Source organism: Kogia breviceps, chromosome 5 (genome assembly GCF_026419965.1).
Source record: "Kogia breviceps isolate mKogBre1 chromosome 5, mKogBre1 haplotype 1, whole genome shotgun sequence".
Taxonomy (NCBI): Eukaryota; Metazoa; Chordata; class Mammalia; order Artiodactyla; family Physeteridae; genus Kogia; species Kogia breviceps.
In genome coordinates, this window is record NC_081314.1 from 98,612,154 (window position 1) to 98,684,242 (window position 72,089).

Genomic DNA, 72,089 nt, shown 5'->3' on the forward strand with positions numbered 1-72,089 from the left:
GGCAGGCGGATTCTCAACCACTGTGCCACCAGGGAAGCCCACCCTTTAAATTTTTGACTTGGAGTTTTAATGCCCATGCTGGTAGAAATGCTGGCTCTAAAACTACAAGGATGGGACTTCCCTGGTGGTGCAGTGGTTAAGAATCCACCTGCCAATGCAGGGGACATGGGTTCGAGCCCTGGTCCGAGAAGATCCCACATGCCATGGAGCGACTGAGCCCGTGCTCCACAACTACTGAGCCTACACTCTAGAGCCTGTGAGCCATAACTACTGAAGCCCATGCACCTAGAGTCCATGCTCCTCAACAAGAGAATCCACTGCAATGAGAAGCCCACACACCATAATGAAGAGTAGCCCCTGCTTGCCACAGCTAGAGAAAGTCCACACACAGCAACGAATACCCAATGCAGCCCAAAATTTTTAAAGAAAGAAGAAAAAGACTCAAAGAGAACAATCCTGATGGATTTGACTATATAAAAATGAGGAATGTTCTTGAACTAAGGATACATTAGACAAAGTAAGGAGACAAAGACAAACAGGGGGCTTCCCTGGTGGCGCAATTGTTGGGAGACCTCCTGCCAATGCAGGGGACACGGGTTTGTGCCCCGGTCCGGGAGGTTCCCACATGCTGCGGAGAGGCTGGACCCGTGAGCCATGGCCACTGAGCCTGTGCATCCGGAGCCTGTGCTCTGCAACAGGGAGAGACCACAACAGTGAGAGGCCCACATACCCCCCCCCCCAAAAAAAAAAGACAAACAGGGAGGAGATATATGAAACAACAAAACCCAGCAAGGGATTAATAATTAGATATGTACAGATATGCAAATCAGAAAGAAAAAGGTTAGAAACTCAATAGAAAAAATAATAATAAATAAATAAATAAAACTAATCATTCTGGGAATCTTCCGATATCTGGTGAATTTTGCTTGTTGTTTTTATTTTTTCTTATCCAATGATGTGTTAAATCATGTCCAAGTTCTATGTGGGTGGAGAGTTCTCCTCCTCTGCTTAGACCCTATGATTTGCTTCTTTTCTCATTGCCAAGAGGCCATGAAAGCCCATGATGTCTTTAGGCTGCCAGAGTTGAGCAGATGTCCTCAGTGATAATGTATTTCCAGGGCTCACTAACTCATTGTGTACTCACTTTCCAGAATTTACTGGAATAGGTTATTTGTTTCCTTCACCAATAGCTTCGTTGTTTCTATAATGAAATTAGCATGCTGACATCATTTATCATTTTAAAAGGTTGATGTTTCGTGAACTTAGTAAACTGAGATGTTTGAAAAGCTTAAATATTTTCATCTATGAGATTTTCGTTTTCCATAATTATTCCATATGGAATTATATTTTCAAGACCAAATGTAAAATACATTTTAAAGTTTAAGGTAGTATATGCTGCCTTAGGTTTATTCCTCAAGTCGCATGTGATATAAACAGCATATATACCACAGTAATCAGAAATAATCAATTTTTCCCACAAGATACAAGTTTTAAAACTGTAACCTATAGTCCTCATAGAGTTCAGAGGCAGTGAATCATGTCACAAAGTGAGATAGTAGGGACAAAATTTGGGCATAACCCCTCCCCATCTTATCCTGCCTCAACCCAAGTAGCTCAACTTTTTCCTATGTTACAAACTGGAATTCTAAGCAATGTTTTATTTGAATAAATGACTATATCAGTTTAGAAATGGTTGATAATTACTGCTGAAAATCCCCATATTTTCTTCTAATGTTCTGGGCACTGATTCAACTCTAGAGGGGAACATTGATTATCTTCTTGAGAGTACTCTGGTTTGTCTGGTTAATTAGCTTCCTTCTGGAATAAAATTTATTCATTCATCCATCTTGAGAGCAGGTAATTAGGTGCTAATTCAAAGATTCTATAATATAAATTATTGTAGAACTATGAATATATATGATAACTATAAGTATACATATATATATAAAATGTATTATGAGATTTATTGGTAAGGGGTTTTGTTCATACACTTGTTTAGATTATAAGACCTAAACAGTTCTGAATGTAACATTAAAGTGTAGGTGGTCTAGGAAGCAGAAAATCCACAAAATTTCTTGTTATCTGAAACGTGTATGGTGATTATGAGTCGTTGTTAGCCTATATGTGTAGTGTACAATGCTTACATAGACTTGAGAGTTAAACTGAAGGAGAGAACAAGAAGATAGACAGAAAAGCAATGAAATTTGAAAGAGAATTGAATCTTTTGGATGTTAACTAAATTGGTATAAGATAATAATGGAACTTAAAGCAGAAATTGCAGTTTGAAATATTGTTATTGAATAAGTTTAGGATAATTGATAACCACATTAAATGGCTAATTCCTGACAGTATATTAGACAGATATCTCGGAAGGAAAGCAGTAACATACTTGGAAAAGAGAGGGTATCTTGACAGAGATCATGGGGAGGGAACATTTCTTAAAAATATGTAAATTTTCTACCAAAATGACAGAAAACATTTTTTGCAAATATATCTTTTGGTCACTGAAATGCACCAGAATTTCACAAACTCTCTCTGGTTTTTTCAACTGCTGCAGATGGCAGAAAGTGTTTGGTTGCCAAAGGGGTAATCTCTTGAGAGGGTTGAAAAATAAATGACCTATTCTAAGATGACAGAGACCTGTTTTCTTACCAGCTGCTGAGTTTAGATATAGAATTCTAGGAGTAATTCCCAGAAGTGATTTTGTATCTGTTACAAGTATTAGAGAGAGGCATGATATGTCTTAATGGTCATTTCCAAAGAGAGTGGTAACAATACTTAAGTTGGTCAGAACTTAAAAATTAAGTTCTTGATTCTCTGTGCAAAGAGTTAACTGACTGACTGCAGATTAGCAGTTATCTTAAAGGAAGAAACATTTTAAAATATAAGGATATTTTATACATACAAACATTAAGGTAAGAGAGATGATTTCCATCATTCTATAGATTTGACAAATCTAGTTCTATAATTAGATCATAATTTATGTCATCATGTTGGGAAATCTTAGGCAATTAAGATCAGATTTAATACTTCCTTTAATACTACCTAAAAATGTTGTTTGTGAGAATTAAAATCTACTTGCTCTCTAATGGAAAAATACAGATGATAGCAGATCTCATTTGCCATTGATAAATGGGAGGATAGAAAGTAGATTACCCATGAGAAAATATACCAATGAAAAATTATTGTTCAGAAGTAGCTCTTTGATTAAATATATTTTAAGGCCAAAGTATTCCATTTTTAAAATGTGCATTCTGGATTATCTGCCATTTAATCAGTAAGAGTTTCCTCTTATTTGTTACATTAACATTTTTTATTCTTAAAATCATTCTATTACATATTTAATTACATGTTTCTAGCTCCTGATGGGAAAACAAGGACATCTCTCTCCTACTCCTTCAAAGTCATTATAGAAACTACATAGAAATGGTGTTGCTTAATACTTATAAAATTTTTTCAGCTATAACAGTGTTAGAGTATAAGAAAGTTTGCCATAGGAATGTTTGAGTTATTTCAGCAATACTGACAGCAGAAATAATGTGAATGGAGATGAAATCAGAGCGAATAATGGCCCAGGTCTCTAGGGATGTGAAGCTCTTCTCAAGGAGGCCTCAGTGAACTTCTAAGTCAAGAATCAACAAAGTAGGATGTGGAGGGTCAGTGGGAGGGGAAGCATCAGATTAATTCATTAAAGAACTATATTAAAGTAAATTGGCTCTTAGGGCAGCTTTTGTTTTACTCTCTGTAAATCAAGCACTGACTCTTGCTCACTGTACAAATCTTGAGAAGTTTTGTTAAATGAATTGATAGATATTTAGAAGAAATTAGAAAGGGTGTTTGTCCTACTAGTGTAGTGAACAGAGTGAGGTATCAATTGAACCTCTTCAACAGAAAGGAGAAAAACATATATGGTAGGATAAGGGAGACAATTTGGTAGAGTAATAAAATATCCTGAATTGCTTCATCTTTCCAGGGTAAAGCCCTATTTATTTGGCATTTGGAATTTGTTCATTCTGTCTGCTTTCTTCGCTTTTTATTCCCACTTGTGAAGCCTGCCTGTTAAAATATCAGTTTTAGTTATAAAAGATAGTTCACGCTCCCATTCAAGAGAGAGGTTTGTTTGAAACCTATCTAATACTATCCTTTGCCAGCTACCTATTCTAACATCATCCTCCGTTAATAAATACGACTGAAGCACCAAGGACACAGCCTCTTAGTTAAACCATTAGCATGAAAGAGAAGGCCCACGAAGAACAAAAAGACGGACCCTAGGGGAAAAGATAATGTAGCTGTAAACATAAAAACAAATTCCAATTAGTGTCCTCAGAATCCTTGAATAAGTATTTCCTGCATAAAACTAAAGCTATCTAATGCAGAAAGGGGTGTGAGAGACATGTGAGGGGAGTTCAGATTTCCTTATATTCATAATCATCCCAGGTGTTCCAGTCAAAGGCCATCCTAGAAGAGACAAAATCCAGCCAACCTCCAGACAGGTGTAAACATATCAGAGGACTTAGACAAGAACAACAAAGCAACTTCCTCAACTTTAGACTAATTGCAGACAGGTGAATGAGTTTAGCCAAGACCAGAATAATGGCTCATATAAACTGTATTTTCATGAGCAATATTAAATGATCTTAGTTTTAAGCCTTTGAATTGGAGGTCATTTGCTATGCAGCATTATTGGAGCAATTGATAATATGATTTTTAATAGCACATTACTAAAATTGACCAACATGACATTAATTTAACAAGCTAAGTTTAAAAAACATTATTTGATCTGCTAAAATTATGATTAAATTATAGTGTAAGCAATGATATGCACTGTACTTCTTAAATTCATGTCATATTATGAAACAATTTCTAAGGTGTATGATTAGAAAAGGCAGATAGAATATTGAATACAACCATTTAGGTTTTGTTAAAGGCTACTCATGTTCATAAATATTTATATCTACCTATACATGGGCTTGTATGTGTAAATAAAATTTCTAGAGGTATATTCACAAAAATGTTGCATGATTGCATCTTGGGAAAGGGTGGAGGAACTTTAGGGGAGAGGGAGAATTATAGTTTATACAAATTATATTTCTAATATTTTGAATTTTTATTATTAGTTGAGCATGTATCATTTTTCAATTAAAAACAGCAGAACTGAAACATAAACGTATTCATAGAGTTTAAAATTAATTGTAATTCAATGCATAAGCATAACATAAATGTAACATATAAATACATTTAATAAACTGTTGAATTGTTTCTATGTAAAGGCAACATATGTGGAACAGCTTGGGTTAAATGTAAGGACAGTCAAATGAGGTAGAGGCAGCATCCAGAGCTCTATTCCTTTATTTTTAAATTGATTCAGTAGATGTTTCATCCTCACCTGTACCACAAGGTGCTATAATTCTCAGCCATACCTCTCTCCACAGGGTAAAGCATTCACATGAGCAAGTTGATCATCTATTCCAAGTCCCAGTTAATGCTCCAGCAGCAGTGGGAAACAAATTTGCTGGCAACAAGTTTTGAGCAACTCTAAGATATTCATTTAGAAACTTTCTCTTCTTTCCCCTCATTAATGCACAGCTTCTCTTAGAATATGTCATTTAACAGGCAGTCATAATTACAGTCTTTATATTAAAACTGCTTATATAGGTAATGAATCTGTGTAAAACAATTTAAACTCCACAGAAGTATACAAAGAAAAAAGTTTAAGATTTCTGATTTTTCATGTAGCTTCCAAAATCTGATTCGACTCCCCAGATGTAGGCACTGTTAATAGGCAAGATATTTTCTATGTATACACAAATATACACACCAATTTAATCTGTAAGGATTATTGTCTGTGTATGCATATGTACACAAATATCTATATACCTATAGCTATATGTTATATAAACATATATGTATGTTTCTGGAAGTAACTTTTTTCACTTATCAATATAATGTGGGCAAACGGTATTTGTTTCTGTCTTTCTGACATACTTCACTCTGTATGACAGGCTCCAGGTCCATCCACCTCACTACAGATAACTCAATTTTGTCTCCTTTTATGGCTGAGTAATATTCCATTTTATATATCCATTCATCTGTCGATGAACACTTAGGTTGCTTCCATGTCTTGGCTATTGTAAATAGAGCTGCAATGAGTAAACATTGTGGTACATGAATCTTTTTGAATTATGGTTTTCTCAGGGTATATGCCCAGTAGTGGGATTACTGGATCGTATAGTAGTTCTATTTTTACTTTTTAAGGAACCTCCATATGGTTATCCAAGGTGGCTCTAATAATTTACATTCCCACCAACAGTGCAAAAGGGTTCCCTTTTCTTCACACCCTCTCCAGCATTTATTGTTTGTAGACTTTTTGATGATGGCCATTCTGACTGGTGTGAGGTGATACCTCACTGTAGTTTTGATTTGCATTTCTCTAATGATTAGTGATGTTGAGCATCTTTCATGTGTTTGTTGGCAATCTGTATATCTTCTTTGGAGAAATGTCTGTTTAGGTTTTCTGCCCATTTTTGTATTGGGTTGTTTGTTTTTTTGATATTGATCTGCATGAGCTGCTTGTAAATTTTGGAGATTAGTCCTTTGTCAGTTGTTTCATTTGCAAATATTTTCTCCTATTCTGAGGGTTTGTATTTTAGTATAGTTTATGCTTTCCTTTGCTGTGCAAAAGGTTTTATGTTTCATTAGGTCCCATTTGTTTATTTTTGTTTTCATTTCCATTTGATACAAGGTGGGTCAAAAAGGATCTTGCTGTGATTTATGTCATAGAGAGTTCTGCCTATGTTTTCCTCTAAGAGTTCTATAGTGTCTGGCCTTACATTTAGGTGTTTAATCCATTTTGAGTTTGTTTTTGTGTATGGTGTTAGGGAGTGTTCTAATTTCATTCTTTGACATGTAGCTGTCCAGTTTTCCCAGAACCATTTATTGTAGAGGCTGTCTTTTCTCCATTGTATATTCTTGCCTTCTTTATCAAAAATAAGGTAACCATATGTGTGTGGGTTTATCTCTGGGTTTTCTATCCTGTTCCATTGATCTATATTTCTGTTTTGGTTCCCATACCATACTGTCTTGATTACTGTAGCTTTGTAGTATAGTCTGAAGTCTGAGAGTCTGATTCCTCCAGCTCTGTTTCTTTCTCAAGATTGCTTTGGCTATTTGGGGTCTTTTGTGTTTCCATACAAATTGTGAATTTTTTTGTTCTAGTTCTATGAAGAATGCCATTGGTAGTTTGATAGGGATGCACTGAATCTGTAGATTGCTTTGGGTAGTATAGTCATTTGCACATTGTTTATTCTTCCAATCCAAGAACATGGTATATCTCTCCATATGTTTCTGTCATCTTTAATTTCTTTCATCAGTGTCTTATAGTTTTCTGCATACAGGCCTTTTGTCTCCTAAGGGAGTTTTATTCTTATGTATTTTATTTTTTGTTGCAATGATAAATGTGTTTCCTTAATTTCTCTTTTAGATTTTTCATCATTAGTGTATAGGAATGCAATAGATTTCTGTTCATTAATTTTGTATCCTGTTACCTTACCAAATTCATTGATTAGCTCTAGCAGTTTTCTGGTAGCATCTTTAGGATTCTCTATGTGTAGTATCATCTCATCTGCAAATAGTGACAGCTTTATTTCTCTTTTCCAATTTGGATTCCTTTTATTTGTTTTTCTTCTCTGATTGCTGTGGCTAAAACTTCCAAAACTATGTTGAATAATAGTGGTGAGAGTGGACAACCTTGTCTTGCTCCTGATATTAGAGGGAACGGTTTCAGTTTTTCACCATTTAGAATGATGTTGGCTGTGAGTTTGTCATATATGGCCTTTATTATGTTGAAGAAAGTTCACTCTATGCCTACTTTCTGGAGGGTTTTTATCATAAATGGGTGTTGAATTTTGTTGAAAGCTTTTTCTGCATCTATTGAGATGATCATATGGTTTTTCTTCTTCAATATATTAATATGGTGTATCACATTGATTGATTTGCATATATTGAAGAATCCTTGCATCCCTGGGATAAACCCCACTTGATTATGGTTATGATCCTTTTAATGTGCTGTTGGATTCTGTTTGCTAGTATTTTGTTGAGGATTTTTGCATCTGTGTTCATCAGTGATATTGGCCTGTAGTTTTCTTTCTTTGTGACATCTTTGTCTGGTTTTGGTATCAGGGTGATGGTGGCCTCATAGAATGAGTTTGGGAGTGTTCCTTTCTCTACTATATTTTGAAAGAGTTTGAGAAGGATAGGTGTTAGCTCTTCTCTAAATGTTTGATAGAATTTGCCGGTGAAGCCATCTGGCCCTGGGCTTTTGATTGTTGGAAGATTTTTAATCACAGTCTCAATTTCAGTGCTTGTGATTGGTCTTTTTATATTTTCTATTTCTTCCTGGTTCAGTCTTGAAAGGTTGTGCTTTTCTAAGAATTTGTCCATTTCTTCCAGGTTGTCCCTTTTATTGGCATAGAGTTGCTTGTAGTAATCTCTCATGATCTTTCGTATTTCTGCAGTGTCAGTTATTACTTCTTTTTCATTTCTAATTCTATTGATTTGAGTCTTCTTTTTTTTTCTTGATGAGTCTAGTTAATGGGTTATCAATTTTGTTTATCTTCTGAAAGAACCAGCTTTTAGTTTTATTGATCTTTGCTATTGTTTCCTTCATTTCTTTTCATTTATTTCTAATCTGACATTTATGATTTCTTTCCTTCTGCTAACTTTGGGGATTTTTTGTTTTTCTTTCTCTGCTTGCTTTAGGTATAAGGTTAGGTTGTTTATTTGAGATGTTTTTTGCTTCTTGAGGTAGGATTGTATTGCTGTAAACTTCCCTCTTAGAACTGCTTTTGCTGCCTCTCATAGGTTTGGGGTCATCATGATTTCATTGTCAATTCTTCTAAGTATTTTTTGATTTCCTCTTTGATTTCTTCAGTGATCTCTTGGTTATTTAGTAGTGTATTGTTTAGCCTCCATGTGTTTGTATTTTTTGTACAGATTTTTTCCATGTAATTGATATCTAGTCTCATAGTGCTGTTGTCAGAAAAGGTAATTGATAGGATTTCAATTTTCTTGAATTTACCATGGCTTGATTTGTGACCCAAGATATGATCTCTCCTGGAGAATTTTCCATGAGCACTTGAGATGAAAGTGTATTCTGTTGTTTTTGGATGGACTGTCCTATAAATATCAATTAAGTCCATCTTGTTTAATGTATCATTTAAAGCTTGTGTTTTTATTTATTTTTATTTTGGATGATCTGTCCATTGGTGAAAGTGGGGTGTTAAAGTCCCTTACTATGATTGTGTTACTGTTGATTTCCCCTTTAATGGCTGTTAGCATTTGCCTTATTTATTGAAGCGCTCCTATATTGGGTGCATAAATATTTACAATTGTTATATCTTCTTCTAAGATTGATCCTTGATCATTATGTAGTGTCCTTCTTTGTGTCTTGTAATAGTCTTTATTTTAAAGTCTATTTTGTCTAATATGAGAATTGCTACTGAAGCTTTCTTTTGAATTCCATTTGCATGGAATATCTTTTTCTATCCCATCACTTTCAGTCGTATGTGTCCCTAGGTCTGAAGTGGGTCTCCTGTAGACAGCACATATATGGGTCTTGTTGTTGTATCCAATCAGCCAGTCTATGTCTTTTGGTTGGACATTTAACCTACTTCCATTTATAGTAGTTATTGATATGTATGTTCCTATTACCATTTTCTTAATTTTTTTGGTTTGTTATTGTGTTTCCAACCTAGAGAACTTCCTTTAGCATTAGTTGTAAAGCTGGTGTGGCGGTGCTTAATTTTTTTAGCTTTTGCTTATCTGTAAGGACTTTAATTTCTCCATCGAATCTGAATGAGATCCTTGCTGGGCAGAGTAATCTTGGTTGTAGGTTTTTGCCTTTCATCACTTTAAATATGTCTTGCCACTCCCTTTGGGCTTGCAGAATTTCTGCTGAAATATCGGCTCTTAACGTTAGGGGATTCCCTTGTATGTTATTTGATGTTTTCCCTTGCTGCTTTTAAAAGTTTTTCTTCTTATTTATTTTTTGATAGTTTGATTAATATGTGTCTTCACGTGTTTCTCCTTGGATGTATCCTGCATGGGACCCTATGCCCTTCCTGGACTTTACTGACTATTTCCTTTCCCATGTTAGGGAGGTTTCAACTATAATCTCTTCAGATATTTTCTCAGACCATTTCTTTTCCTCTTCTTCTTCTGACACCTCTATGATTAGAATGTTGGTGCATTTAATGTTGTGCCAGAGATCTCTGAGAATGTCCTCAAGTCTTCATTCTTTTTTCTTTATTCTGCTCTGTGGTAGTTATTTCCAATATTTTATCTTCCAGGTCACTTATCTGTTCTTCTGCCTCAGTTTTTCTGCTATTGATTCCTTGTAGAGAATTTTTAATTTCATTTATTGTTTTGTTCATCATTGTTTGTTTGCTTTTTAGTTTTTCTAGGTCCTTGTTAAACATCTCTTGTATTTTCTCCATTCTATTTCCAAGATTTTGGATTATCTTTACTATCATTACTCTGAATTCTTTTTCAGGTAGACTGCCTATTTCCTCTTCATTTGTTTGGTCTGGTGGCTTTTTACCTTGCTCCTTCATCTGCTGTGTGTTTCTCTGTCTTCTCATTTTGCTTAACTTACTGTGTTTGTGGTCTCCTTTCCATAGGCTGCTGGTTAGTAGCTCCTGTTTTTTTTGGTGTCTGCACCCAGTGGATAAGTTTGGTTCAGTGGGTTGTGTAGGCTTCCTCGTAGAGGGTACTGGTGCTTGTGTTCTGGTGAATGAGGCTGGATCTTGTCTTTGTGGTGTGCAAGACCATGTCCGTTGGTGTGTTTTGGGATGGCTGTGACCTTATTATGATTTCAGGCCACCTCTCTGCTAATGGGTGGGTTTGCGCTCCTGTCTTGCTAGTTGTTTGGCACAGCGTGTCCAGCACTGTAGCTTGCTGGTCATTGAGTGGAGCTGGGTATTTGTGTTTATATGGAGTTCCCTGGGAAAGCTTTCACTGTTTGATATTACATGGAACCAGGAGGTCTCTGGTGGACCAATGTCGTGAACTCGGCTCTCCCACCTCAGAAGCACAGGCCTGACACCTGTCCAGCACACCAAGACACTGTCAGCCACACGGTTCAGAAGAAAATCAAGAAAAAAAAAAGGAAGTAAGAAGAAAAATAAATTAATTAAAACAAAGTTATTAAAATGAAAATTAAAAATTATTAAAAATAAAAAGAGTAATAAAAAAAGAAAGAAGAGAGCAACCAAACCAAAAAAAAAAAAAAAAAAAATCCACCAATGATAACAAGCACTAAAAACTATACTAAATAAATAAATAAATAAAGGACAGAAAGAACCTTAGGACTAATTCTAGAAGCAAAGGTATACAAACAAAATGATACCTAGAAGCATACACATACACACTCACAAAAAAAAAGAAAAAGGAAAAAATGTATATATCTATATATAAAGGAAAAGGAATAGAGCATCCAAATCAATAAACAAATCTACAAATGATAATAAACTCTAAATACTAAACTAAGATAAACATAAAACCAGAAACAAATGTAGAAAGCAAGTACCAAGTCTACAGTTGCTCCCAAAGTCCACTGCCTCAGATTTCGGATGACTTTTTGTCTATTCAGGTATTCTAGAGATGCAGGGTATATCAAGTTGATAGTGGAGATTTAATTCACTGCTCCTGAGGCTGCTGGGAGAGATTTCTCTTTCTCTTCTTTGTTTACACAGCTCCTACTGTTCAGCTTTGGATTGGCCTCACCTCTGCGTGTAGGTCCCCTGAGGGCATCTGTTCTTTACTCAGACAGGACAGGGTTAAATAGTAGCTGATTAGGGGGCTCTGGCTCATTCTGGCCAGGGAGAGGGAGGGGTACGGAATGTGACAGCAGAGGCCAGCATGATGTTGCAACAGCCTGAGGTCTGCTGTGTGTTCTCCTGGGGAAGTTATCCCTGGATCACCAGACCCTGGCAGTGGTGGGCTGCACAGGTTCTTGGGAGGGGAAGGGAGGTGTGGATAATGACCTGCACCTGCACACAGGCTTCTTGGTGGCTGCAGAAGCAGCCTTAGCATCTCATGCCCATCTCTGGTGTCCATGCTGATAGCCACGGCTTTCCCCCGTCTCTGGAGCTCATTTAGATGGTGCTCTCAATCCTCTCTCGTCGTGCACCCCAAACCAATGGTCTCTTGCCTCTTAGGCAGTTCCAAACTTTTTCCCAGACTCCTTCCTGTCTAGCTATGGTGCACTAGCCCGCTTCAGGCTTTCATGCAGCCAACTCCAGTCCTCTCCTTGGGATCTGAACTCCAAAGCCTGAGCCTCAACTCCCAGCCCCCACCGCCCCTCTCGGGCTGGTGAGTGCTGGTCGGCACCGATCCTCTGTGTGGGAATCTCTCCATTTTGCCCTCTACACCCCTGTTGCTGCACTCTCCCCTTTGGCTCCAAAGCTTGACCCCCCGCCACCCTCTGCCTCCACCAGTGAAGGGCCTTCCTAGTGTGTGGAAACCTTTCCTCCTTTACAGCTCCCTCCAAGGTGCAGGGACGTCCCTATTCTTTTGTCTCTGTTTTTTCTTTTTTCTTTTGCCCTACCCAGGTACGTGGGGAGTTTCTTGCCTTTTGGGAAGTCTGAGGTCTTCTGCCAGCGTTCAGTAGGTGTTCTGTAGGAGTTGTTCCACATGTAACGGTACTTCTGATGTATTGTGGGGAAGAAGGTGATCTCCACATCTTACTTCTCTGCCATCTTGAAGGTCTCCCCCCATTAACATATTAATCATAGATATTTTTAAATCCCTGATGGATTGTTCCAATATCTGGGTTGTATCTGAGTGTCTGCAGGTACCAAGGGTTCTATACTCTAAATGCTAGCTGACACTAAACCTTCAGAAGTTTATTAATAAAATCTTCTTACTCTCTTTTATGACAGTCCTGTATTTGTCTCTTGCTCTGCTCCAGGTAACCTAGAATATTTGACCACATCTCTTTGATGGTTTCTACTTCTCTTTAGATTTAAGGCTAGCTGATTGCCCTCTGATCTCTGCTCAAGAAATACATGCATTTGTAAATCACCCTTCTTTCTCCTAGGTGCTAAGATGGAAGCAGCACTCTTTCCTGTTTTCTAGATCCTTTAAACAAACTGGAATTCTTAGTTACCAATTTTTAATTATTTTTTTTAATACCTTTGTTTCTTGACTTAACAGCTTTAGGTAGTAACTAGAAATTTTCATTGAGTAAATGAATCTATTTATATTATATTTTACCACTTCTACCCTTTCCACACCTTCTAATTAGAATAAAATTTTCTAGTTATTCTGATGATTGTCGTTACCTAAAACACAACTTTTAAATCTCTATTTCTTAATTTATAAATTGTAGACATGTTCTAAGTATGAATGTTGAGAATTTAGAGCACTTTCACTCTCACATGAATTACAGATTTGTAAAATTTTTTAAATTGAGATATAATTGACATATAACATTGTATTGGTTTTAGATATACAACATAATGATTTGATATATGTAAATATTGTAAAATGATCACTGCAATAAGTTTAGTTAACACCCATACCCACACATGGTTGAGAATTTTTTTCTTGTGATGAAAACTTTTAAGCTCTACACTTAGCAACTTTCAAATACACAATACAGTATTGTTAACTATAGTCACCATGCTGTATATTGAATCCTCAGGACTTTTTGTCTTATAATGGGAAGTTTGTACCTTTTGACTACCTTCACTCATTCTGCCCACCCTCTACCCCCCACTTCTGGCAACTACTAATCTGTTCTCTGTATCTATGAGTTCCACGTTTTTATTAGATTCCAGGTATAAGTTTAGATTCCACATATAGTATTTGTTTCTCTCTGACTTCTTTCACTTAGCCTATTGCTGTCCAAGCCCACGCATGTTACAGCAAAAGACAAGTTTTCCTTCTTTTTATGACTGAGTAATATTCCATTATATGTATATACCACACTTCTTTATACATTCATCATTGATGGACACTTTTTTTTTTCATGTCTTGGCTTTTGTAAATAATGCTACAGTGAATGTGGGGTGGGGGAGTGTAGATATCTTTTTGAGACAGTGATTTTTTTCCTTCAGATAAATACCCAGAAGTGGAATTGCTAGATCATATGGTAGTTCTACTTTTAATTTTTTGAGGAACCTCCATACTAGTTTCAATAGTGGCTGTACCAAACTACATTTTCATCATCATAATATTCTAATTTTTGTTTTTATGAGTAGTTATCTTTCTTATTTTAAAAAAATTAGCATTGGTTGAGTCTACAGAACTATAAAGATGAAAAACATTATGTGTTTATTCTTTATTTCTGCTCCCTCCTCCAAAATATTGATAGTTAATTTTAAACGTGCAATCTTTTAAATACTTACACTCAATTTTTCCACATTTTTCTAAAGATAGTTTCTAAATATGTAATCTAATGAACTGATTTTATGATAGTAATTTCTTAATACCACTGAACCAAGAAACAATACTGTGCCTAATATGTGCACACTTGATTGTGTACACAATAATAAAGATGTGCACAGAGACTGATTATTTTTCAGACTACCAAGTGGAACTTTCACCTGAGTGTCTATTTTCACACATCCATGTCATTCTAAATTGCAATTAAGGGAAAAGATACTCATCTATGTATAAAACACTAAGCATTTAAAGAGTACATAAGAATTTGAAATGTACTTTTTTTTTTCTGTGTAACCAACTATTGCTTAAAATAGCTACAGATTGATGTATCTCAAATGCTCTTACTTTTTATAAATATATACAAATCAAACAGCTATAATAGACATAACACTACATGTACAACATTAGTTTTGTATGTCACAAACAGCCTGAGTATCTGTTATTTGTAAACTGTTTTTACTTTGCTTTGGATTGTAAATTCTTTTAATTCAGTTTTATGATTTATATGAATCCAGTTTTAGTTCTGAATGTAATAAAAATACACAATCCTCCACACAATGCCTCTACATTCACTTACTGTAGACTTGACTGAAAATGTTTTGTAAGAGACCCACTCCAAAGCTTTAAAATTCTTAGACAAAAATGGTATATTTTATACCTCAAACTCAAAGTCCAAAAGAAATTGCAATATCTAAACTGACAATGAAAATTGAGTGGCCTTGGTGAAATAGAGATTGCTACCAGCTTCATAACTAGTTAGTGGGTAGACATTCTGGGGGAGTTAATAGTTTGTCATGCAGCAAATTGGTCTTATGAAGAATGGCTATTGGTGAATGAATTTTCTGAAAATTTATCTGGGGCATTTAGTTCACCACCCCAAAATAATATTCCAGGAAGGCATCCTCACCACGTTGACAAACTATTGAAGGTAGCATGCAAGGATATACAGATACACTTGAATGGATGGTCTTGAGAATACAGTGTCATGCCTATAAGTTTGCATTGCTGCTGTGAAGAGTATTTTCTAAAATTTTTAAATATGAATATAGATTGCTTTTGGAATTATGTCAAATAAATGAATGGAAAAGCATATAAATTAGTAACATTTATAATATTAAATCTGATTTCAAATATTTTCTCCATAGGTCACTTTCAGTCCAGTCATTTTTTTTTACTTCTCTTTTGAATCACCTCCCAATTCATATGTCTTATTGAGGTACACCAAAAATTACCTATTTGAATAAATTTTCACTTTAACATTAATTTGAGGTAAGATATAGATTGGGAAAACAAACTAATTATGATAGTTTTGAGCATACCCATTCTAATAGATTCACATAATGGTGCCAATTGATTAAAGAAAGAGTTGTAAAATACCATATTCCCTCTTTTTATGCTTGTGTTTCCCTTTATTAATCTTTATGAAGAACTCCAAAACTGGTTAATTCTTTCATAATATTTTCTTTTCATATGATTTTTTCTGGTACTTACATTGTATTTCTTTTTCTTTCCTCAGAGAACGATAAATTGCATTTTTGTGCCTTCTTTCTGGTTATGCTGCTTGGGTTACATGATCTTACTTCAAGAACTGCTTGATCCATAACCATGTGACTTTGTGTAGCTTATTTCAGGCTTTTCTTTTCTACCTTCAGCTCTCCAGATGTGTCTATTTTCTGTTACTTGATTTCTGAGTTAGATTCGTTATCCTGAATCAGAAATTTGGCTTCAACCTCTAGTTGACTTCCATTTCATTTTCTTTTGGCTTAATCTTCCTTTGTTTGTATTAATGTCTTCCTCCTCCAGTCCCTTTTCCCCCCATAGTTAGACTTCACACAAAGCTGTGTGCTCAACAATAAACATGCTCTGTCTCACTCACTCTGTAAGAGCTGTCTTCCTCCTGCTGCTTTCTTGCCGTACTTCTTGTTTAGCTACTGTACATTGTGCCTCCTTATCTTTTCTCATCATATCATGAAACCCATCTTCTTTATTTTTCACTTCTATCCTTAAAACATCTCTTATTCCCTTTGTCTTTTATTTATTTAAATTAATTAATTTATTTATTTATTTTTAGCTGCATTAGGTCTTTGTTCCTGCATGCAGGCTTTCTCTAGTTGCGGCCAGTAGGGGCTACTCTTCGTTGTGGTGCACAGGCATCTCATTGAGATAGCTTCTCTTGTTGCAGAGCACAGGCTCTAGGCACGTGAGCCTCAGTTGTTGTGGCTCGTGGGCTCTAGAGTGCAGGCTCAGTAGCTGTGGTGCATGGGCTTAGTTGCTCCATGGCATATGTGATCTTCCTGGACCAGGGCTCAAACCCATGTCCCCTGCATTGGCAGGTGGATTCTTATCCACTGCACCACCAGGGAAATTCCCCCTTTGTCTTTTAGAGCCCCAGAAGACTCCCCTGCAGGTGGTATGAACTGAGACATTTATTTATTTATTTATTTATTTATTTATTTATTTATTTATTTATTTATACTCCCTTGAGCCAATGAAAGAGGTCACACTTTTCCTGCCCAGCTTTATTAAGGAATGTTCTGGGGAAGCTTGAATAGCTATATTCTTTTAATCACAATGGCTATACCTATTTCCAATTTTAGAGGAAGAACTGAGAGTTAGTTTAAATAAATATTAAGAACATTGGCTTTGGACTCAGACTTCTTTTGGACTCCCACTTCTACCACTCACAGGTTTTGGTTCTTAGGGAAATTCATTTATCCTTTCTCAGACTGTTTTTTTCATTTGTAACAATATTAGTATGTATGGTAACTTGTAGTCTGTATGTGTGTATATGTGTGAATTAAATGATATTTATAACACTTTCCTGAATGTCTGGCACATTAACAATAAATAAATGCTGTAATTCATAATTATTACTTCTGATATGTAATTGTTCTTTGTATCATAGAGTCTTTCTGGTTAAGCATCACATTAAGATGATGTCCTAGCCCTCATATTGAGAATTACTGGAGCAAAATTTTGCAATTATTATTCTCTCCCCTCACTCAGTGCAGTAACCCATAAAGTAGATAACTTACCCTCCCCTTGCTAGAGCTCTATTTTATAATTCTGTTACCTAGACCAAGTCCCCAAATTGTGTACTATTTTAACAATATCTGTTAATTTATCTCTATTTACCTTAATTAGTTCCCAATTTCTCCTATGTCTACTGTGTTATTTTTAAAAAAGAAATCACAATTTTTGGGTTTGACCTACTAAGTTCAATCTCATTGACCTGGTCCTTTTTTCAATGATAAAAATTTTTAGATGACTTTTGTTGTTCTCTAATTTAGATCTTTCATTAAACCCCTAAGCAATTGAATTACTTTACTAGCAATTTCAGATTATTTAAATTGAATATTTATGACCCAGTACATTGTTTCTTTCTGAGAAGATGGGCTAATATTTATAAAAATGACCCTGACAACTTCTTCTTGTACAGGAGTCTTTCTGCTCCTCTTCTCCCCTCCAGCAGGGCTTAATATTGTTTACTTTCATCTGTTCCTCTTTTCAAACCTCACCCCTCATGGCCTTTTAGGAGAAAACTGGCAAACAAGAACACCTTTTTTTCTTTCTTCTTACTCTGTAATTTTTTTTCTTGCCAATCTACTTCCCATCCTTTATCCATTCTCCATTATTTTGACTTCTTTACTCTTTCAGTTGTAGGTAATTAGTGATCTTGTCCTTACTCTTTATTCAGATGAGCAGGGAAATTTTGGACTCCACATGTCTTGTTTAGTATCGCTCTCCTCCTGATGTTCTTCTGGAAGCTTTCTACCAGGTTTTTATCATGGCTTGTGCCTCCATCATGATTTAACTGCTGCACCTTCCACTACAGCTCCACATGTCCTTCATCATTGCCATTTGTTCTTCTTGGCTTTTCTCAGGATCCATGACTTCTGATAGGTGATGCCACTTAGAATTCGCAGCAGTTTTTGTTTTTTTAAAGATAATTTGTGTAAAAGATTATCCCACTCCCCAAAGTGACATTCAGAAAAATTGAAAAGTCATCTTTTACAGAGAATTCATCACTTGATTTATACTTTTGTATAGTTATACTTTCCAGCCTTGTACTTTAATTAACTCTTTAAAAAAATAGAGAGCACATTCTGCATGACCTGGACATTTCAGCTTATTATTTACCACTTTTCTTTCAAGTAAAGTAAAACATTGAGATCCTTTCCTGGTATGAACAGGTTTAATGCTTCTAGAACTGGGATTATGATTCCACCAAGGGTGGTTCAAAGAAGTAGTGAATATATATATTCACTACTATATATATAATATATTATATATATATAATGTTTAATATTAGACAGGAACAGAATAAATAGATGGCTGGTTGTCTTGACTTCATTGTAAGAATATTTATAAAAAAGACAATCTAAGATTTTCATGACTTAAAACTCTTATTAAAAGACATTCATGAGGGGCTTACCTGGTGGCGCCATGGTTGAGAGTCCACCTGCCAATGCAGGGGGCACGGGTTCGTGCCCCGGTCCGGGAAGATCCCACATGCTGCCCATGAGCCATGGCCGCTGAGCCTGCCCGTCCGGAGCCTGTGCTCTGCAATGGGAAAGGCCACAACAGTGAGAGGACTGCGTACCGCAAAAAAAAAAAAAAAAAAAAAAAAAAAAAAAGACATATATGAGTGTTATAGGTTTAAGCAACACTAGCAAAGCTTTTTAACTCAGTAGCCCAGATTTCATAGAATACTTGTGCCTATTTCATAGAATCTTGTACCAGATTTCACACAGAGCTAGCATTGTACCAAAGAAAATCTCCATCATCCTTTTTAACAGCTGATGGTGTTCTTCCATAAGGCTTTCTCTAAACACATTGTACAGAATCCCTAAGGATGTGGCTTGTAACAATTTCCCAATAGTTCATGGTGTGACATCACCACACACACACACACACACACACACACACACACACACACACACACACACACACACACCACACGGCTGATAGTTGAGAACCCATTCACAGAGCAGCATGGGAATGCACAAGCCTTTCAAAGAGTCACAATGTAATTTTTCAGTGCGGCAAATTGCAATCCACGGGAGATGACGGCAGCCAAAGGAGAAACTCTCCTTTGCAAGATTTAGGAAGGGAAGTCAAGGTCTTTATGAGGCAGAATCTTATTTTTTTTCCTTCACAGTAAAGAAACTCTTTAATGAGTGTTTCCACAACCATTGCTGAGTCATGGCTGAAAGAATCAGGTTGGTAGGTTTAAAGGGTATTTTACCTCCAAAAATTCTGGTAAGATATTTTCCCTGAGTTTTTCACCTCACTGCTTTTACTAGGTGCCAGATGTGGAGGCTATATGGTGACAACCAGATGACAGAGCTTGTCTATGAGAGAAAGGGTGTGTGTTTAATCCACATGCAAATGAGCACTAAACAGTTTAACAATAAGCTCCTGGAATACAGCAAGCAGGTAAGGTGAAGTCACAGCAGCTGCTTTGGTGGAACAAAGTTGGCGTTTCTTGGTAACTGAAAGAGGAAACGACTATACAGGGAAGGGAAGATGAGAAATATAGGTGATTTTTGCAAGTAACATTTAACAGCTAAGATGATATTTTCCCAGTATCATCTTTTTGATAATATTGAAGAGAGGAGATGAATAAAACCAGTCCCACCACAGATGAAGCAGGCAATCTGGAAAGAGCACTTTGTGGAAGGCATTCCATTGAAAAGAGCTTCTGAAAAGACATTAACAGATTTTTCTTTCCCTACATTTGCTATTTCACAAGTACAGGAAATATAAATTGTAGTAGATATAACTAGAAGAAAAGAAATTATTGATGAAATATGTGTAGTCAACTATTTATCCTGCTTTAAATACTGATCTTTAAGCAGTTTCAGACAGAAAGATAATTTTCTTTAATTAATATACTGGCTCTGAATAAAGTAAGCAGTTTGCTATTGTCCAGCATGAATCAATGTGTATAAAAGCAGATAAAGAACAATCATGAGAGTAAAGGAAGAAGAACATCTTGACAGGGTAAGGAAGGAGATTTTTCTCAGAAAATCATAACTAATGATTTCCACCAAAGCCCAAAGAAAAGTGATTTGTAATTAGCATAAGAATCACACTATAGTGATGTGTAAAATTTTTTTCATTTTTTCTATACATTTAGGCTTATGTTCAATGTTTTAAAACACTGCTCATTTCTCAGTATGTTTAATTACTTAGAAACTAAATTTAAAATTTTTTTATAAGATTGCTAATTGAAAATAATGGTTAGACAGTACAATGGGAGTTACCTGAACAAGAAGAATCTAACTGAGAATTTTATTCAACATAATTTTGGGGGCAGATAATCTCAGTTCCACTTTTTGTATGGTGTCTGAAGAGGTATAATTTCCATTTGGATAGAATGTGCATTATATTTCCAGAGATTTTGTGTTCAAGGGTTAGGCCAATTTATTACTGGATTATGTTTATATTTGAGGAAAAAAAATGCCACTAACCACAATTGCCTGACATCCTATTTGTCAATCCTGGACAATCTTACACTTTCCTGTTAATTTTTTTCTATAAATCAACATTTAGTTATTTTCTATTAAAATTTTTTCAAATGTTTCTACTTTAAGTTTTATTACCAAGTAGTTGGGATTATGGCATGTTTTAAAAAATTCTTTCCCTGTCAGCAAAACATCTCTAATAATTCTTTAACTTGTATTCCTTTTCCAGCTGTGTCTGGAGAGAGATTGTACTTGCAACTATGCTTTGCATTGAGGCCAGGCCCCATTAAACAGTTAAGGCCATTAGTATGTGAGTGGAAGTAATGAGTGTCATTTCCAGAGGTCCCCAAAACCTCTTGCACAATCCTCCATGGTCTCTCATTTCCCTTATCTGCCAGCTGGTTGCAGACTCTAGTTGAGGCTACCAAGGCTCTAGAGGTGTGACTAGCAATTTTTTTTTTTTTTTCTGAAAAGGCCAGATAGTAAATTATTTGCTTGTCACACACATTATTTTTTAAAAATAGCTGTTAAAAATGCAAAAAACACTTTGTCCACATGCCTTACAAAAACAGGTTTGGGGCCCAAATTGTTCCATGGGTTGTAGTTTTCCGACTTTTGCTCAAGATGGTGGATGAACTTCATGGCAGAAATCTGAATTCCTAAATGACTCCATGAAGCAGTACCCTGCTTACCCCTTTCTTCAACCCACAGTGGAATAGGATGAAAGCATTAAACTTATGAGATTTGAAAGTTGTTTGTTTTACCTGTTTCTTTGGCATAATATATTCTCTTTTATCTAATGCTTGATCCTATTATGATTTAACCTAAAACTGAGCTGCAATATTTTTCCCCGATTGACTCTTAAATTTGCTGTTTAATAGCCTGCGGATATTTCTAGTGTGCTTTTAATCCCATTCCCTATTGTAGTTGACCAATCTGTTTACATTTAACACTTTTAATCTTACTTTGTATCCATCCAGATTCTTAATCAGTGAATACTTTCTGCTTTTCCTCCTATTTGACAGCATCTTTCTGGAGTTCAGGTACCCATACTTTTGATAGCAGTACAGAACTGGTAGAAGGTTATTACCAAGTAACATGATCTTGCCATTTGTGAACACTAAGTACTTCAGTGCTTCCCCGTAAGTAGTCCTATCACTCGAACCTGCAAAACCATTTGTTGGTTTCCTGTTTCAAAATAAACAACAAAACTCTGCCAGCCTGGGACCGGGCACTGAGATAAGCTAAAAGTAAGCTGTATCATGCAGCTGTCATGTTAGATTCTGGCCTTGTTGGGCACTTTAGAGAATTCAGGTGTTAAGATTAGTAAACCAGACAAAACTTTTAGTTCATTTCATACGTGATGGCATATCACTCACACATACAAAAATGATTGCACTCTAAATGATAATGACAAAAACTCTAGATCAAAAAAGAAGTTTGGCGTGAAAATGGATAAGTTTTTTGTTGCTGCTGAACAAATTATCACAAACTTTGTGACTTTAAACAAGACAAATTTATTATCTCACAGTTTCCATGGGTCAGGAGTCTGGGTGTTAATTAGCTGGTTCCTCTGATCACATCTCAGAGGGTGAAATCAAGCTGCTGGCTGGGGCTACGGATGCTCACATGAGGCCTGGGGGCCTTTTCCAAGCTCATTGGTTGTTGGCAGAATTCACTTCCTTGAGGTTTTAGGGCTAAAGGTCCCTGTTTTCTTGCAGGCTGCCAATTCAGGGTCACAATCAGCTTCTAGAGGCTGTCCTCCATCAGCAGTTTACTAAGTAGCTGTCTGTTTTTTTTCTTCGAAGTCAGTAGTAGTGTTTTTGACTTCTTTTGCTGCATCTGTTCTGTCTCTAGGTGGAGAAACTTTGCTGTTTTGAAGTGCTTGTGTGATTAGATTGGGCCCACCTGGATAATCTCAGATTATCTGCCTATTTTAAAGTCTGTAATTTCAATCACATCTGCAAGGTCACCCCTTTTTCTTGTCAAATAAAGTAACATATTCACTGGTTCCAGGAATTAGGATGAGGACAGTGGTTTTTTTTTTGGGGGGGTGGGGGGGCACAGCACATTATACCTACCAGAATGGAGCTTCAGGAAAAACACACAATCCTAAATATATTTTGAAAGGTATAATTCTTGTTAGTGTCTGTGCTATTTCTTCATAAAACACTTAGAAAACTTTCTGAAACAAAATAAAAAATAAAACTGTGGCACAATATGTTACAAATTAGAGCTTATGATTTAGATAACAGAATTCCCATCAATTGTCCTCATGTTGAAAAAATAATTTAAAACTTTTTTGTTTATTAATTTTTTCATCCTGCCAGGAAGAATTTTCAAAGACTCTGAAATGAAAAAAAATTTAATGTGTGTTCTGTCTGGTTCACGTATATGTGTATATCTGTCTATTATCGACTTTGAGTTTGTAAATTATAGAATACTGATCATAATGCAAATTATTCTTGTATAAGAAATGTAAATTAGTTGTGACCAGTGAAATGCAAGTGGTTATTGCCCTGTGGATATAGACCCATTTTGCATCTATTTGTAAATTTATTTCAGAATTCATTATTCTCTCTTTTTATGGATGGTTCTTGGAATGCTCCTCTGAATTTGTTGCAACATATTACTGTTCTCCACATTAACTGTTGAGTTAGGTAATATCGGACGTGTGTTCATTCTGTATTTGTATAATAGTCACGATTTTATCCTTTTAAAAAAATTGATCCTTTAACAATTTTCAGCATGGGAACAACCATTCTTTCTTTGTTTTCTACATTCTTACCTTCTACCTCAAGGCTATTCTTCAGTTGGAGGCTTTTCGAAAAGGATCTCCCATTGGGAGTTTCCCCTATTTGGTGTGAGATAGCCCCAAGGTCATACCAGAAAGCTGAAAGGTCTAGGTCAGTGCTCTCCGATGGAAAGGTAATGGAAGTCACAAATGTGAGACACTTAGGTAATTTTATGTTTTCTAGTAGCAATATTTTAAAAACTAAAAAGAGGGCTTTCCTGGTGGCGCAGTGGTTGAGAGTCCTCCTGCCGATGCAGGGGACACGGGTTCGTGCCCCGGTCCGGGAAGATCCCACACGCCGCGGAGCGGCTGGGCCCGTGAGCCATGGCCGCTGAGCCTGCGCATCCGGAGCCTGTGCTCCACGATGGGAGAGGCCACGGCAGTGAGAGGCCCGCGTACCGCAAAAAAAAAAAAAAAAAAAAAAACTAAAAAGAAATAGGTGACACTAATTTTAATAATCTAATTTATTTAACCCAATATATACAAAATATATTTATTTCAACAGATAATAAAATAGTTAATGTTATTTTACATTTTTATTCTAATTCTTCAAAATCAGGTGTGTATTTTACACTTACATCTCAATTCAAACTATCCATTTGTTAATTGTTCAATATCCACATACAGATATTGGCCTGCATATTGAGCTGTTGCAGCTCTAGCAATACCTTGAATTCTATTCATTTTCAAAACAGTTCTCCTAGGCTTTAATTAACTTTGAGCACCCAATATATTTCTCATAAATTCCTTTTTTTTAAAAAAACTGTGATAGCCCTAATATTTTTGCAGCTTACAAAAATATTTGGTATTCAACAAACAGAACATGAATAATTTTTATTTATATAGTAGTTTTAATTTACAAAGAGCAATCATATCTATTAGTCCACTAAATCTTAACCACATTAGGAACAGATTATTTTAATCTTATTTCTTAAAGAAATTAAAGGTGTCAGAGATTTCAAAGATAGTATTAGAGCTAACAACAGCTCCTAGACATTTTTATTGCTGTACATATTTGTCAAGAGAAGTTACCTCTGCTGCCTAGGTAATAACTGCACAACCTATGCTGCAGTAGTAAACAACTTCCAAATCCTGGTGAATTAACACATCAAATTTTTATTTTTCATTCACTTCACAGATCAGTGTGCGTAGGGTGCCTCTCATAAGGGCTCTCTTCCAAAGTTTGGGTTAGAGATCTAAACCTCTTCCATTTTTCAGCAACTCGATTAAGGTATCTTTGCTTTCCAGTGCTGGGAATGAGAGAACAGGGACAGTAATCACCTGCTCTAAATTGTCTCATTCTTGCTGATGTTCTGTTTGTATAAGAGGTAGTCACATAATCCAACCAGGATTCATGCCAATGGACAATTTAGAGCAAGACAGGTTATCTTGTCTACAATAATAACCTCAGCCACATTGAGCAATGGTCAACCCAGTGATTTAGGAAAATTTATTTTGTTTTTGAATATACAAAAACCTTGTGTTTCTTTTCAAGTTTAAAATGTCTAAAATGAAATTTGCCTTCTATTCTCTATTTTCTGGTTTGTCCATTTTGCCTAAAGGCATAACAATTTTCCCTGATAACTTTTCATTCTTTGTATCTTATTGGCTTTCATATCCATTCTATTGTCATATGCTGCATAATCTGATGATATAATTTTTTCACTTCACACTTTTTTTGTTTCATTCATACAATTGATATTTTATTTCAAAGCTCATAACATCTGAATCATCTGATAGACTCTGATTAATATTTTCTGAATTTAGTGTCTCTCCATTCTTTACTTGAATCCTGGCTTTACCAGTAACTCATTGTATAACCTTGTTCAAGTTGCTCACCTTATTTGTGCATCAGTATTCTCACATGTAAAGCTTCAAAAATAATAGAAATACTTTAATAGAATTGATAGGAGGATTACATAAGTTAAAACAAAGTGCTTCTAAGAAAGCTTAGTGTATGCTACACACTCAAATATTAACTCTTATTATTACTAGTTCATCAGTGCTTCTTATACTGAAGTTTTCATTATGATCCAGCATTGCAAATCTCTTAGATTGGCATTTGATGCCTTCCACAATAATATCCCAAACTATTGTTATATGACTATATACCAGTGTCTCCATCCAGACTGAACCATTCATTAATTTTCAAACACTATATCAGAATATCTTCTCCTGTAATCATGATCTTCTACTTGAAGCAGGTTTCTCCTGCACTTCTGTCAAAAATTGCATCTGTTTACTACTACCCTAACAATGAAGGGTTTCCTGATCCTGTGAAGGGTGGAGGAAAGAGGTAGAGATGTGGCAAGGGAAGAGAACATAAAAATATATAAACAATCTTGGGTCTTCCCTGGCAGTCCAGTGGTTAAGACTTCACCTGCCAAAGCAGGTGTTTGAGATGCCTGGTCAGGGAGATAAGATCCCACATGCTTCATGGCCAAAAAAACCAAAACATAAAACAGAAGCAATATTGTAACAAATGCAACAAAGACTTAAGAAAAATTTTTTAAATTAAACAATCTTAGTCATTTTAGGGAAAAATGTTTCATCTTCCTACACAGTCTCAGTGGCTAACCTCTTACATTAGTCAGTGTTCTCCAGAGAAACAGAACTAATAGGATTGATTGATTGATTGGTTTAAAGAATTGGCTCACATGATTATGGAGGTTGATAAGTCATAAGATCTGCAGTCAGCAAACTGGAGACCCACAGGAGCCAATATGTATTACAATCCAAGTCTGAAGACCTAAACACCAGGAGAGCTGATAGTGTAAGTTCCAGTCTGAAAGTCATCAGGCTCAAACCCAAGAAGACCTGATGTTTTAGTCCAAGTCTTAAGTCCAGAAAAAAACAATGTCCATGTGAATGGATCTAGAGACTGTCATACAGATTGAAGTAAGTCAGAAAGAGAAAAACAAATATCATATATTAACACATATATGTGGAACCTAGAAAAATGGTACAGATGAACTGGTTTGCAGGGCAGAAATAGAGACGCAGATGTAGAGAACAAACGTATGGTCACCAAGGGGGGAAAGTGGTGAGTGGTGGTGGTGGTGGGTTGAATTAAGAGATTGAGATTGACATGTATACACTAATATGTATAAAACAGATAACTAATAAGAACCTGCTGTATAAAAAAAAATTAAAAATAAAATAAAGAAAAGATCAATGTCCTAGTTCAATTTGTTAGGCAGGAGGAATTCTCTTACTTAGACTTCTTGTTCTTTTCAGGTCTTCAGTTGATTGGATGAGGCCCACCCAAATTAGGGACAGCAGTCTGCTCTACTTGTTCTGCTGGTTCAAAAGTTAATCTCATTCAGAAACCCTTTCACGGCATACCCAGAATAATGTTTCACCAAATGTCTCGGTATCCCATGGCCCTTTCAAATGGGTACATAAAATTAACTATCATACATCTCCTTCACTTATTGTTGCTTTTAAAGTTTTTAAAGTAATATGATTCTATCTTTAAATAGTAATACTATCTCATCTTCTTGTCTGCAAATTCTTGAAGGAAAAGATCACATCTCATTTTTAATTTTCTTCTTTTCAAGAGGTTGTACAATGATGTGTAGCTTAGAATTTCTCAATAAATACCTGACCAACAGACCTTGAACTTGATCATATGGCATAGAGGGAGACAGAACCTAACATCAATTACTGAATGACAAGTCTTCTGAGCAGCAACTAGTTTTAATCTCATAAATAGTACTCAGTGGCCCATATCAAATAGTCAATGAGACAGCACATGTGACATGCTGCAAGTTTAACATCAGGAAACAAATGGATAACCAATGCTTACCTACAAACCTATATTTTCAATAAATTTTAGGAGTTGTGGAAAGCCTACAACAAATTCTAACCTGTATGCAGTTCATCCATAAAAAAGAGTACTTTACTCCCCACTTTTGGAATATTTTAGATGTAGAATTTTGTTTATGTTCTTAATTGTCTTGACATATATTTGTTAAGACTACAAATCTTCTGTTACTTCTTGCAAATTAAATTCAGTAGACATGTTTAAATGATGTCCTTTTATAACTAATAAATATGTATTTTTCTACATAAGAAGTCTGCAAATATGAACAATTGTTTTAACTATTGATTAAATATTTATTTTTATTTATTGATATTGCTGTTTTTCCCAAATGTGATACTTCCTTAAATACATACACACACACATACACACACATATATAAAACTCTTTATATTTTCAATTATTTACATAATGTTTGGTATGGATTATTTATTATTATTTTATTAGTTATTATTAATACTGAACAGAAATAAATTTCCTAAGAAATTATGTTACTATGACAAATTATGTACCAATCTGTAAATATTGTAGCATATATATATATATTATATATATATATACACACATATATAGTTTAGAAAGTTTGCTAAAGCAAATGATAAAGCAACTGGGGCTCTTCATATCAGTAGACTAAGAATTAAACTCTCCTCATAAGGAACAAAGTAATATCAACTGTGATGTTAGTTTGGATTTTTCTTTTTTTTATCGGAGTCAAGTTAAATACATGCTTGACCTTAACCAGCTTTAAAATTCTGTCCCCATGAGAAGTAAAATACAATTAGTCAGAAAAAAACCATGAAATGGATAAGCTAAATCATGGTCAGCCAATGTTGCTCCAGGAAATTCAGCCTGATGTAATGATTAATCTGTTTAGATTATATGAAATACACATATGTAAATATTTAAATTATCTAAATGACTTTAATTTTTTCATTTTAGAATGATTAGTATGTTCTCTAACACAGCTGAAAATGCAAAACAAAGAAAACAATATATGACATTCATTTCTATTTCAAACTATGGTTTTATTTTCCACCCAGGATTCTGCAGTTTTTTCCTTAATTTCCTACTATCTAAATCACCTTTGCCATTTCAATGCTGTTGTTGGATTGCAACATACATGTTTACACATACATATATTTTAATCTTCAGTTTGAGTCTGACAATATAACCAAAAGAAGTCTTTATGTATAGTTGTAACTCTTTTTTATGAGATGACTTTGATTTTACAATTTCATGTTCTAATCTAGACAGTGGTCTAAAATATATTTTATTTGCATTTTCAGTTTTAACTCTACTGAAGTTTTTTATAATACCAGCAGAATCCTGCACTGAAACTGCTAATGCAATAAGTATGCAGAGGGTGTGAATTATTTATTTATACAGATGACTTTTAAGTTGAGGCCAACATTAACTTGACTAGGTCACTGGCTTTGGAGAGCTGAAAGCCATGTAAATAGCTAGGGAGCCAATGTCTTTTAATTAGCATACTAAAGCCTACAGTTTCTGAATAATATATATTCACTTCAAAAAATTATTTGTTGTTGATAAAAATGATCTTTTTTATATATCTTCATTAGTCAGATTCTCTCATCTTTAATAACATGACTTCATATAATTTTCTGATCATTTATTGCTAAATGCCAAAACTCTTTATATGCTAAATATGTAGCTAACACTGGTTCTTCTTCTGCTGTTTTATAGATGAAGGTGAGCCTTTGCAAGAATTATAAATCAATCCAACCTTCTTTCCCCCTCATCACCATATACAGTTAACAAATCTGAGCTAATTTCATAAACTCTTGATGGATTTTTCATTGATTTTTCAAGATCCACATCCTCAAGATAAGACTCCTTGTGTTGAACTAAGATATAGATTCAAGTTTTAGAACATCTGAGGTCTCTGCACAGGGAATACTCTCCATTATTGACAATTTCAGGTTGCTGCTCTGATTTCACTTCACCTTGCAAGATGGATTTAATGGTGGAATTAGACGTAATGCCTTTTGTTAAATAACACACTGGTCTCTGTTAAAACAGCTCACCTGCTTTGGTTATTTAAATTCTCTTCTTTTTCCTGCATGTAAATGTATTCATTTGTAAGTCTTTATTTATTTATTTATTTTCTCATGCTGGAATTTTTATGCTATGAGAACTGTGTTCTCTGTAAACTACAGAATTTTTTTTTTCGTTCCCTGCAATTAATGGAACATACGCATTATGTAGGAGGCCCAGTTTTCATCTGGCCTAGGAAACAGTTTAGGCAACAACATGATTTGTTTCAACTTTAAATTTATAAGTGGACAAAAGCCAACACATTTCTCACACCTCATAGACTTGCTTGGCATTTTATGCAGCATTCTTTAAGCAAACAGTCTCTGAGTATGATTTAAAAGCATCAAAATCTTGCTGGTTTAGTTAGAAGCCACAATGCAGAACTTAAACTCTCTGGAAAACTGCTCATTTTCCTACTCTTGCCCTTTGAAGGGGTTCAGAACAAGTCTCCCCAAAATATGCCACGTTGGCACATGGACAATTTTGAACTGAAGGCAATCAAGACCCAGCAGATTCAAGAAAAACATTTACTTCTCCTTTAACTGCCTAAAATAATTTAGATAGATGGCCTGGTCTAGGAAGAGGACTATCACCAGAGATAACTATGAAGACTATGGGCTGGGTGCGGTGAGCTGGGGGAAGGTTAGATGGGTCTAGAGACCAAATTCCTCTCCGTGTCCCCTTGTCTCTGCATGGCATGGTAAACATTCATTTACCAAACATTTGTTCTTCCCATCTTCCTGTGAACTGTCTTTCTCCCCTTTGAAGACCCAAACCCTCATCCCTTTTTCTTAGCTCAGGATGGCATATAAGCCTCATTTGTCCTACTGCCTGTGGGTCTCATAGTCTTATGGAGCCCCCATACATACATAATTAAATTTGTTTTTCTCCTGTTAATCTGTCCTATGTTGTTTTGATTATTAGACCAGCCAAAGAACCAAGAAGGATAGAGGAAAAAATTCTACTCCTCTACATTTCAGAGAAGCAGAGTGTTGATTCCAGACAATAGGCAGTTAGTTAATTATGGTAACATTTATTTCATATTTTCTTTGCTTAACCACGCTAAAACATAAATCTAAATTTGACTGTACCTTCACGGTCTTTATATAAAATATAAATCTCATTTATTTCTCCACACATCTATTTTATTGGCCAAGAGAGAGATCTAGGTTTGGAATCTCCTTTTAACTCCTAAGTAACTCAGGGAACCTGATCAACCTATATGTGATAAGCTGTTCCACAGTACCATCTGCAAAAGTCTGTACCTGTCTGACAAGTCAGAGTTACCTTCAGTAAACTTTCTAATATTTGTGACAATAAATAACTCTCCAGGTTAGAGAAAAACAAATGCTTGACAAATTTAAGACATTCTTGTCACTGCATACTCTTGTAGTATGGGAGTGATTAAACTTCTTTATAAATAAAATTGTCAACCTAGTTTAAATTTTTTTTCTTTCTAAAACTATAAATAGATACAGCCAGATTCAGGTCTATCTCATGGTGAGTTCTGCTATTGGGTGAACAGTTATAATGAAATTACACTGGATTATTATGCAGATGCATGCATATATTGATGTGTTTTTTCTTTCATTTTTAGATTGAAATCAGTTCTACTTTAGTGTCTGTACATTCTGGGTAGAAGGGCTATCCTACTGTGATTTCAGCATAATAAAGTCTGATTGAAGTGTCAATGATTCAGCTGTGTTTTGTATTACAAAGTTAAACATGGGCTTTTCATTTAAACAAAGTGGTTCAGAATAGATGGAGGTGTCAGGACAATAGGGCACCGTGGAACAATTTAAGTACATGGCATATTCCATTGGAAAATAAAAAAGAATTTATTAACTTGACCCTGACCGTGACTGGAGTTGTACCTCCCCCTCTCTCACACTTCAAGAACAAGATCTTCACCAGCAGCACAACTTTCTGAACACATTACTTTTTATTTTCTACGATGTTATTGCAGATGATGTGATACCATTTGACTGAATTGTTTAAAATTTTGAGAAAAGGGGATTCTAAATATTAAAAAAGGCTATATATTTTTATTCATATATTTAGAATAATTTTCTTTTTGGGGGGGATGGAAGCAGGTGTGGGAGAATAGCTTCCAAATGCAATGACTGCACTCTTGAAAGTGAAATGGGATATCTTTGCAAGGTGTAGATAGCTTCATTCAGCTTCTTACTATGGCCCTGGATTTTAAAATTACAATAATAAAAGAATTTTGAGATTATAATAGGAATTTAGACCACACCCTTCTTTTAAAACATTACATATATGAAGATAAATTGGCAGTGTATATAGTTCATAATTAAGAGTCAGAAAGCATGAGTATAATCTTACCTCTACAGCTAACTAGCAGTCCAACCTTAGTCAAAATTTGGCATTCTGTACCTTTATCTGTTAAAATAAAGAGTTGGGCTAGATCTCTAGTCCTCTACTTCAGTGCTCTACCCTCTTCTGATTCAAAAATCAACACTCTAAACTTGAGTTTTCTCATAAAAGTGGGACAAAAATAGCTGTACATGATCTATAAGATTATGTACATAAAACACTAAGCAGAATGCCAATATGATGTAAGTGCACAATATATGCTAATTGCTACTATCATTCTTATCACAATTGCCATTGTTGTTGTCATTATCAGTCATCATCACCATCACTGTCATCATCTTCAGGTGTAAATATTATGGGAGATTGTTATTATCTTCTTTGTAATTTTTCTATGTATTTCAGAATTTTGATTACTTATTATTTATTAATGTTATAATGTCATATACTTATTGTAGGTTCATGGAAGAGGTATTGATTTTTGTCATCTGATTTAAAACTTAAATTTTGGTGTTACTGAACTAAACTTGGGTCTGCTTACCTGCATGCAGTAAAGCCAATCTATTGACACCAGGCTGTGGTGAAGGAAAGTGCAGCATTTATTGTAAGGCACCTGACAAGGAGTCTGGGACAGCTAGTGCTCAAAAAGTCTGAACTCCATAATGGGTTTCAGGGAAACATTTTTAAAGGCAAGGTGAGGGAGGGGTTTCACAGGGTATATGATTAGCTCATGCAAAATTCTCTGATTGGTTGATGGTGAGGTAACAGAGCAGTATTACAGGAGTTTACATTATCAATCCTTAGGCTCCAGCAGGCCTGGGAGCTATGTGCTTGTGGTCATCAAGTAGTTAATGTCTTCCATTTGGTGGGGGTTTTAACATCTGTAAAACAACTCAGAAAATGTGCATCAGATACTATTATCTAGGTACTTCAAAGAAGAGCTAAAGCAGAGGATATGGGGGAGGGCTCTGTCCCAGGAAGGCCCCATAGGATCCTACTCAGTTACATTAGCAGAATTCACTAGAACAGACCAGGTTATACTCCCGTCCTTTCCTTTAAAAAATGGTACTTATTAGACCCTAGGAAGAGACAGATTGTAGCTAAAATTCAAGGACAACAATTTGTCTTACTTATAAAATTTATTCACTAGGAAAGGGAGCATATGGTGCATTTTGATCTTTTTTCCCCAAAAGTTTGACAAAATCTGCTGGCACCTCACCAAGTGACCATCTCTGTCTGTGTTAGCAAGGGCACTGTCAGGGAGGAAAAACTTTTCCAGTACCCTCTTAGGTTTAGTGTATGTGGTCCTGAAAATTAAACTGACAAAAGACAGATTAATAAAAGAAAAGCCAACATTTAATCACGTATTTTTATTAGCATACATATGGAAGTTCACAGAAAAATGTGATTTTAGGAAGTGATTAGAAGAAATTGAAGCTTATATACGGTTTTAATAGGGAAAGGAAAGGGGGAGAAGGGCACTTCTGGGAAAGTGAATGATGTCTTAACATGGGAAGAGGTGAAGAAACAAAGGAACTTATCGGAAAACAAATGACTTTTAGGAAAGATAATAGATGGGCTCTTAAGATAATAGATGGGTAATCTGAGCTTTGTGGCAATGTCTGTTTACGTGTGGTTCTGAATTCTCCCATCCAGTGGTAAGAGTCGATCTTCCCTGGTTGTGAAACTCCAGGGTAGGGTATTTATGACAACTGAGTTCTTTTGGCAAGCTCTGCTTTTAGGAAGATAAGAGAGTTCAAAGAAAAAAAAATCTATTCTCAAATGCCTTCAGCTCAAAGTAATTTTTATTCCACAGTGGCTTATCCTGGACCCCTCTTGATTACATAATCAGTGCTGTGCATTTCATGATGTGAGACAGGTTTTAAAACATGTTGGATACTGCCTCTGAATAAACAGCTTACTGGAATCAATATATTTTTTACCTTACTGGTTGGCATTCCTTTAAAAATATACCCAGTGTACCAATGGATATTATGGTTGTACAGAGTCTGAAAAATTTGCTGTTGGATGATAGTGACAGAGAGAACCTGCTTATTAGTGGATCTTCAGGCCTTATCCTTTCTGGGACCTCCCTGTTTAAGTGGAATCACTGCCCAAAGGTTTCATAGAGGCAATATTTGTGTGATCCTGGCATTCACAGATGGAAAGAGTAGATTATTTTATTTACTTTACATTTGAAGAAATTGAGATTTTCAACACTGTTCCTCACTTGATTTATACTGTTCAGATTGACTTAATTGTGCATATCTGATAGATGTACATTCAGTTAATGCATTAACATTTTTATATCCATAACTCAATTTAACTCTTAGATGACTCAGTGCCACACTGACATTTTCTTTCCAGCAGCTTACTATCAGGAACAGATTTTAAAATTTTTTAATGTAATTAACCCATGTTCACTGTAAAAAGTAAAATAGAAATATCATATAAGCAAAAAGAAAAATGAAAAACCTTATATAAATATATGAACAAGGGATAACATTGTTAAAAATTTTATGTTCTTCCAGATATGCAACACAAATTTATATAAATTATTTTTATGAAACGGGGGACCTATTGTCCATACTGTTTTGTAATCTGCTTTTCTCCCTAAGAAATATGTTGTGAATATTCTTCCATGTCATTCGGATAAAATTCTTTTCAAAACACTGCCTTTGTCCACCTATAAAATTGAAGCATACTTTAAAAACCGTACCCTATAATTGGATATTCAGATTGTAACACTATTTCAGTAATAAAAGCATTCTACTTTGAACATCCTTTTTATATATGTTCAAACATATGTCCCATTATATCAGATATACAACCTTATTCCTCAGAATATATCTGCAGAAATATAATTCTTCAAAGTTTACATATATTTTTAAGTAACCAAATTTTGCAAATTATAATCTTTATTTTTTATAAGTAAGTTTTTTCTATTTGCTGTTGATAAATAACCTCCCTGTGCCCTCCTCTCCATTGCCCCCATTATAGTCACATGTTCTTGTTTCTCTGATTTCAATTTTTTTGGTGTTTTCCTTTTTCCTCTATTTAGTTCTTTTCATTTATGTTTCTTACTGCTTATTGAGTTGGCAAACAATAGATCAAAGATGAAAAATAAAGTGATAGTCCAATATTACTTAAATGCAAATGCATAATATTGCATTTCAACTTAGAACTATAAAACTTACATAAATGATGAATGGAAGGTAATTTGGGAATAAAAATATAGGCCTATGGAATGATGGAGAGATATAAATATTTAAGATAATAAAGAATTTCTCTTTTTTTAATACTCTACTTTCTTATTCTCACACCAACTCATGAAAGTACTCAGCCTCAGTCCTACCTTTGACTGCCTGTGAAGTACACTGTATTCATATCCATTGTTGTCAAGGGATTTATGTATAAAGGACTTTCAAAACTTTATGAACAGTGAATAGAGTAAGAATGTTTTTCACCATTTAGAAAAGTAAATGTACAAAAGTAACATGTCAGTTATTGAAATTAGTTCACTTTATGCTGATAGTTTACAAAATGAAAGTTATTACTGAGAATAAAGAAAGTAGAGGTACAGCTTTGTGGAATCTTGGATAGATTAAATAAAAGATCCATGTTTCAGAGTTCAGGTGGGTGGTTGTAACGAAATCATCTGACATATGTCACTCTTTGATAGAGCTATTGAGAAGATTACAGAAAGACTATGTAATCAAAGGCATAGTTCTCTTAAAATGAGTAAAATTGTTTAACATAGAGATTATTAAATTTTTTAAACTCATATTTGAAAATCCTTCTTTTGTATACCCAAGGTCCACACATCTAGTAAATAAAACTGAAATGTACCTGAAGCTTCCATGATATCACTAGGATTCGTTGTTTTCATTGCACTTAGTGTATTCCTCTGTTAAAGCTCTTTGCCATATCAGAATGTCATTAATCATTTAAAATACCTTTCTTCTCTTCTAACTATTGAGCAGCATAACTCTTATTCATTCTTGTGTCCTTAGTATCTAGCTCAGTGATTTGTACGTTGAAAAATGTCCAGATCAGGTACTGCTTTGTCACCCCAAAATCTCACCTAGGTATCACCTGTTGGCTTCACCTTGGTAATACTTTACATATCACTCAGGTGAAGCCAATAGAGAAATTGACAAGCAAGTTTTTAGGCACAGTGGAAAATTTTTTTCTTTGTAGATTCATTAATGTAGTATAGGAATAATCCTGAAAATTTAAAAATTGTAGTTTTCCCTTTGCAGTGGATACATTCTTATAAAAACAAAGGTTTTGTAAAAAAACAAAATTTGCTTATAAAACTAAATAACTTATAAAAACCAAAATTAAATATAGATTCCTCAGTGTCAAATTTGCGTTTTGTATTGTACACATTACATTTATTTTTGTTTCGTTTTGTTTTTGGCTGTGCCGGGCAGCATGTAGGATCTTAGTTCGCAGACCAGGGATTGAACCCACATCCCCTGCAGAGGAAGTGCAGTGTCCCAACCACTGGACTACTTGGGAAGTCCACATTTGTTTTTGTTAATGTAATAATAGGATAACTCTGGATGGGCTTTGGTGGGAACATTTTTCAAGGTATAAAAATAAGATTATTATTTGTTAATAATCATTACTAAGTAGTAATGAAGTGCCTGGCATGTACAGACTTTCTTTTCTGGCCTCTGTTACATTACCTCCCATGTTATAACAGTTCCTTGAATAGTTACAGAGGCTGATGACATCAGCTGTCCTAGTGTAGGTATCCGTGCCTAGATAGAGGTAGTTGCCTTCCCATGACATTTCTCATTTCCACCGGTCATTCATTGGAAGGAATGTAGAGGAAATAAAAGATAATAAACATTAAGTAACTTTAATTCTTATATTTCTAAAGATTCAAAAATATTATTTTTACTTGGAGGTTTTACCTTTTCTATCAATAAAAATTAGAACATATTATCTTCATTTTAATTAAAAAATTTTTATATGAATCATTATTACTATACTTGTAACTCTTCATGGGGGTCAGACCAATTGCTGAAATTATATTCAAAAAAGATATTTTTGATATTTTAAATGATTACTGCTGAAGTTAATTTAGCTTGAAAAAGATAAATCTACTGACAATCTAATATACTCAGCTTTTGTTCTCCTGTCATTCTCCCAGCATGTGACCTGCTCTTGATTATAATTTAGAGGTACGTTTTCTGCTGTCACATAGGCTGAACTAGAATGACATTCCTTTTTCTGAAGATATGCATACCCTGGAGATGGTTGGTTAATTATAATGTGAAGCAAGAGGTGAAATCATGTGACACATGAAAATCAAACACTGTTATGTGCCCATGATTTCAAAAGGCTCATTTGGGTTTCTGGAAGACCATGGGGAAGTTTGGTAGAGATAAGAATGTAGAAGTCTGGTTTAGAGAGATGATAACCTGGCCAAGAGAAATTACATGCTTTTAACTTCCCAAGAATGTCTATACTCTATGGGAAACAAACTTAACAAAGTGACTATTTCTGGGACAGGAATGAGGGGAGTAGGTTTCAGGAGGGATACAAAGAGATATAAACTGATTCTATATTGTTTTACTCCCTAAAAAAATGAATTGGCAAAATTTTAAGATTTTTAAAATCTTAATGGTACATAAATATTATGAACATTGGTCTCTGTGCTTCTGGATACACTTGAATTTATAAAATATAAATTGAAATAAAGAATATGTTAAACAGAGAAATGCAAAGGTAATTCCTCATTATATCATCCTGGAATTTTAAGAAGGGAAAAATCTTTCAAATAACTAAAGTATTGAGAAATATGACCTGAAAATAAATATAAATAAAATTAGTATTAATTTACTGCAGTAGGCTAGATAATAGTCTTCACAAAATTTTGAGTGCATTTATAAGTGGCAGATCATTTTTTTTTTTTGTATGAGGAAGTAGTGAACATGAGAAAATAATTTGTATTATAATTATCAACTCTAATGTATCATTTAAGACCTCAGTCTAACAGATAAAAGCTTAAAATTTGACTTGATCAAGAATACAACTAAAATATCAATCATTAGCATATGTCATATTAAAAAGAACATAAAAGATATTATCTAAGTCTTTGAAACTATTTTGATGCTTTGCCATCTGGAAGAAATGTTTACAGCTTTAATTGTCACAGCGTGAGATAGCTAAAATTGAAATAGAAAAAGTCTAAGAAAGGTTGCGAAAACAATGCAGAAAAAGAGAATAGGGTGAGATGTTGCATGAGGATTTTTCAGTTGTGAAAGGTAAACTCTGGGAGAAGGTATACAGTTAATATCAAGAAAAGTATAGACACTGTGCATAGGGTACCTATCCACGCCTAGTGTAGCTTACAACTAGACATCCCCTCACAAAACAGATAACATTTCCTAAGAGTAGGGTGAGATAAAACTACAGATGGATTGAAAGGTCAGAAAAAATCATTAACCATTTATCTATAATGGCAAACTGAGGGAACTGCAGCTGTTTAAGAGAAGAAAAGCACTATTTCTCTCCTGTCCTACCTACCATGTGACAAAGACTCTCTCTGTGACCAAACTTTAGGCAAGCTCCTCTGTCTTCTTTTCAACTGGGTTTCATCCTTGGGCCCTGCTGGGCCTGTCTAGTGTAGTTGTAATGGGAAAAGTGCTAAGTCAATTTAGTGAGAATCCCTCCACCATTAATATCTGATAACCTTGGCCTCCCTGCAGTAAGAATCCTGCTAGGTCAGTGTAGCAAGAATCTCCTTACCCTTGATGTCTCCTCTTAGTAATTTTCCATCCATCGGCACTGCTCATTCTCCTGGTTGACTATAAGTCTCCAGCTGCCTGCTGTATCTCTCCCCTCGGTTGGGATAATCTTGACACCTACTGCAATAATCCTGATAAAGTTCTTGACACCTACTGCAATAATCATGATAACGTTTTTCTTACTGTTTTCACAAGTGTCAGAATAAATTTTTTCTTTAATAGATGTTTGTTCTTTCTTCTGCTAAAGACAGAATGCTGGGGTCAAGCCCAGCATAGGAAGTCTCATAACCTTTTAAACATGGTATAGATAGGAATAAGATATGTTAAATTAACAGTTGTGTCTTGAGTGGTTCACAGATGAAGGGTCCTGTTTGCACTAATCACTTGGGAATATATATAACTTCAAAAGCTTATGGGCAAAATTAAAAAATCACACAAACGCAAAATAAGAATAAAAGCACTATGGAGAGATCACATTGAATCAATATCAGTAGATTTCATAAAGAATTAGAGGAATGTATAGGATAACAAAAGGAAGAGATGGAGTGCATTTCACAAAGAAACAACATTACAGTAGTTCAAAATTGAGAGGCATAAGTAGTAAACTTAATTAAGGGTGGTGGTGATAACATATAAGGTCAGAGTGGTACAATAAGCCCTCCCAGTGGAAGACATTGAATGGTTAAATGAGAAAAGTTCCTCTGTCTCAAAGAAGAGTGGATCTGAGTACAATGGATATGATGTAAATCTCTGTCACTAACCATATAAGCCTATTCAAATATTTTACCTCTGTGCATCTCAGTTTCCTCATTCATAATAAAAAGTAGAATATTTTATAAGCCTATTTCTGTGACAAAAAATATGATAATGGATGCAAAGTGCTTAGTTAATTGTAAAACATTATTATGCAACTGTAAAGGATTATTCCTTAATTCTCAATACATTGGGGAGCACTGAAACATTTCTAGATGCTAAAAAGTATAATCATTAGTTCATTTTAGAAATATTTACTGGGCCAAGTTACAGGGAGACAACATGGAAAGCAGCAAGTCTATTATAGTGGTTCCAATGAGAGGTAAGGAGAATTAACACACAGCTCTATGCAATTAAGAGACAAATTATTTTGAATTTTATCAACTGGTTAGAAATGAATAAAAACAAAAAGAGAGAGAAAACAAAGATGACTCCAGGGTTCCAACTTTGGTTAGGATGATGTCAGTAACAGAAAGAACAATTAATTAGAGAAAGAGTTTAGAAGAAATACAATGGGTTTTACTTTGAAAATACAGATTTAAGGATTCCAATGAGATATACAGGCAAAAATGCCTAGCAGGGATTGAAAATGAAGCTTAGTTTAGGGATCTGGGAAAGAGATAAAGATTTGGGAATCCATTATTAGTCATGTAGTAATCATTGATTAGTATCAGTTGATACAATAGAAATGGATATAGATGGTGATGAAAAAAAGGGTGAAAAAATAATGCAATGGTAATGTTCATAAAGCTCTCACTGGTAGCATCTACTTTCAAGATTATAAAGCAAAGCCATCTGTTGAGAGTCAGAGTTTATGGATAATATTGAGACCTTGCAGATTATCTACTGAGAATGCCAGATCATGTCAGTCAACTAAAGACTGATAATAATACTAGAAAATAGCTGTGTTAGGCCATCTGAGTTTCTTCTGAAAATCCATCTATTCTTTGAGGAAAGTGTTCTATCCTGTCGGTTCAGGCTGCTGTAACAAACACCATAGACTGAGTGGCTTAAATAACAGAAGTTTATTACTCACAGGTCTGGAGGCTGGGAAGTCCAGGATCAAGGTACCAGCATGGTCAGGTTCTGGTGAGAACTCACTTCCTGGTTTGCAGGTGGCTGTCTTCTTGCTGTGTGTTCACAAGGCAGAGAGCAGGGAGACCTCTTCTCTCTCTTCTTGTAAGGACACTCATCCAATCATAGGTGTTCCAATATCACGACTTCATCTAACCCTAACTACCTCTCAGAGGCACACATGCTAATACCTTCTCATTGGGGGTTAGAGTTTCAACACATGAATTTGGGAGCCACACAAACATATCCCCATTCATAGGGCTATCATTCAAAGAGCACTGTTCTACTACCATAAGGGGAAAGGTGTTTCCAGGCTTGCCTATGGTGGTAGGCAGAAAAACAGCCCCTAAAAATGCCCATATTCTTATCCCTGAAACCTAAGAATCTGTTGCTTTACATAATAAAAAAGACATTCATTGCATGTGTGATTACATTAAGGACCTTGAGATGGGGAGCTTATCTTGGATTATAGGGGTGGGTCCATTGTATTCACAAAGCTCCTTATAACAGCAAGGCAGGAGAGTCAGTCGAAGAAGGAGCTGATGGAAACAAAGGACAGAAAGGGAACAGATTTGAAGATGCTATGCTGTTGGCTTGTAAGATAGAAAAAGGGGCCAAGAGCCAAAGAAAGCAAGCAGGCTCTAGACAGTGGAAAAGGGAAAGGAACAGATTCTCCCTTATAGCTTCTAAGAGAAATGCTGGCCTGTCAACACATTGATTTTAGCCCAGTAATACCATTTCAGGCTTCTGACTTCCAGAACTATAGGAGAATAATTTTGTATTATTTTAAACTGCCAAGTGTGTGGTATTTGTCACAGTAGCAGTATAAAACTAATATACTTAGCAACATACTTCACCCTCCTTTTCAAAGGAATCATTTCAGGCCATCTAACTATAAATTCTCTTGTTTGGTGATCTCATTTGGTGATTCAAACAGGAACAATAGATTTTTTTCATTGATTGATATACATACTGGAAGATAGATGATTGATGCTTGATAGATGATTGATGTTTGATAGATCTATGTTTGGGTAACTGCTACAAAGGACCCGTAAGGCTGGATAAAAAGAGATCATCTTTTATTATTATATGGAGAACTCATGCCTAAAAATAGTACAAAGCATTATCAAGAAATTGGGAAAAACAAAACAAAAAATAGATTCCTGAGGTCCTTGGGTGACCAAGGATCCAGCCATGACAACTTCACTATTCCATGAACCAATATTTTCTTTTAATAAAATTTGAGTTGAATTTATATCAATTGTGACTGAAAAAATCCTAGAACAATACACAAGGTAAAAGACATAAGATGACTCAAAAGGAAAAGAGTGGAACTGGAATTGGAACAAAACATATTAAGAAACTGTAAAGTTTACAGGTGTACTGAAGTTCCTGAAATTGATATTATGGAGAAAGAGAAAGGAAAATGAACAGGTGTTAAATGATTTAATTGGGTAGACATTAGCTTAAAGATTGGTAGATGGTAGAGAAAGGTAGAAGAGAATATTAGAAAAATTGGTATGACTTCTAAAGGGAGTTGTATAATGAAGAAATTATGAGAGACACCTAAAAACAATACTATGGGCAGGCATAAGTGTGACATCCTTAGCTAATAGGAACATAGGAGGAAGCTAATGAGAATAACTCTGCATTGGAAGAGCCAATGTTGTTCAAAGAAGAAAAGTGGAAACATGTAATGGAATTATAAAATTTAAACAGCCCATGTATTTCAGAAATTTTAGATTTGTGATTTAAAAAAAATTTTTAGTCCTTTAGCCAAAATTTAAAATATAACCAGTTAGAGAAAACTTCACCTGAATGGATCCTATGGTACTCAACTGAGCTAGAGTCTTCTAATGCATAGGAAATTAATTCTTTTCCTAACTGTTAGTTTATGATGGAAGGAAGAGAAGAAGCAAGAGGAGGAGGTGGAGGAAAGGAAACGTAGAGAAGGAGAGAGGAGGAGAAAGAAAAGGAAAAGCTTTAGGAAAAGGATCTAAAGCTCAGTTAACAATAGTGATCGAGATCGTCTCCTGTTACTACCACCTTCATTTTATTCTCCACCACTCTGCTCTTTTTCCAGCAGAAGTAATTTAATTTTCACAGAACATAGAATCCCTAAAACAGCTCTTAGTATAATGACATTTACTCCCAGAGCACTCAGAAAACATTTGCTGATGAAAATGATGTTTGTCTTCCAACTATCATCATTCTAATGAGCAGTGAGATGGATTAAAGGTGAGAAAAGAGGGGTTCTGGATTACTCACCTGGGGATAACTAAGAGTTGAATAAAAAGTAGAGCAAAAATTTGATTTACTCTCTCCCTTTCTTACTCTCTAGTGGACGTAGATGCCAGAGGATGTAGTGAATTGTATTAGTCAACCATAAACCCCATTCCTTCTCAAGCCTAATTCCAGAGTATAAAGTAACACTTCTCTAAACTTCTCTTAAGAAGCAGAGATGTTCAACTGTGTTAGAGCAGGACCTCATCCAAGATAATCCTGTATTAAACTTTAAAAATGGTCATGAAAACAGTGGCAACCATGCTACTTGAGTGTAAAATATTTAAATACCATTTTGACTGTTGCTGGGCCTGCAGATTTGAAATTTGGCAGAGTCCTCTGTGCTCAGTGCTGATCTATTTTGGGGTTTCCTCCAACTTGAGCAGAGCAAGGAAAATGTCACCACCTTCATCTGGGTTAACATTGAGGAAATACTCTTATACGATGCAGCTCTGCTTGCTTTGTAAGGCCTTTTTTTCAAAATATTATCTACACAAAAATTGTTTCCTATTGTTAAAAAAACCCACTAACCTTTCCTCTTAATGTTTTCCATTTTTCTGTCTAATGAGGATTTTAAGTTTCTACCAGCAGTTTCTTCTAAATGCTTGGAGCTGATTTTGCCTTTTATGAAATGGAACGCTTAGTGAGTCAGCAAGGGAGGAAAAGCGCTAAGATTTCATCAATTTGTTGACCAATCTACGTGTACAGAGAAATGCATATGGAAACCTTAAAAAAAAAGGAAAAAGCAGGAAAGTTTTTTGCATTTTAATACACATACAACTAAATGTTTGTCATGTTTCATTACTAAACCTCCAACGAATCCCTCAGAGCTTTCTGCTACCTTTTTCCTAACACAAAGTTTTTGGACATAAGTCAACCTTATTTTAATTTTTCCTTTGGGTGGGCAAAATAATTGTGAAGCATTAGACAAATACAATTTAGGGAAAATTGTGTCATTTTTTCCAATGGAAATTAAATATGTTGTCAATGATAAAGGGTGAGCCTCAGAATGTCATGCTTTTCTGATCTGCTCCCAGGCTGTCTGGGGCTCACAGCCTCCTCCTCGGCCATCAATATGCAGAACTAGGAGTCCTTCCACTTATTGTACAGGCCTTTTGAATTTCCTCCACCAGGCTGAATGCTAATGAAGAAGGTTTGCAGTGTCATCTGCCAGTGGCAAATCCCAGGATATATCTACCAGCAACCAGAATGGGAGGGTTAAATTGTCTTGAGCTAGGGACGCTCTAATTAGAAGAACACAACTAAAAGCTTGTCAAAATATATTCCTTTGAGTTAAATCAAGTAAACTGTGATGTCTTGAAATGTATATATAATGGGTAATTTGCAGGGGTCAATTACTAGTCTGTTTTGCATTTGATCATCAGTCATTTATTACTATATAAAAAGACCAGTATTATTATTACTGAATCATTTATACTATTAATTTAATCATAAGAATAATAATTATATGTTAATTCAAGGATGGTTTATTATAAAGTATGTATTTATTAAAAGATTAGTCATAATTATTTCAAATTGAAAAAGAATGATATTTCTTCATGATTCTCCCAGAAATATGCTTCAAGTAAAATATGCCTTTGAAGTGACAAAGTGTTTATAGGAAACATACTTTTAAATTTAATTTTGTTTATTTTTTATACAGCAGGTTCTTATTAGTTATCTATTTTATACATATTAGTGTATATAAGTCAAACCCAGTCTCCCAATTCATCCCACCACCACCACCCAGCCCCACCCCTGCTTTCACCCCTTGGTGTCCATACGTTTGTTCTCTACATCTCTGTCTCTATTCCTGCCTTGCAAACCGGTTCATCTACACCATTTTTCTAGAGTCCACATATATGCATTAATATATGATATTTGTTTTTCTCTTCCTGCCTTAATTCACTCTGTATCACAGTCTTTAGGTCCATCCACTTCTCTACAAATGATCCAATTTCGTTCCTTTCTTTGGCTGAATAATGTTCCATTATATATATGTACCAATCTTCTTTATTCATTCATCTGTCAATGGGCATTTAGGTTGCTTCCATGACCTAGCTATTGTAAATAGTGCTGCAATGAACATTGGGGTGCATGTATCTTTTTGAATTATGGTTTTCTCTGGGTATATGCCCAGTAGTGGAATAGCTGGGTCATATGGTAATTCTATTTTTAGTTTTTTAAGGAACCTCCATACTGTTCTCCATAGTGGCTGTACCAATTTATATTCCCACCAACAGTGCAAGAGGGTTCCCTTTTCTCCACACTCTCTCCAGCATTTGTTGTTTGTAGATTTTTGAATGATGCCCATTCTGACCAGTGTGAGGTGATACCTCATTGTAGTTTTGATTTTCATTTCTCTAATAATTAGTGACGTTGAGCAACTTTTCATGTGCTTCTTGGCCATCTGTATGCCTTCTTTGGAGAAATGTCTGTTTAGGTCTTCTGCCCATATTTGATTGGGTTTTTTTTTTTTTTTTTTTATCGAGATGCATGAACTGTTTATATATTTTGGAGATTAATCCTTTGTCCATTGATTTGTTTGCAAATATTTTCTCACATTCTGAAGGTTGTCTATTCGTCTTATTTATAGATTCCTTTGCTTTTCAAAAGCTTTTAAATTTCTTTAGGTCCCATTTGTTTATTTTTGTTTTTATTTCCATTACTTTAGGAGGTGGGTCAAAAAAGATCTTGCTGTGATTAATGTAAAAAAGAGTGTTCTTCCTATATTTTCCTCTAAGAGTTTTATGGTGTACACTCTTACATTTAGGCCTTTAGTACATTTTAAGTTTATTTTTGTGTATGGTATTAGGGAGTGTTCTAATTTCATTCTTTTACATGTAGCTGTTCAGGTTTCCCAGCACCACTTATTGAAGAGACTGTCTTTTCTCCATTGTATATCCTTGCCTCCTTTGTCATAGACTAGTTGACCATAGGTGCATGGGTTTATCTCTGGGCTTTCTATCCTGTTCCTTTGATCTATATTTCTGTTTTTTTGTGCCAGTACCATATTGTCTTGATTACTGTAGCTTTGTAGTATAGTCTGAAGTCAGGGAGTCTGATTCCTCCAGCTCTGTTTTTTTCCCTCAAGATTACTTTTGCTATTCAGCATCTTTTGTGTCTCCATACAAATTTTAAAATTTTTTGTTCTAGTTCTGTAAAAAAACTCTATTGGTAATTTGATAGGGATTGCATTGAATCTGTAGATTGCTTTGGGTAGTAGAGTCATTTTCACAATATTGATTCTTGCAATCCAAGAACATGGTACATTTCTCCATCTGTTTATGTCATCTTTGAATTTTTTCACCAGTGTCTTATAGTTTTCTGGGTACAGGTCTTTTACCACAATAGGTAGGTTTATTCCTAGGCATTTTATTCTTTTTGTTTTTGCAAAGGTGAATAGGATTGTTCCCTTAATTTCTCTTTCTGATCTTTCATTGTTAGTGTATAGGAATGCAAGAGATTTCTATGCATTAATTTTGTATCCTGAAACTTTACCAAATTCATTGATTAGCTCTAGTAGTTTTCTGGTGTCATCTTTCGGATTCTCTATGTATAGTATCATGTCATCTGCAAACAGTGACAGTTTTGCTTCTTCTTTTCCAATTTACATTCCTTTTATTTCTTTTTCTTCTCAGATTGCCATGGCTAGGACTTCCAAAACTATGTTGAATAATAGTGGTGACAGTGGACATTCTTGTCTTGTTCCTGATTTTAGAGGAAATGCTTTCAGTTTTTCACCATTGCGAATGATGTTTGGTCTGGGTTTGTCATATATGGGCTTTATTAGGTTGAGGTAGGTTCCCTCTATGCTCACTTTCTGGAGAGTTTTTATCATAAGTGGGTGTTGAATTTTGTCAAAAGCTTTTTCTGCATATATTGAGATGATCATATGGTTTTTATTCTTCAATTTGTTAATATGGTGTATCACATTGATTTATTTGCATATATTGAAGAATCTTTGCATCCCTGGGATAAATCCCACTGATCATGGTGTATAATCCTTTTAAAGTATTGTTGGGTTCTGTTTCCTAGTATTTTGTTGAGGACTTTTGCATAAGTATTCGTCAGTGATATTGGTCTGTAATTTTCTTTTTTTGTAGTATCTTTGTCTGGTTTTGGTATCAGGGTGATGGTGGACTTGCAGAATGAGTTTGGGAGTCTTCCTTTCTCTGCAACTTTTGGAAGAGTTTGAGAAGGATGGGTGTTAGCTCTTCTCTAAATGTTTGAAAGAATTCACCTATGAATCCATCTGGTCCTGGACTTTTGTTTGTTGGCAGATTTTTAATCACAGTTTCAATTTCATTACTTGTAATTGGTCTGTTCATATTTTCTATTTCTTCCTGGTTCAGTCTTGGAAGGTTATACCTTTCTAAGAATTTATCCATTTCTTCCAGGTTGTCCATTTTATTGGCATAAGGTTGCTTTTAGTTGTCTCTTATGATGCTTTGTATTTCTGCGGTGCCCGTTGTAACTTTTCCTTTTTCATTTCTAATTTTATTGATTTGAGTCCTCTCTCTTTTTCTTGATGAGTGTGGCTAAAGTTTTTTTTTTTTTTTTTTTTTTTTTTTTTTGCGGTATGCGGGCCTCTCACTGTTGTGGCCTCTCCCGTTGCGGAGCACAGGCTCCGGACGCGCAGGCCTAGCGGCCATGGCTCACAGGCTTAGTTGCTCCGCGGCATGTGGGATCTTCCCGGACCAGGGCACGAACCCGTGTCTCCTGCATCAGCAGGCGGATTCTCAACCACTGCACCACCAGGGAAGCCCGTGGCTAAAGTTTTATCAATTTTGTTTATCTTCTCAAAGAACCAGCTTTTAGGTTTTTTGATCTTTGCTATTGTTTTCTTTGTTTCTATTTCTTTTATTTCTTCTCTGATATTTATGATTTCTTTCCTTCTACTAACTTTGGGTTTTGTTTGTTCTTCTTTCTGTAGTCCCTTTAGTTGTAAGGTAAGATTGTTTATTTGAGATTTTTCTTGTTTTTTGAGGTAGGATTGTATTGTTATAAACTACCCCCTTAGAACTGCTGTTGTTTCATCCCATAAGTTTTGGATCATCATGTTTTCATTGTCATTTGTCTCTAGGTATTTTTTTATTTCCTCTTTGATTTTTTCAGTGATCTCTTGGTTATTGAGTAAGGTATTGTTTAGCCTCCATGTGTTTGTGTTTTTTATGTTTTTTTCCCTGTAATTTATTTCTAATCTCAGAGCATTGTGGTCAGAAATGATGCTTGATATGATTTCAATTTTCTTAAATTTTCTGAGGCTTGATTTGTTACCCAAGATGTGATCTATCCTGCAGAATGTTCCGTGTGCACTTGAGAAGAAAGTGTAATCTGCTGTTTTGGGGTGGAACGTCCTATAAATATCAATTAAATCTATCTGGTCTATTGTGTCATTTAAAGCTTGTGTTTCCTTATTTGTTTTCTGTCTGGATGATCTAACCATTGGTGTATGTGAGGTGTTAAAATTTCCCCACTATTATTGTGTTACTGTTGATTTCCTCTTTTATAGCTGTTAGCATTTGCCTTATGTATTGAAGTGCTCCTATGTAAGGTGCATATATATTTATAATTATTATATCTTCTTCTTGCCTTGATCCCTTGATCATTAGGTAGTGTCCTTCCTTGCCTCTTGTAAAATTCTTTATTTAAATTCTATTTTATGTGATATGAGTATCACTACTCCAGCCTTCTTTGGATTTCCATTTGCATGGAAAATGTTTTTCCATCCCCTCGCTTTCAGTCTATATGTGCCCCCAGGTCTGAAGTTGGTCTCCTGTAGACAGCATATATGTGGGTCTTGTTTTTGTATCCATTCAGTGAGCCTGTGTCTTTTTGTTGGAGCATTTACTCCATTCACATTTAAGGTAATTATCAATATGTATGTTCCTATTACCATTTGCTTAATTGTTTTGGGTTTATTTTTGTAGGTCCTTTTATTCTCTTGTGTTTCCCACTTAGAGAATTTCCTTTAGCAATTGTTGTATAGCTGGTTTTGTGGTGCTGAATTCTCTTAGCTTTTGCTTTTCTGTAAAGCTTTTGATTTCTCTGTTGAATTTAAATGAGATCCTTACTGGGTAGAGTAATCTTGGTTGTAAGTTCTTCTTTTTCATCACTTTAAATATATCATGCCACTCCCTTCTGGCTTGTAGAGTTTCTGCTGAGAAATCAGCTGTTAACCTTATGGGAGTTTCCTTGTATGTTCTTTGTCATTTTTCCCATGTTGCTTTTAATAATTTTTTTTTGTCTTTAATTTTTGTCAATTTGATTACTACGTGTCTCAGCCTGTTTTCCCTTGGGTTTATCCTATATGGGACTCTCTGTACTTCCTGGACTTGGGTGGCTATTTCCTTTCCCATGTTAGGGAGGTTTTCTACTATAATGTCTTCAAACATTTTCTTGGGTCTTTTCTCTCTCTCTTCTCCTTCTGGGACTCCTATAATGCTAATGTTGGTGGATTTAGTGTCCCAGATGTCTCTTAGGCTGTCTTCATTTCTTTTCTTCTTTTTTTTTTTTTTCTTTATTCTGTTCCGCACAATGAATTCCACCATTCTGTCTTCCAGGTCACTTATCTGTTTTCTGCCTCAGTTATTCTGCTCTTGATTCCTTCTAGTGTATTTTTATTTCAGTTATTGTATTGTTCATTTGTGTTTGTTTGTTCTCTAATTCTTCTAGGTATTTGTTAAACATTTCTTGCATCTTCTTGATCTTTGCCTCCATTCTTTGTCCAAGGTCCTGGATCATCTTCACTATCATTATTCTGACTTCTTTTTTGGAAGGTTGCCTATCTCCACTTCATTTAGTTGTTTTTCTGGGGTTTTATCTTGTTCCTTCATCTGGTACATAGCCTTCTGCCTTTTCATCTTGTCTATCTTTCTGTGAATGTGGTTTTTGTTCTACAGGTTGCAGGATTGTAGTTCTTCTTGCTTCTGCTCTCTGCCCTCTGGTGGATGAGGCTATCTAAGAGGCTTGTTCAAGCTTCCTGTTAGGAGGGACTGGTGATGGGTGGAGCTGGGTGTTGCTCTGTTGGGCAGAGCTCAGTAAAACTTTAATCTGCTTGTCTGCTGATGGGTGGGGCTGAGTTCCCTCCCTGTTGGTTATTTGGCCTGAGGCGACCCAGCACTAGAGGCTATGGGCTCTTTGGTGACTCTAATGGCCGACTCTGGGAGGCCTCATGCCAAAGAGTACTTCCCAGAACTTCTACTGCCAGTGTTCTCGTCCCCGTGGTGATCCATAGCCACCTCCTGCCTCTGCAGGAGACCCTTGAACACTAGCAGATAGGTCTGGTTCAGTCTCCTATGGGGTCACTGCTCCTTCCCCCTGGGTCCTCATGCACACACTGTTTTTTGTGTGTCCTCCAAGAGTGGAGTCTCTGTTTCCCCCAGTCCTGTCAAAATCCTGCAATCAAATCCCACTATCTTTCAAAGTCTGATTTTCTGGGAATTCCTGCTCCCATTGCTGGACCCCCAGTTTGGAAGCCTGACGTGAGGCTCAGAACCTTTACTCCAGTGGGTGGACTTCTGTGGTATAATTGTTCTCTAGTTTGTGAATCACCCACCCAGTGGTTGTGAGATTTGATTTTATTGTGATTGTGCCCCTCCTACCATCTCACTGTGGCTTCTCCTTTGGCTTCAGATGTGGGGTTTTCTGGTGAGTCCAGTGTCTTCCCATTGATGATTATTCAGCAGTTACTTGTGATTCCGGTGATCCCTCAAGAGGGAGTGAGCACACATCCTTCTATTCCACTATCTTGAACCAATCCTGGGAAACTTTTTTTTTTTTAATTGAGGTATAATTGACAAGTAACCTTATATTAGTTTCAGGTGTACAACTTAACAATTTGATGTTTGTTTATATTATGAAATGATCACCACAATGAGTAGAGTTAACATCCATCACCATAAATAGTTAACAAATTTTTTTCTTGTGATAAGAACTCTTAAGATCTACTTTCTTAGAAATTTTCAAATAGGCAATACAGTATTATTAACTATTGTCACCATGCTGTACATTATATCTCCATGACTTATTCATTTTATAACTGGTAGTTTGTACCTTTGGACCTCCTTTGCTCAGATTTGCCCACCCCCCCCAACCCCCTGCCTCTGGCAACCATCAATCTCTTCAGTGTAATTGTGATGCAGGAAGCATCTTAAGTGTTTTTTAAAATTATAAACTTGCTTGTTTAAGGTATTATAACCACATATTTTATATGCAAATTTATTCCCTGTCCTCATAAGTAGCTATGTAGTCCGGAAATTCTTGGTAGTGGAAATTAAAAATAAAGTAAAACCTGTTTTTTTTCCATTTCCATCTCTGATATTTTTTATACTACTCCCTTCTACTTTTGATTCTTTCTTTGATGGCAGATTGTAGGATAACTTTTATGTAAGTGTTTTAGTTTTAGCTTTATTTAAGACAGAGTACAATGTATAAATAATGGTTTAGCTTAGAAGTGGAACATGGCTTCAACAATAGTAAGACCTATGGCTTTTTTGTCCAAATTTTGTAGTATATTTTTAATGTGGTGTTCACAAAGGCAGTGTAACCTGTAAAATACTAGATATTTATTAACATCTAATATATATTAGTCAATGTGTAGACAATGAACTTATAGGTATAATAAGATGCAATGGAAAACAGACCTTGTTCCCTTTCAGTGAAACATTGTTTCCAACATTTGAGACATTTGCAAAGCACAATATGCTTATTAGAATAAAAGACATTATTTTAAGAAGAAATGCTCTGAATAGGAAGGTCATAATGTACCAGCAATAGATTGATACACCAGAAGTAATTGACGGTGTAGCAGCTAACAAAAGCGATAATAAAAATCACTGGAAAAGATTATTTCAGTTGCCAAAATCAAATTGAGTATGACTCAAAAGAAGGAAAAATCTAATAATAAGTTCCATTAGGGTTTAAACTCCCAAAATATGATACCCCCGTATGATTTACAGATGAACAAAAGGAAGGAGTAAGGATATTATCTGTCATTACATACAAGAAAGAAAAAGAAACTAGATTGGAAATGCTGTTCTGCCCTAGCATCAGGCCTGGTACACACATGAGTCTATTTAGGTGGGGAATGAAGGGAATTCATGAGGGCTATAGGCCTAAAACTAAAATCAAGACCAATCTGAAACTATCTTAGAATATAAATAGAAAATTGTAACACATTTTTTCTATCAGCCAGCTAGTTGGTGAACTTTTTACTACTTTCGGATGCTCAAACTTCAGTTCCCATGTCTGTGCTCACAAAATGTTCCCATGCACATAAAAAAGGTAATTTCATGCCCAAATGGAATTTTCTGCTTGCATTTTGCATATAGAATGTTCATTTACATAAACAAATTTATGTTTTGAGGAAACACACTTTGTGAGTTCAACTTAGGTGTCAATGGATGAAAAATTTCCTGAATATCAGGTTTGGTTGGATGACTTGAGACAAACCTTTTGTTAGTTAGCCAGTCCCCTTCCCTAACCTGTTAAATGCTATTCATCAATTTTAGGCTTTATGAATCTCCCTAAATTCCTTCCATGTATGGTTCAATTAGTACATTGTACCATTGCCTTTTGTAAAGTAGGACAAAACTAGAGACAAATTGAGAACAAAGGAGTAATGCTATTGTGATATTATGAAATGAAGATCATGTCTTTTAGGTAAAAATCTTGCCCCGAAGGATGGAAATTCCCATTTTAAAGAGAAGAAGTGTTTAATAAGTTGTTAAAATACAAAGTGAAAAAAATGAACCAGAATATTAGATCTGTAAGAAACCTTGGCCTTTACTCTGTCTAATCCTTTTGATCTTCACAGATTAGTTGATGGTTAAACCACAAAATTTTCCTGTATATTTCCCTTCATCGTGTTCTCTCCATAGAACATAAAATTTGTAGGGGAGGAAACAGCTTCCCTCAACCCTCTTAAAGTTCCTGGCTGGATCTGCAAATTAAACTGACAAAGACAGATTAACAGGAAAGAAGAATACAGATTTATTTAATATAAATTTTATGTGACACAAGATCCCTCATAAGGAAATGAAGACCCAAAGAAACAGCTAGACCTGAGTCTTTATGCTAGTTGTGGAGGAACATGGTAGGTTAAGGAGTATGAGGTAATCATAGTAAACTAGAGAAACTTAGCAAGCCCTGTTTGTTAGGGTTCTTCTCAGCATCCTTTGTCTTCAGAGATAAGGATACTCCTGTCCTCTGAGTATAGGGAGGGCACTTTTATCGAGAGTTTTATGGCCTGTTTCAGGGAAGAAGGGTGGAGTAGGGGGAGGTCAGTGTGACCTTCTGCTTCTAACATTTTCTTAAACTCCTTCAGCTTAATATATTCAATACACCAAGATGCCATATTTTGTGATAGCATGTCCTAAACCCCATAACATCCATTTATAATGGAAAAAAAGTTTATCATATTGTCAAATATGGTGGGTGGATTAAAGTTCCTGAGACAAATGAGTGATCAAAGAAATGGGAAGGAGGGCATGTCCTAGAATCAAGAACCTTGGTGATATATACTTAGGTATTTATACTAGTTGTTATGCATTTTTTGAAAAGACCATCTTGGACTCTGAGCATTGTTTGCTTTAAAATTGTATTTGCCTTTTCAACCCTGTCCTTATGTTGGTATGACAATTCTTTTTATAGTTTGTACAATTTCAGACTTGAAAATAATATAATACCCTAAACTTTAATTCAAAAGATTATGAAAATGTTCACATGCACTCACTGCCTTAAAAATCCCCAAAATCCATGAAATAAAATATGACCCATTTATACTTTCCTTTGTCAGACTACCTTGGTGTTCTTGGCTAGAGTTGCTTAGCTACCTACCAATTCTTTCCTACCGGTAGCAAGCAGATCCTTCCCCAAAACAGTGTCATCTTTGTATGTTTTATGCCCCAGCTAACGCCTGTCCTCCTGTCCTCCATTTGACATCCCGCTCATCTCACGTGCCCTAACAGTCACATGTGGTTAGTAAGTAAATTGTTATTTTCAAATCAACACTGGTTTTTTATATGTTTGTAGATAAAGTTTCATTTTTCCCATTACAAGCTCAGGGGACCTCAAGATGTATTAGTTTCCCCCTCATTCCTAAAATACAGGTATAGGACTTTTAAAAAATCTTTTTTCTTGGGCTTTCTTAGAAATTGTTGTGAAGGAGTATATCTAAAATGCGTTGTTAGACAGGAACCAGGCACTCAGGCATTCCTTTTGCAAAACAGTGAACTGAATCTGGCTACTGATCAAGTAAATCTACTCTGCTGTGGTCTACACAGTGGGTGGTACTCAAGAGGTCAGCTAGCCTCTAGACATGGGCTCAGCCCCCTCCATGTTCCAAAACACATCAACAGTGACCCTCATCAGGTCCATCCATTGCTACTTTGATGCCAAACTTGGATTGTGTGAATCAAGACACTATATGCATCTTTTTCTTCAGTGAGTGTTGGTTTGGAGAACTTCCCATTTCCTCTCTTCTCTCCTTTTGATCCTCACATACTGGTTGATGCCTAGCTCAGAACATTCTCAAGTACATTTCCCTTCATCATATCTTCTCCATGGAAGCCAGATGCATCAAAGAGAAGATTCTGTTATAATGAAAAAGTTATTTAAAGGAGTTAAATCACCTGAGACCAGTGGCTGATCAAAGAGTTGGGAAGGAGAGTACTTCTTAGGACCCCAAACCCTGAAACAATTAGTCCATCTTATGGACCCACAGTTTGACAAGTTTTTGTGTTAAGATTGAATTTCATTTTGAAGACCCTGAAGTAGTAAGAACAATGGTTTTCCAATAATTACCTTCTTTCTCTTTTCTTTTATAAAGATGTATGGTGTTTAGGAAGGTTGCATTAAAGTTGCAGATAATCTATGTATTTCCTCTCCTCCCCTCCCCTCTACTCTCAGCTTGTCTTCTTTTTTCTTTCATCACATTTCTGCTGTATCTTTCTGGTCAAAGGGGATGATCTCCTTTGCGAGTGCTTAAGCTTTCTAAGCCCATATATTCCTTTCCTTTTACCTCCTCTCTAAAAAGTTCTTCACTCTTTTCCTTCACAAAATACTTGATAGCTCATTAGATCCAGGCTCTAAACAACCAAATAATCTTATTCCTTTAGAAATTTTATATCCTTTCCCTAGATGACAAAAAGAGTTTCCACACTGAATCTTGTAACACAGTGAAAAACAAACAAAAACATCAGGAAGGAAGGGAAAAACATTTGCATTCAATGAATCTGAAGGTTTACATCCTTCTACACTCAGAGACTAGGTCTCTTGTCTGAATTTAAATATATGCTAGCTCTTTAGGAATTTTCTTCTATTTCAAAGCTAGAATGCTACTCTGATCTCTCATTAGTAAGTGGCATATTATTTTTTCAGCCTCTGTTCAGTCCTGTTTATGAAGTTCTCTTATCTGAAGGGAAGTTAGTGGTGTTCCCATTGTTACTATTCCATTTACAATAAAAAATAATCTTTTCTTTTTTTAGAAGACTGAATGATCCAGCCTTTACACCACATTTTCCAGCAGTTTAGTTAAGAGATTGCCATTGTGATGCAGAAAGCTGTTACCTCTTCAACTATTGACCAAGAACAGAAAGCTTCTTAAGGGCACTTCATGTTGCCCTATTACTGCATGATTAGGCATACTTTACATTTGTTTTATGTTAACTATTGCACTGTATTATTTATAAAGTATAATTCACCAAAAAGTATGCTGTTTTCACTTCCAAATAAACTCCTCTCCCTCCTCCCCTGCCCCCACAGGAAGATACAGACTCAGAGACACACATATATTCTGTCTGTACTGAACTCAAAGCCATAACCACAGAGATACCCTTTATCGGGTGATAAAAAGAAAGAAAAAGCCTCTTGAGGCCTGAGTTTGCAAGCCTAAACTTAAAAGGTGACACTAATGCCATCAAAAGGAATATATTTTCTTACAGAAGGATCAGAGTGCAAGATATATCATCAAATGAAATTGGGCCCTCGAGTGTTCTTCATAGCTCATAATTATTGATTGGAATGGCAAATGCAGTAATTTGTAGGCAGCTAGCTTATGACACATTGTAATGAAGAAGCCATATGTAAAAGTATGTGGAATTAACAGGAGCAGTGTTACTCCTTCAGCATTTTAGATGAAAAACACATGCAGTTTTGAAACTTCAGATTTGCTATTTCAAAGACTGTAAGAGCATCTGTTAGGTATTGTATGATCTCATCTCTAACACAGCACAAACAGTCAGCTTTTCAGCATGTCACACCATAACTAAGTAAGGAGCCAAAAAATGAGCAGATAGGTCACTTTTCACCTCATTAGCACAGCAGGAGGGGGCTCTGGAAAACTAGATGCTAGCAGAAGCCGAGGGGATTGCTGGTATCTTTTTTGAATAACAGAGAAAGGGCCCAGCTGTGTACTCCTTCTAACTCTGTACTTCTGTTCTTTCCCATATAACCCCTTCCCTTTTTTTCTGACCTTTCATCAGTTTGACCTCTATAGTGTTCATAAACCATCACAAATTTCTGTCTTGGAATAATTTATCTCTATTTTTCCACGTGGTAAATCTTGGTTTTAATACAATTGTATTCAATATGACATGAATACACAGTCTTTAATGTCCTTGACAAGACTGAAATTCAGGGTCCTTTGGACACAAACATAGAAAAGATAATGGGAAAGCAGCTATCATTACATTCTATGAGCTGCTACTTGCATTTGTAAAACTATCAAAAGTTTACTTTCTGTTCTGAAATTTGTTTTCTATTTCTTCATCTTTCCTTTCCTTTATTAACCTTGTCATCACAATGGTGACTCCTTCATCAGCCTCCATAAGCCTTAATTCCTGGGTGACTACAGTGTTCAGATCACTTCTGCCAACCCACAATGGACAAAATATATATAATTTCTTTTTTAAGCCATTAAAATTTGGGATTATTTGTTACACAGCATAATGTAGCTGATCCTGAGTAAAAAATGAGCTAAGATGTATTGCACAAGGACATTGTACCAGGCAGTGTGCTAAATATAATCACTGTCGTGATTTCATAACAATGGTATGTGGAAGGTACTACACTCACCCTCCTTTCAGAGTGAGAAAACTAGAACTTGTAGGTATTGTTTTCACACCTCTCCTGCACCATCCCCAAATCCTTTTGCAACATCTCCTCTTCTAGCCACTGCCTCAGAAACCAATTCCAAGTCTACTTCTTACTTCATAAACAGACCCACATAACCAGGATATGGACCAATGAAGTCTGGTGGTATTAATGCCTGACCCAAGGATCAGGAGACAATGGCAAGTGTACCCTTGGCCTCCTTTTTTCCCATTGCAGACAGTCCTGAGACATATTTCATAAGATTCCTCATAAAGGTCCTAAATTCAGTGTTCAATTTGATAAGACATTTTTTGAACTTGCTTTTTTCTCATTCCCTTTAACTCCCATTGTCCTGCATGCCTTTTCCCTCAGATCAGGTAACTAGGCAAAGTATTGGCATGTAAGCGTTTTTCTCAGACTCTACTTTGAGTAGAACCAAGAAAAAGACACTAAGTGACTCACCCAGGACACAAGGCTTCTGTGCAAATCTAGGATTAAGAAGGGTAAAGGTGAAAATCATACCCCTAATCACTATTAGGTACTGCCTTAGTGTATGTTGTTACAATTTTCTTTTTTTTTGGTACCATGACAAATCCATTAAGTAATTGGCTCATCTTTGGCACTCGGTGTTTTCTCATATAATGATGACTTTATATGTGTTCTATCAATATGTATCATTCTTTCCTATCCTTTTTTTTTTTGAGTGAATACTTTCTTATTTCTTTACAAAACGTCTTCCATGTTCTGACTTTTGAAAAACAAACATTAGTCTACATTTTAGGCTTTAAATTTCCATTTTTAATGTTACCTATATAGCAGTATATTACCCATATGCTCTTCTAAAGACTTCCTATCTTGGGATTTCTACAAATAAATTTTTTTAACACTCTATCTATAGAGACTAACATATTACAGTATACAGAAAACAAGATTGAGAATTTGTACCAAGAGAGGCCAATATGTAATTTAAAATTTGCTGATAGTCATATTAAAAGAAATAAATTGTAATAGTCATAATTAATTTTATAATGTTTTATTTAATACAATATATACAATATATCAAAAATATTATTTCAACAAATAATCAAGATAAATAATTATTATTGAAATGTTTTGCCTTTTTTATACTAAGCCTGTGTAATCAGGTGTGAACTTTACACTTAACAGCACACCTCTGTTTGGTCTAGCTACATCGCAAGTCCTCAATAGCCACATGTGGACAGTGACCACCACAAGGGACAGTGCAACCAGCTCTAGAGCTTGCTATTTTTGTTTCTAACTTAATAATTCTTCCAGTCATAGTTTATTTTACCTGTTATATATGAGGACTTTTTGGTTCTAACTCCCTGAATATGTTTAATCATTTGGAGAAACATTTTTCAGATCAATTTTTTAGAACTCGATTTCCTCTGCTTCATTTACTATAAAGTGCCTAATGAAGACCTGTAGTTTACTTTTTATCAAATGTATATTTGATGATTGTACAACTTCAGGGCCCAGTTGCAAGACAAATATATCAGAAAATGCACATTGAGAGTTTAATCTTAGGATGGTCTGATTTAACACATGTTCCAGAAATATACTATGTTCATAAGCTGAAACTGTCTGTATTATTTAATGCCCCAAGCATTAATTTACTAAGATAGCCTAATGTCTAGGAAGAGGTACTAATACAGCCAATAAAATGTTTATAGAACAGTTCAATTTGAAGAATTACTTTATCAAATTTTAAAATCTTTTCTGAATCAGATTATTTGTCTGTAAAATTGGGATAATATAGTACCTACCTCATAGGAACATTATAATAATTAATTAGCTAATATCTAGAGCCACTTAGAAATATGACTGGTACCTAAATAAGCCTTCAGTAAATGTTAGCTATCATTATTCTTACAATTACTGTTTTATAAGAATTTTTTTTCCTAAAATGAAAATGTGGAAATCCAACTATTTTGAGTAGTACTATAACTATTACTAACAGTATTACCATTTTGAGTATTGAGTATTAGAGGCATAATTTGTACATATAAGAAGACTATGTATAGAAGCATATATGTAAATACATATATACTTGAGTATAAACCATACTTTTTTATCCATCAGAAAAATATAAGGTGAAATTATAAGATAGCAAGAAGTAAATAATTCACAATTTTCCATCTTTTCCCATTTCCCTGTAAAGGAAAACATTTTCAACATTCTAATCTCAGTTTAATCTTTATTTCAATACATTATCCCTTCCCTGTTAATATATTTGGGTAATTTCAACTACTTACCTACCGTTGGCAAGTGTGTCAGAGAATGCTTATATTCTGGCAACTTTTCAGGAAGAGGTTCATGGCTGATCATTGAGTTGATGTTATAATGGAATTTACCTGGTTAAATAAATAGACCATGTGTGATTTTATGTGTTCATAAATATCAGTGTGTCTTTTAAGGTAGTGGTGAATGGAGGGCAAAGAGAGTGGTAGAACTGCCATCTGTATGAACTATAGATTATTGGCACTCATAAGAAAAGCGGTAACTTTTCTTAAAAGGCAGTAAAGAAGGGCTTCCCTGGTGGCGCAGTGGTTTGCCATGGAGCAGCTAGGCCCGTGAGCCATGGCTGCTGAGCCTGCGCATCCGGAGCCTGTGCTCCGCAACGGAAGAGGCCACAGCAGTGAGAGGGAGAGGCCCGCGTACCGCCAAAAAAAAAAAAAAAAAAGGTGGTAAAGACCTAGACCTTGCCATATTGTTTGATAGAATAGTTCAGCAATTTGTTGGCCCCAAATTTTTTACTATTTCTGATTATATAGTTGGTGAAGAGGATAAAAGTTAGCAAGCTAGGAAAATGAAGCTTTTATGGTGTGTAGGAAAGAGAATTTAATGCCACAGCAAGTAAATGGATAGCTGCTCTTACGCAGTTTAGGTACCACAAAGAAAGCAATTATTTTGACACTGGGTGGAGGATAGCTTAAACTGGGAAGTTACTCATAGCATCCGTTATTCAATATTTTTTGGTGATGCATTCTTTTGTCCAAACCAATCATTATTCTTGTAATTATTCCAAGTGCTGTGCAAACTCCTCCTAGAATCAACTCACTGTGAAACATCACCTTGAATCGATAAGAAGAGCAGAATTCCCTGGAGTTTGGAGAGTTCTTCAAGGGTGCCCACTGGCTCCCCACCAAGAGTTTTAAGCTAAAATGTTCTGAAGTAGGATTTTCCCCTTTTTAAGATTTCTCTTGTAGTACTTTGAGCACTTTCTTATGTCTCTCACCCCACTTATCCCCATGCAGCCCAGGCTGCATGACAATATTCCCTTTCATTTGGCTCTGAATGGGAAAGCATTAGGTTCCAGTAAGTATACCTGGAGCTGAAATATTAAGGAGAATCCAGCACTTTAAAAAGACCAAATCAAGCAAACCTTACTTCCTTTAAATCGGCTGTCAAGATTATAAACATCATCTATGAATAAAGGTAGTACAGAAAATGTCCAAATGTATTTTCTTTCTAATTTTAATAAGCATTACTGAATGGCTAATATATGATATAGTTATTTGAGCTAATAGGTCACAACAATTTGTTGAAAGACGTACTTCCTCCTGTGCCTATCCACTCCACAGTCAAGAATAATGGTTCACTGAATATTTTTACTGGAAAGAAGAGACCTAATTATTGCTATTTACTGAAAATCTCCTGACAGACTGCCTTTTGAGAGAATCTACAACAGTTAAAAATTAATCATGTAGCCTGCATATCAGCATGTTTACTAGTTTATAATCAATTTGATTTTGCAGCAGTGCCAGGCAATGCTTTGAAATGTTTTTTTTACAGAGGATCTAGATGTACATAAGGCACCAAAAGTGTGTTGTCAGTTTGAACCAGATGTACCAAAGAAAGTCATTTGCAGAGCTAGGAGTAGACTGATACCTAGGTACCTGACTCCAACTCACTTTTCTCCCCAGGAATCTTCACTTATAATGTTTTATTTCACAAAATCACCCCACATTTCTTTTTGTAAGATAAAAGAAATAGAATAGAGCATCAAATTATGTTACACAGTAGAACTTGAGTAAGAGATCAAAAAGAAAAAAAAAAAAAACAGAAAGAAAGAAGGAAAAAAAAACTAAGGAAATAGAAATAAAGCATTTGCCAACGGCTAGGACAAATTAAATCATCTTACAGTATGCAACAATGACAATTGCCCTTGAACTACAGCACATTGCTAAAGGAAGGTAGAAGGTTATGAAGCTTTAATAGTCAATGAAGAGATTTAAATACCTTATACTCTCCATCTTCTGAGATGATGGCATGTGGGAAAAAGAAGTGCATGTAATGAGTCTCACAAATGATTCAAATTGCCTTTGGTAAAATATAATGTGACACAGACTATGGTTTGATTACCTTTTTGTTTCTGTTTATTGTTTGTTTGGTTGATTTTGTTTTAGTACAGAATTTCATCTTGCTTTTTTATTGGTTTATAAATGATGGGTTGAGGATCTTAAAAATTGTGTGAATAATTCCCCACATTAAGTGGGAATCTGAAAGAACCCAGGGAAGATTTAAATACCCGAAGACAAATCAGAGCCCATTATAAGGAAGAACCCATGGCTCTTAAAAATGAACTGAGTTCCAGGATTCTGGAAACCCAATAGAATTTCCTCTGTTCCTATAGTTTTGAACTAGTCTAAAAAAATGTGTGAGGGATTGGGTTCTGATCCTCAAAACAATGGCATAATAATCTTCCTAGAATGAGTGTAGTGAGCTCTTTCTAATCACGTGTAAAGATAAGTCTGAATTATTTATTAATGAATGAAAAACCAGCACTAAAAAATAATTTATATTTCCTTATATGTAAAATTTTAGGATGGAAAATTCATTTCAAACTGACTTACAGTTATCTATAAATGTTGCATCTCTGTGTAGTCAAACTCGTACATTCCTCCGTTTTTCTTTGGGACTTCTTAAATTAGATGACTTCTGGGAAATATTCTTGTTCAGTACTTACCAATGTAAGAGGCTTAGTATTTAAAAGTTGCTATATCATGTATTGTGTTCAAAGAAAGCCAATGTTCTGTATAGTAGGGAAAGTGAGTAAATATACTCTAAATACTCAGAATATAATTCTGAGTTTGAGACTGCCTAGGGCAAGCTACTGTAGACTGAAAGTCAGTTGAGTGCTAGGAGCATATCATTTTTATATTGTATCTTAAAACCATCTCAGTACCTAGCATGTAATTGGGAACCTACATGAGATTGTTTACTTGCAGTAGTAAGATCAACAATAAAACGCTCCCTGTGGTGCTGGAATGTCAGCCCAAGAAGCAAAAAACAGTATTGAGTGATCTGGAGTAGACAATGGTTAAAAGTATAGTCAATGAAAATTGAAATTTGCAGCTGTAAAGTCTCAAGGCTTCTAGTGGATCTCTGCCTCTGGGTTAAGATTCAGGAGCTGGAATCCAGTCCAGAGTAGAGATGGATTTGCTAACAAAACAAAGTAACCTATGTCCTGAAAGTTTGAGGCTGGTTAACAAAATGGAGAGATGAAACAAATGCCTAGTTATCACCATCAGAGAACAAATCTCAACCTGAATTCCTGGCAAGGCTGTTGAAGATGAATCTCACAGCATTGAGCTTGAGAGATCTTTATTGCTCCTTGCGATGGTTTACCCTCCACAACGGAGGTGTAGGGCAGACATGCATAATAAGCACCTTCTAAGATGGTATGGAAATCAAGTATCAATTTTCAAAGACATTTTGATGTATGTCTATTTTCACTAGATTAATTTATGGGTTTTCTTTTTTTTAAAAATCTATAAGATGGGAATGTAACTGAACTTCATGGTGCTGCTGTGAGAATTCAATGAGGTAATGAAAATAAAAGCATAGCTCCCGAGTGTCTGTTACAAAAGAAGCACTCAATACTCACTATGAATAATCTCAAGACAGTATACATTATATATTACCTGTAGTATTATATCTAATAATTCATAATGTTTTGATAATGATATTAATAATGAGAGTTATGGTTTATTTAGAGATTATTCTTGTTTTAATAAATGATCTTCCAGTTAAGACCTGAAAGGGAGCAGGCCAAATTACTCAAAAATCAGTTCATTACACAGCTAGCTTGTTGAACTATAGAGAACTTCTCTGAAGATTTGGTTTACAGGCTGAGCTGCTTTGAGCTGTTTAAGGCAGTTCCTTTGTAGAGCAGCTGGATTTAATATCTCAAAGATCTTGTATACCTAGAATTCCTATTACTTGTCAATGGTGGGGTTTCCCTACAATGCATCTCCTGTCTTTATTTTTGCAGAGCTGTTTCTGCCCGTCCCACTTTCCCTTCCCTTGTCCCTGCCAGGACTACCTTTGCCCCTTGTCTTGCATGTCTCTCTTTCTAAACTCTTGCTCCTGCCTTTTTAGCCCACCCTTCCCCAGTCCCTTTCTGCCTTGGGTTCTGGTGGATATTCAGTTGCAACAGATTGTCCTAGATACTGTGGAAAGTGTTTGTTGAACAGTTTTCATAAACTGACTATTCTGCACATCAGGCTTTTGGTGAATTGACTTTTGAAAATTGACAGATTGAGAGACACCTTGAAAATTTCAATACTAAAGAATCATATTATTTCCTTTTTATTGAGAGTGTCTTTACCTGACTCCATTTTACAACTTTTCTATTCAACACAGGTCTTCAATTACTATCAATCTTTTCTTATCTTACAAAATTTTTCTCAAAGTTGTATTTTTTTCTCTTTTTAGTCCCTTGGGGAATAATTTTTTTCTGGACCAAGCAACAAACATGATTAAAGAGTCTATGTGCTTTCTTACAGCCTTTTTTTAACGTGTTGAGGACACCGTTGCTCTCTTAGCAAAGTTTGTTTCTGCCCTTTATAATATAAAGATCATTTTTCCTGATAGTAAACTACAGTAAACCGTTCTTATTCTCCACATTTCCTTTTCCCTTTTCTTCTTCTCTGTCACTTCTTCCTCCTCTCTCTTCCTGCTCTAAATAGAAAAAAATGATCCTCTTTCATAGTCCCTATTTTACATTAACCTAAATTCATCATGACCTTGATTCTCTGATGCTGCCCTTAATATGACCTAATGATACTTTTGAAAATACTCCCTTATTTCATTTGAATAAAGTCTTTAAAAATATGAGTTATTTTTAGAGCTCCTTTTGTAGCCATCTCAATGTTTTTTTTATAAACTTCTCTTCTTTCAAGCAGGTAATATGCATTAGTTTTTGAAAAAAAGTTACAAAGTTTAAAAACATGAAATAATGACAAAAGCACTTCAATCTCACCAAAGATAGCTACACATAATACATTATTAAAATTCCTTCCATTTGTTTATATACATATATAATAGGCATTATATATATTATACACACATTTTCTCTTTTAAAAAGAAAGGGATATATACTAACTAATTTATAACCTTTTATATTAAAATATTTTTCACATTAATGAATATAATTGTAGTACATATATTTTAATGGCCACATGATACTTAATTTCCTGGACGTAACATGAATTACTTACCCAAGGCTTCACTTTTGCCACTTAGGCTATTTCTAATTTGCCATAATTATAAACAATATTACCATGAATATCTTTGTGCTTACCTATTAAAGGTATTCTTAAATCTTTATTTTTGAAATGGAATCTCCATGCTCATATATAAACTGGAAAAAATGTGCATTATTAAGGCTTTACACAAGGATTTGCCAAGTTTTCTTCCAGAAAGATTTTATAGGAGTAACAAACTCACTGAACCTCTTTAATAATGTGTATAATAATGGCATTAACTGCTGCTTTCTTTTATTACTGGTGAAGTTGAATTTTTCTGTATCAAATGAGAAATTATATTGATTTTCAAATTAAATTTCTATTCATTTCCATAGGCTATTTTTTAGGGAGATGTTTATCTTTTTAGATTGATTAGTAAGGGCCTTTGAATATAATTAAGTTGCTTTTGGTCACACCCTTTGTTTTTAAATTTTATGTGTGAGGATTTAAATTTTAGTGTAGTAAATATATCAATTTTTCTTTAAATTACATATTTTCTTTTTTCTACCCATTTCATAAGTGATTTTTCTAAACATTTTTGAATATTTTTATAACTGCCGAAAAATTGAATTAGCAGTACAACGAACAACACTTAAATATTGTGTTGGCCAAATGTTCGCTCGGGTTTTCTCTAAGATGCTAGAGAAAAATTGGAACAAACTTTTTGGCCAACCCAACCTTTCGCCTAGACTCATCAATTTTAAACATTTGCTACATTTATTCTCTCTCTCTTTTTCTGTCCTCCCCTGCCTCTACACACACACACACACACACACACACACACACACACACACACACACATACAGGAAAGAAGCTTCAGTATTTTCAACTTTAAATATTTCAGCATATGTCTAAGAACAGGTATTATTTTACACAACAGAATATCATTATCATATCCAAGAATTTAACACTGATGAAACAATATAAATGACATTCAGTTTATATTCCAGTTACTTTATTTACCCCACAAATTTCCTTTATACTTTTTAAAAAATGTTCCTGTCCAGGAGGTCATCAACAGTCGCACATTACATTGGGTTGTGATATCTTTTCTCTATTTTTGGTTCTTAGACTATAGCTACTAAGTGTGCAGTTTGAATTCTGTTCTCACTGGTTTGTTTAATTTTACTCTTATATTTACTTTTTCTTTGATTTTATTTTTTAAATATACAAAACATTTACATGTTTCAAAAGTCAAAACTCAAAGTGTTTTCTTAGTGCCCATATTCCCAAACCTTTTCTTTCTCCCCTTTTTCCACTTTCCCCATTTAGGTACCATTTTCAGCAGCTTCTGGTTTATCCTTCTTGAATTTCTTTTTGCAGACCAAAGGGGGCATGGACTATATGCACATACACACACGCACACACTCACCTAAGCCTCACTCTAAACTAATTAAATCAGAATCTCTGGAGAAGAGGTATTTTAAAGATTTTCAAATCTGACTTCTGTAAAGCCTGGTACTCACTGCTCCCCTTCTTCACAAGATCCCCATAACTTCCACTTCAGCAAATATTCTTCCTCTTTGGCAGAATTCCATTCAGGGCAGAAGTTTTCTCATCACTTCTGCCAAGCTTCATGGTGATGAAACTGTCAAGAAAAGTCAAGAATGTATTCAAGTCAGTACTTTTAGTTAAATAAGACAACCATCTGCTCTGGTTGCGGTTTTCATCAGTGTGCATTTATTAAAGAAAAGAATGTTTGAATAAATGTATGAATGGGTGCAAACATGAATTAATCAGAGAATAGGCTTGTGGCAGTTTTCTTTTATGCTTCGTGAATCAATCATGCATTTTCTTCAACCCTCCAAGTAACTTTCTGTAAACCACTGAAATGATGTCACTTCTGCTCGTTAACTCTAATACCCTCCCTCACAAGATCTTAAAGGACATTTTGCTATTAACTGTATGATGCTGGAAAATAGCACTGAACTTCTCCAACCTTCATCTTCTATAAAGTGGGGCATAATAATGATACCTTCACAGTCCTCTTTTGAATATCTATATAAAATGTGTATAAAGTCCTTTACAAAGCTTAAGGTGATATATCCATAAATTAACTACTATGATATCAAGAGCAAAGATACCTGAAAGGCTGCATTTATGTCTGTATTAAAACCATAGCCACTCTCCTGCATTACTAATGCTCTGTGAATTGGCAGGTAGAGATCTAAGGCCATTAGTATTATATTTTTGGTTAGTAGAATTTTCTTGAGTTTTCTTATTTTATATCATAATGTTCTGCTTTGCCATATTTCAATTAATTTTTCTTGGAAATGACTATAATGTTTCAAGCTGAGCATTATAACTTGAAATGATGAACAGTTAATTATGTTATCTTTTAAAAATCTGTTATTATGTAAAAGTCCTCCAATAGAAATAAAGGAGGAGAAAAAATAGAAAATGAAGGATATGCCACAAAAATTTCTGTCATCAGAATCAAAAGAATTAAGGCAATACATTAGTAAATGGGATTAGGTAATAAAAGCATAGGATCAATTGACAAAAATGTTAATGTGTTATAAACAGAGGCTAAATAAGAGAATTTGTAGGTCCTCAGACACATCATTTTTTATGTCTTTCCTTTTTTTTTTGGCTGCTAAATTCTCCTTCCCCCAACCGGCCAACCAGTAGTTCCCTTTCAGAGTTGAGATCAAGGACTTATGTTTAAGTATGAAGTCCATGTTCCTTTTTTGTATCTTCTTTTTCTAAAATATTCAGGGAAGCTCCTAAAAAGTCAGAGAAATTCACAGATTATTAAAAAATAAGCATATTTACTTTGCAATTTCAAGTTTGTGAGAATACCTATAAATAAGAGCCTATGTCCACATGCCAGAAAAAAGAAAAAACCCAACTTTTTTTGGTAAGACCCTAATGCAAGTACTACAGCTAACTATGATTAGTTTAGATCCTGAATAAAAAGGCCTAACACCTCAAATCAAGGCTGGCTTCACAAACATGTGATCTACTACAGCTAACTATGATTAGTTTAGATCCTGAATAAAAAGGCCTAACACCTCAAATCAAGGCTGGCTTCACAAACATGTGATCTGGCCTTGCACTGAGAAGAAACTGTACTTGGTTTAATGCTCTGCTGTCACATATTAAAATTCTTAATAATTTTAAACAAGGGACCCACATTCTTACTTTTCACTTGGCTCCACAAATTATGTAGCTTGTGCTGTCCAAAATCAATTATTCAGACAGCTTTCTAAGCAAGAGCAAAGTGAAGCTTAAGGAATAAATGCTGTGCAGGTGCCTGCATAATCAACAAGAGATAAAAAATCTACTCAACATCAATGGATGTAAAACATAGCCTAAAAAATTCAGTAGTACCTTTGTGGAGCCATCCCCAGCCACAAATGATTCCTCATTCCAAAGACTCACAAAGTGGTGTAAATGAGTTGACCAAAGGCACTCAAAACTTGAGAATTCCACATTAATTTAGTTGACATTTAAATGAGAAAGAAAGAGAGAAAGAGAAGTAGAGAGAGAGAGACAACAAGAATGGACTCACTTCCCAATAAATATCCAATGATGACCACAGAAAATTTACATATTTATGTAATACTAGAAAGAGTCATGCTAAGGTAAAGTAACTCTTAGGATAATGTCATTTTGTTGCATGAGAATAACAATAATAGCTAATATAGCAATGTCTTCCTCCTTGTTCCAAGCATTGTTTTAAGTGCTGTGTATATATTAACTCACTTAATCCGCAGAAAATCTTATCACATAGGTACTAGTTATTATTCCCTTTTTTAGAGAAAAAGGAAGTTAGGCACAGAAAGGTGAAATAACTTGGCAAAACCATGGTCTATCTTGGAAGCAGGGTTATACCCTGAGAATTGATGACTGTCTTCTTTGCCTCTCTAGCAAAAGCAAGCTTTGGCCAGAAAATCATGAAACTTTTGTCTTGAGACCCATGAATATGATTCAACATTTTCTAGCAATAAATATCAAACCCTTTAATTCTGACTATTGTGTCTTTAAAAAGACCTTTCTAGAAGAAAATATCTTGTCTTAGAATAAACACAGATTTTGCTTTATTTTATTTTATCAAGCCCAGCCCAAAAAGCACAGTTTTAAAGATGGGAATTGTCATTGTCTAATGGTTTTCACAGATTTCTTTTTCTCAGTTCACTAGTCTCTAGATTGAGGGAGAACATGCATGGCAAAGGTGATAATATTAGCTTAGACTTCTAGGCTGCCTTGGCCTCTCTCCTCTGCCAATAAACAGATTTTAGTCTCTGGGGCCATCAGATGAGCAACTTCACAGATGCTAAACTTCCTGCAAATTAATCACATGTAGGTAGAAAAAATTACAATAAGAGCCACCCTGCTAATGGTTTCAGTAGGGAAATTAGTGAATTAAACTGGTGTTGGAAACCAAACCTCTAAATTTTGCTTTTATACACGTTTTATAATGTATTTAGTTTTTGTATGTACCACAGTGGACTTTTCCTTTACATCAGTTGACAATATCGTCCTTTGTTTTCTTCTTTAGAATGATAGACTGTGTAGATGTCTGGTCGGCACTCAGAGGTGATCTCTGCTCCAGCCAACTCCTGCAATTAGTTGATGGATAATTTAGCATATTTTTATACCTGTCAAACTAGCTTTATACCAACATCAGCTTTGACAATTCAGAGAGAGAGATCAGTGCCTGCTTACTCAGGTTCATGTGAAAATGGAAAATTTAAGCAGAATAGGTTAATTGCCCAACTTAATGGCCAGGTGTGACTGGCTTCTCTATGTACCCATCACCTGACACTTTCTCTGGATGGTGGGTTTGTTTTATCCTTTCTTTGTTCCTTGTTGGTTGATGTACAGCACCGTCTCTAATTGTAGAAATTGATTCATCTGTAGCTGGTGAATGAGAACACCACATAACAATGGGCAAAATAATTGAAATGGTGTATCTGAGTTGAAATAGCTCTGTTGGCTGTGTTTGGTAAAAAGCTTAATCAGAAATTTCTTGTTGTTTCTTTGAAGTCTTACACTCCCTAGAAAATTGTATTCACCTCAAGTGTTTCCAATATTTGAAATAATTCTGAAAACTCCCTTGTAAGCAAAACATAGTGATATTGAAAATTAATATATTTCTCTTTGTCCAAAATTCTTCTAGATAGTTGCCTGAAAATAGTAGGTTCACCATTGTAGGCTATGGCATTGAACTATTTGACCAAATTTTAGTTTTCCTCTACCTCATGAATACAATACATGTGTGTTCACCATTTTTATTTTGCTTTTTGTGAGAGATTCAATTAGGTAACATTTATGGATTTTTCCAGTTGTAGAACTCCATAGCTAACTGCTCAGTCAATGAAGCAATGGGTACATATGAATCAAATAAAAATGCTTATTAAAAATGTAGATTCCGTACTACTCCTCCAAATATTCTGTTTTAAAAGGATCTGGAAGAGCCAAGATATCTGCATTTTCCTATGATTCCAGTAATTATTAATTCAGGTCCCCTGGAAATTACACTGCCACAAAGTCACTTGAGATGTCTATGGCTTTCCCTTTGTCTTCTATTGCTCCCTATCATGTTCATAAGCAGCTAAATCTTTTGAAGCTTCAAGAAACTTGAGAGCACTGTAGTTGACATTGGATACAGAAACATGCCTAATACCTGGAAAATACCATTGAGAGGTTACAATTAAGTATGAATGGATAGAGGTTCACAGGCAAACTTGTGTAAAATGAAGCAGCAGAAATAAAGTGCTAAACAAATGGTACATACAAGAGTGTCCCAAGAGTTTAGTGAGAGATTGGTCGCTTAGGATTTCAGATGTGGAATATCTGAAATATCACTACTTCCCAGAAGTAGTGATATTTCATTTCATCTTTGAAGTAACAGCTGGACAGAACGGAAAATGAAACCCCAAACCAAGAAACGGCACTAACAAATGAATAGAGATGGAGATGCATATTGAGTATTTGGGGAGGTGACAGAAAAATCTTGTTAGAGGTCTGTGGTTACAAGGAGCAACCACCAATTAAAAATAGAAAAAGAAAAATAAGACTGAAGTTTGTAGGCCTTCAGCACCCAAGATGCTTGCTTTCTCTATCTCAGGGGGCCATGTTGACAAAAGAGATCTCCTCTTCTGTCAGAGAGCTTTCATCAAGCTGCTCTTTCTTTTCTGTCCTTCTCTGTCACTATCATGAGGGCCAGCTTAGTCCACATCTCATAGTACATCATGAATATTTGTGGGGGGAAATGGAGTACCCCATCCATACTGCAGATTCTTGATGAACAATATAGGCATAACTCTTCATGATCAAGGAAATTCAGAATTTCTATGTGAGTGTATGTGTGTGATGTGTCGTTTAACTAAGAACTAGGACACATATTTTGTTAGTATGACAACAGTAGTGTTAAGTTCTTAAGGATTATAATGAGGACTTCCAGGTTTTGGTTCTGCATGTAAGGGGCATGGAAGTCACCACTGGTTCCCAACAAGTAAAATGTTGAACAGACTGAAAAATCAACATTTCATCTTGGATCCATAAGAGAGAGGAGGACATAGGGCAAACCTCTGCCCCCAAGATTGGAGAGAGACACAAGAATACAGAGAGAAGCAGCTTACCAGACCAGAGACTCAGGAGTGGAAACCACTGTGGGAACCAGTGCCTGGGTAGAAAACCTGAACTGTAATTCATAAATGGCTGGAGGCTCAGTGTGGACAACTCTGAGAGTTAAAAACTCCAGGGAGACCCAGTCATAGTGGAGCCCCCATAATATTTTGAGACTTACCTCCAGGAACTCAACTAGATTCCCACAGCAAATATTGGAGAAAAATCCCTACATGCTTCCAGCAGGGGAATGGGAAAAAGCACCTTTTTGAAATTAACCAGAGCATTCTGTTCTTCTTAATGACGTTCAATAATAAGAAGATTTTTTAAAAAATTAGTCAAAGGCCCTAAAGACACCTTACCAAAGAAGAGTTTGTAAAAAATTAATAAGCTAAAACCTCAATTGAATAGAGTCAGAAGACCAGAAGGGGAAGCTTTTATGCCCTGAAAGGATAGCAAAGTCCAACGGAAAGAAGAAAGACTCCTCTTCTTTCCTGACAGGGACTCAGCCAATGAAAAGCCATGGACTCTGTTTACTGTAGTCCTCCCAACTTCCTCCTATTCCGTAAAAGAGCCTCCTCTTTCCCTTACGGTTAGGGGACTTGCACATGGCTTGCCATGGTTTCAGATTCCTTAACTGCAATTGTCTGCTGATTTCCAATAAACCCATCTTTACTAGAGGAATATCTAGCAGTCTATTTGTTCCAGGTGAACAATAAACAGATGGTAAATAAGCATATAAAAAGTGCTCCACATCATATGTCATCAAAGAAATGCAAATTGAAAGGACAGTGAGATGCCACTACACACCTTAATAGAATGGCCAAAATTTGAAACACTGATAACGCCAAGTGCTGGCAAGTATGTGGAGTAACAAGAACTCTCATACATTGTTAGTGGGAATGCAAAATATTACAGCCACTTTGGAAGACAGTTTGACAGTTTCTTATAAAACTAAATATACTCTTACCATATGACCCAGAAATTGTGCTCCTTTGTATTTACCCAAAGGAACTGAAAATTATATTCACACAAAAACCTGCATATGGGTGTTTATAGCAACTTTAT